Here is a 72,089-nt window from a genome sequence, read left to right as displayed (position 1 = left end):
CTGGGATACTGCAAAAGCAGTTTTGAGAGGAAAATTTATCGTTTTAGATGCCTACATTCGAAAAACAGAAAGAGAGGGCATCGACAATCTCACAAGAGATCTTATGGAATTGGAAAAAGAAGAACAATCTAAGCCTAAACTCAGTAGAAGAAAAGAAATATCCAAAATCAAATCAGAGATCAATGAAACTGAAAACAAAAGAATCATTCAGAAAATGAATGAAACAAGGAGTTGGTTTTTTGAAAAAATAAATAAAATAGATAAACCATTGGCAGACTAATGAGGAATAGAAAAGTAAAATCTCTAGTAAGCTCAATCAGAAATGATAAAGGGGAAATAACAACTGATCCCACAGGGATACAAGAGATCATCTCTGAATACTACCAGAAACTCTATGCCCAGAAATTTGACAATGTGAAAGAAATGGATCAATATTTGGAATCACACCCTCTCCCTTGACTCAGCCAGGAAGAAATAGAGCTCCTGAACAGACCAATTTCAAGCACTGAGATCAAAGAAACAATAAAAAATCTTCTAACCAAAAAATGCCCTGGTCCAGATGGCTTCACTCCAGAATTCTATCAAACCTTCAAGGAAGAGCTTATTCCTGTACTGCAGAAATTATTCCAAAAAATTGAGGAAGAAGGAATCTTTCCCAACACATTCTATGAAGCAAACATCACCTTGATACCAAAACCAGGAAAAGACCCAAACAAAAAGGAGAATTTCAGATCAATCTCACTCATGAATATAGACGCAAAAATTCTCAACAAAATCGTAGCCAATAGATTACAGCTTGTGATCAAAAAAGTCATTCATCATGATCAAGTAGGCTTCATCCCAGGGATGCAAGGCTGGTTTAACATACGCAAGTCTATAAACGTTATCCACCATATTAACAGAGGCAAAAATAAAGATCACATGATCCTCTCAATAGATGCAGAAAAAGCATTCGATAAAATCCAGCATCCTTTTCTAATTAGAACACTGAAGAGTATAGGCATCGGTGGCACATTTCTAAAACTGATCGAAGCTATCTATGACAAACCCACAGCCAATATTTTACTGAATGGGTAAAACTGAAAGCTTTTCCTCTTAGAACTGGAACCAGACAAGGTTGTCCTCTGTCACCTTTACTATTCAACGTAGTGCTGGAAGTTCTAGCCAATACAATTAGGCAAGACAAGGAAATAAAGGGAATCCAAATGGGAGCAGAGGAGGTCAAACTCTCCCTCTTTGCTGACGACATGATCTTATACTTAGAGAACCCCAAAGACTCAACCACAAGACTCCTAGAAGTCATCAAAAAATACAGTAATGTTTCAGGATATAAAATCAATGTCCACAAGTCAGTAGCCTTTGTGTACACCAATAACAGTCAAGATGAGAAGCTAATTAAGGACACAACTCCCTTCACCATAGTTTCAAAGAAATGAAATACCTAGGAGTATACCTAACAAAGGAGGTGAAGGACCTGTATAAAGAAAACTATGGGGCGGCGCCTGTGGCTCAGTCGGTAAGGCACCAGCCCCATATACCGAGGGTGGCGGGTTCAAACCCGGCCCCGGCCAAACCGCAACCAAAAAAAAAAACAGCCGGGTGTTGTAGTGGGTGCCTGTAGTCCCAGCTACTCGGGAGGCTGAGGCAAGAGAATCGCTTCAGCCCAGGAGGTGGAGGTTGCTGTGAGCCGTGTGATGCCACGGCACTCTACCGAGGGCCATTAAAGAGAGACTCTGTCTCTACAAAAAAAAAAAAAAAGAAAACTATGAAATCCTCAGAAAGGAAATAGCAGAGGATATTAACAAATGGAAGAACATACCATACTCATGGATGGGAAGAATCAACATTGTTAAAATGTCTATACTTCCCAAAGCAATCTACCTATTCAATGCCATTCCTATCAAAATACCAACATCGTACTTTCAAGATTTGGAAAAAATGATTCTGCGTTTTGTATGGAACCGGAAAAAACCCCGTATAGCTAAGGCAGTTCTCTGTAACAAAAATAAAGCTGGGGGCATCAGCATACCAGATTTTAGTCTGTACTACAAAGCCATAGTGCTCAAGACAGCATGGTACTGGCACAAAAACAGAGACATAGACACTTGGAATCGAATTGAAAACCAAGAAATGAAACTAACATTTTACAACCACCTAATCTTCGATAAACCAAACAAGAACATACCTTGGGGAAAAGACTCCCTATTCAATAAATGGTGTTGGGAGAACTGGATGTCTACATGTAAAAGACTGAAACTGGACCCACACCTTTCCCCACTCACAAAAATTGATTCAAGATGGATAAAGGACTTAAATTTAAGGCATGAAACAATAAAAATCCTCCAAGAAAGCATAGGAAAAACACTGGAAGATATTGGCCTGGGGAAAGACTTCATGAAGAAGACTGCCATGGCAATTGCAACAACAACAAAAATAAACAAATGGGACTTCATTAAACTGAAAAGCTTCTGTACAACTAAGGAGACAATAACCAAAGCAAAGAGACAACCTACACAATGGGAAAGGATATTTGCATATTTTCTTTCTTTTTTTTTTTTTTGTAGAGACAGAGTCTCACTTTATGGCCCTCGGTAGAGTGCCGTGTCCCCACACAGCTCACAGCAACCTCCAACTCCTGGGGCCCAAGCGATTCTCTTGCCTCAGCCTCCCGAGCAGCTGGGACTACAGGCGCCCGCCACAACGCCCAGCCACTTCTTGGTTGCAGCTTGGCCGGGGCCGGGTTCGAACCCGCCACCCTCGGTATATGGGGCTGGCGCCTTACCGACTGAGCCACAGGCGCTGCCCCTGATATTTGCATATTTTCAATCAGATAAAAGCTTGATTACTAGGATCTATAGAGAACTCAAATTAATCCACATGAAAAAAGCCAACAATCCCTTATATCAATGGGCAAGAGACATGAATAGAACTTTCTCTAAAGATGACAGACAAATGGCTAACAAACACATGAAAAAATGTTCATCATCTCTATGTATTAGAGAAATGCAAATCAAAACAACCCTGAGATATCATCTAACCCCAGTGAGAATGGCCCACATCACAAAACCTCAAAACTGCAGATGCTGGCGTGGATGTGGAGAGAAGGGAACACTTTGACACTGCTGGTGGGACTGCAAACTAGTACAACCTTTCTGGAAGGAAGTATGGAGAAACCTCAAAGCACTCAAGCTAGACCTCCCATTTGAGCCTGCAATCCCATTACTGGGCATCTACCCAGAAGGAAAAACATCCTTTTATCATAAGGACACTTGTACTAGACTGTTTATTGCAGCTCAATTTACAATCGCCAAAATGTGGAAACAGCCTAAATGCCCACCAACCCAGGAATGGATTAACAAGCTGTGGTATATGTATACCATGGAATACTATTCAACCATTAAAAAAAATGGAGACTTTACATCCTTCGTATTAACCTGGATGGATGTGGAAGACGTTATTCTTAGTAAAGCATGACAAGAATGGAGAAGCATGAATCCTATGTACTCAATTTTGATATGAGGACAATTAATGACAATTATGGTTATGGGGGGGGAACAGAAAGAGGGAAGGAGGGAGGTGGGTGGGGCCTTGGTGTGTGTCACACTTTATGGGGGCAAGACATGATTGCAAGAGGGACTTTACCTAACAATTGCAATCAGTGTAACCTGGCTTATTGTACCCTCAATGAATCCCCAACAATAAAAAAAAAAAAAAAAGAAAAAGAAAAAAAAACATTTTCTAACTTACCATAAGGGTTAGTTGGAACCAAAAAAGAATCTATATATAACAAGAAAATAAGAAAAAGAAGGAAAAGAAAGGAAAGCAGAAGGAAGTGAAAAAACCACTATATAAAGTTTAAAAGTGTAGAAAAATACATTTTCGGTCGGTTGAAAAAAAATTTTTTTTCCATCTTTCTCTACTTTAGTAATGAGGATGTTTTTGCAGATCAGATGTTACTTGTTTCTCTTGAGAATGACTTACCTTGATGTTCTTAGCCAGTGTATATGATCAGACTTTTTTTTTTCCTATTTATTTCTATATTCTTGTAGATTTCAAAGTTGCCATTAAAGGGTAAAAATAACATAACTGCCCCAAGTAGCAAATTTTTCTTTCTTTTTTTTTTTTTTAGACAGAGTCTTACTTTGTCTTACTTGAGAGTGCTGTAGCATCATACCTCACAGCAACCACAAACTCTTGGGCTCAGGTAGATCCTCTTACCTCAGCCTTTGGAGTAGCTGGGACTGTTATACTCAAAGTGAGTGGAATAGAGAAATGCCAGCACACTGAATCCAAATTAAACAGGGGTCCTTTACTGGCCAGTGTCAAGAGTGGGCTCACACCACAAAGTCTCTAGACCCCCAGAAGCAGCAGCACAAACTTTTTATAAGGTGCTTTCGGTAGGGGAAGGGGAGTCCTTAACGCAACCCGAGTTTCATAAAAGCCAACACCTGTTTAAGGTTAGATCTGTAGAATAAGGGGAATGCTTACAAGGGAGAGCTGTGGTTTCACAGGATTTTGCAGTTTTTTGCTAAACTCTGCAGCTTTCAGCTGAGCTTAAAGGGGGAGTGTCGAAAGCCCTTAGCAAATTCCTTAGCAAAATGGAGTAAGTCTGGCTCTATGTACAAAATGAAGTTAGAGCATTATAGGACTACAGGTGCACACCACAACACCCAGCTATTTTTTTTTTTTAAGCGATGAGGTCTTGCTCTCGCTCAGGCTAGTCTTGAACTTCTGAACGCAAACAATCCACTCATCTCCCAGAGTGATGGGATTATAGGCGTGAGCCATCGCACCTGGTCAAGTACCAAATTTCTTAACGCAGAACTCCTTCAAGTTATATTTTTGACGAGACTTTCCCTTAATTTTGTTTCTTGGGAATAAAAGACAATTGGCTGAGTGGAATATCGCTGTAATTAAAGATCAGAATTAAAGTGACTTTGTTGTTCCAGTGTTGATATTGTTGTCAGGGGTCAGCCCCTTCATGGATTGCCTCACCCAAAGTCATGGTACTTCCTTTTGCTATGTATATCCGGTGATGGATAGATGCAGAGTTATAGAGACCTGGTCATTTAAGGCCAGCAGATGACAAATCTAAAGGACACTTTATACTCCAGAGCTCCCCACTGGAGTTAGCTGAGTCTGGTGTGGGCCAGCCTCGCAGTTTGACTTCTCTTACTGCCCAGGCCAGTTTTTGTCCTTTCATTTCTCAGAGCGATGATCTGAGGTTACTTCACAACAACCATTCTTCATACTAAACTCTCCTCTTAGAATTTGATTTCCAGGTTCAAGGTAGCCAATGGCGACAATCTTCAAATTTGCATGGAATGAAACATAGTCTCTAGCTTCCTTCCATCCATTTCTTTATAGTGCTGTATTTATTAGACCATCATGGCAACTCAGAACATTCCTTATTGTCCTTTTCAATAAAATTTCTTCAGGTTATAACACCTTTACTTCCCAGTAGGTAGTCATTTGTTTACTTAGTTTTCAAAAGATGTAAATTTAATGTGACTGTTTAGTCATGTTAACATACCTAGCGATCAAAATCTTTTTTTTTTTTTAGTATCTTGAAATTTTTTTTTAAAAATCATAGCTGTGTACATTAGTATGATCATGGGGCACCATACACTTGGTTCATAGACCGTTTGACACATTTTCATCACTCTAGTTAACATAGCTTTCCTGAGATTTTCTTAGTTATTTTGCTAAGACCTTTATATTCCACATTTACTAAGATTCACATATACCCTTGTAAGATGCACCGCAGGTGTAATCCCATTAATCCCCCTCCCTCCACCTACCTCTCCTCTCCCTCCCCTCCCTTTCCACCTTCTCCCTATTCTTAGGTTGTAACTGGGTTATAGCTTTCATGTGAAGGTCCTACATTAGTTTCATAATAAGGGTGAGTACATTGGGTACTTTTTCTTCCATCCTTGAGATACTTTACTAAGAAGAATATGTTCCAGCTCCATCCATGTAAACATGAAAGAGGTAAAGTCTCCATCTTTCTTTAAGGCTGCATAATATTCCATGGTGTACATATACCACAATTTATTAATCCATTCATGGATCAATGGGCACTTGGGCTTTTTCCATGACTTAGCAATTATGAATAGGGCTGCAATAAATATTCTGATACAAATATCTTTGTTATGATGTGATTTTTGGTCTTCTGGGTATGTGCCCAGTAGAGGGATTACAGGATTGAATGGCAGATCTATTTTTAGATCTCTATGTGTTTTCCATATCTCTTTCCCAAAGGAATGTATTAATTTGCATTCCCACCAGCAGTGCAAAAGTGTTTCCTTTTCTCCACATCCACGCCAACATCTCTGGTCTTGGGATTTTGCGATGTAGGCTAGTCTCACTGGAGTTAGATGATATCTCGAAGTAGTTTTGATTTGCATTTCTCTGATGATTAAAGATGATGAGCATTTTTTCATATGTCTGAAGGCCGCATGCCTGTCTTCTTCAGAGAAGTTTCTCTTCAAGTCCCTTGCCAAGCCTGCGATGGGATCCCTTGTTCTTTTCTTGCTAATGCGTTTGAGTTCTCTGTGGATTCTGGTTATTAAACCTTTGTCAGAGACATAACCTGCAAATATCTTTTCCCATTCTGAGGGCTGTTTTCTTGCTTTACTTACTGTGTTCTTGGCTGTGCAGAAGCTTTTTAGTTTGATCAAGTCCCAATAGTGTATTTTTGAAGCAGCTTCAATTGCCCGGGGGGTCCTTCTCATAAAAAACTCGCCCAACCCAATTTCTTCAAGGGTTTTCCCTGCACTCTCTTCTAGTATTTTTATAGTTTCATGTCTTAGGTTTAAATCTTTAATCCAGTGAGAGTCTATCTTGGTTAATGGTGAGAGGTGTGGGTCCAGTTTCAGTCTTCTACAGGTTGCCAGCCAGTTCACCCAGCACCATTTGTTAAATAGGGAATCTTTTCCCCATTAAATGTTTTTAATTGGCTTGTCAAAGATTAAATAATGGTAATTAGCTGGATTCATCTCTTGATTCTCTATTCTGTTCCAGACATCTACTTCTCTGTTTTTGTGCCAGTACCATGCTGTTTTGATCACTATCGATTTGTAGTATAGTCTGAGGTCTGGTAGCGTGATTCCTCCTGCTTTGTTTTTATTTTTGAGTAATGTCTTGGCTATTCAAGGTTTTTTCTGATTCCATATAAAACGAAGTATTGTTTTTTTAAGATCTTTAAAGTATGACAGTGGAGCTTTAATAGGGATTGCGTTGAAATTATATATTGCTTTGGGTAGTATGGACATTTTAACAATGTTGATTCTTCCCAACCATGAGCATGGTATATTTTTCCATTTGTAAACATTCTCAGCTATCTCTTTTCTTAGAGTTTCATAGTTCTCTTTATATAGATCTTTCATGTCCTTTGTTAGATAAACTCCTAAGTATTTCATCTTCTTTGGCACTACTGTGAATGGGATAGAGTCCTTAATTGTTTTTTCAACTTGACTATTGTTGGTATATATAAAGGCTAAGATTTATGAATGTTGATTTTGTAACCTGAGATGCTGCTGTATTCCTTGATCACTTCTAAGAGTTTTGTAGTAGAGTCCCTAGTGTTTTCCAGATATACAATCATATCATCTGTGAAGAGCGAAAGTTTGATCTCTTCTGACCTTATGTGGATACCCTTGATTACCTTTTCTTCCCTAATTCTGGTGGCTAAAACTTCCATTCCAATGTTAAAGAGCAATGGAGACAATGGGCAGCCTTGTCTGGTTCCTGATCTGAGTGGAAATGATTCCAACTTAACTCCATTCAATATGATATTGGCTGTGGGTTTGCTGTAGATGGCCTCAATCAGTTTAAGAAATGTCTCTTCTATACCAATTTTCTTAAGTGTTCTGATCATGAAGGGATGTTGGATGTTATCAAAAGCTTTTTCTGCATCGATTGAGAGAATCATATGGTCTTTGTTTTTTAATTTGTTTATGTGCTGAATTACATTTATAGATTTACGTATATTGAACCAGCCTTGAGACCCTGGGATAAAACTGACTTGGTCATGATGTATGATTTGTTTGATATGTTGCTAGATTCTGTTTGTTAGAATCTTGTTGAATATTTTTGCATCTATATTCATTAGTGATATTGGTCTATAATTTTCTTTTCTTGTTGGGTCTTTTCCTGGTTTGGGGATCAGGGTGATGTTTGCTTCATAGAACGTGTCGGGTAGTCTTTCTTCTTTTTCTACCTTTTGGAACAGGTTGAGTAATGTAGGTACTAATTCCTTTTTAAAGGTTTGGTAGAATTCTGACCTAAAACTATCTGGTCCCGGCTTTTCTTTTTGGGGAGATTTTGTATGGTTGATGTTATTCCCGAACTTGATATGGGCCTGTTCAACAGTTCCACTTGATTCTGGTTAAGTCTTGGAAGGTGATGTGCTTCCAAGTAACGGTCAATTTCCTTCATATTTTCATATTTCTGAGAGTAAAGTTTCTTGTAATATTCATTAAGGATTTTTTGGATTTTTGAGGAGTCTGTTTTTATTTTGTCTTTGTTATTTCTGATTGATGAGACTAGAGATTTTACTCTTTTTTCCCTGATTAGGTTGGCCAAAGGTTTATGTATTTTGTTGACCTTGTCAAAAAACTAGCTTTTTGATTTATTGATCTGTTGTATTATTCTTTTGTTTTCAATTTCATGTAGTTCTGCTCTGATTTTGGTTATTTCTTTTCTTCTACTGGATTTGGGGTTGGAGTGTTCTTCCATTTCCGGTCTCTTGAGATGTCCCATTAAGTTGCTTACTTCCTCTCTTTCCGTTCCCCTAAGGAAGGCTTGCAGTGCTATAAATTTCCCTCTTAGAACTGCCTTTGCGGTGTCCCAGAGGTTCTGATAGTTCGTGTCTTCATTGTCGTTTTGTTCTAAAAATTTGGCAATTTCCTTCTTGATCTCATCTCTGACCCAGCTATCATTCAGCATAATGTTATTTAACTTCCATGTTTTTGTATGTGTATGCAGATTCCTGTTACTCATCTCAAGTTTTATTCCATGGTGGTCCGAGAAGATGCATGGAATAATTTCTATTCCTTTAAATTTACTGAGGTTAGACTTGTGACCTAAGATGTGATCGATTTTGGAGTAAGTTCCATGGGCTGATGAGAAGTATGTGTATTCAGTTTTGTTGGTATGAAATGTTCTGTAGATGTCTGCTAAATCTAAATGCTGGATAGTTAGATTTAAATCTAGAATTTCTTTACTCAGTTTTTTGTTGGAGGATCGATCCATCACTGCCAAAGGAGTGTTAAAATCTCCAACTATTATGGAGTTGGAGGAAATCAAGTTGCTCATGTCTATTAGAGTTTCTCTTATAAATAGGTGCATTCTGGTTGGGTGCGTAGATATTAATAATTGAAATCTCATCATATTGAGTCTTACCCTTAACAAATGTGAAGTAACCATTTATGTCCTTCCTTACTTTTGTTGGTTTAAAGCCTATTGTATCCACAAATAAAATTGCAACACCTGCTTTTTTCTGATTACCATTTGCCTGAAATATGGATGACCATCCTTTCACCCTGAGTCTGTATTTGTCTTTTAAGTTAAGATGTGACTCTTGTATGCAACAAATATCTGGCCTGAGTTTTTGTATCCAGTCAGCTAACCTATGTCTCTTTAGAGGGCAGTTTAAGCCATTCACATTAATGGAGAGTATTGATAAGTTTGGTGAAATTTTGGGTATGGAGTTTTTTGAAAGTCCAGTGGGCATTTTTAATCCTTTTGCCATTGTAGAAGTTGGAGTTTGATCAGAAGTTTCTGAGTGAGTTTAGTTTTGTAGTAGAGGATTGGGTTGGTTATTATGGAGGATAGGTCTGAGAATATCCTGAAAATCTGGTTTGGTTATGGCAAATTTCTTTAGCATATGAATGTCATTAAAGTATTTAATTTCTCCATCATAAATGAAACTCAGTTTAGCTGGGTACAAGATCCAGGGTTGAAAGTTATTTTGCTTTAGGAGATTAAATGTTGATGACCACCCTCTTCTGGCTTGAAAAGTTTCAGCAGAGAGATCTGCAGTCATTCTAATGTTCTTCCCTTTGAAGGTAATAGTTTTCTTTCGCCTGGCCACTTTGAGAATTTTCTCCTTCATATTAACTTTAGTGAAGTTAATTATGATATGCCTGGGGGATGTCTTATTGGTGTTGAGTCGTGCTGGGGTTCTGAATCTATCTGCTATCTGAATTTCAGGTTCTCTAGGCATGTCTGGAAAATTCTCTTTCATAATTTCATGCAGAAGGGCCTCTGCGCCCAGGGAGGCCACTTCATCTGTTTCAGGAATTCCTATAAGTCGGATATTTGCCTTCTTCGAGTTATCCCAGAGCTCTCTGAGAGAATGATCTGTTTTTGCTCTCCATTTCTCTTTCTCTTTGAGAGTTTGGGAACATTCAAAGGCTTTATCTTCAATGTTGGAAATCCTTTCTTCTGATTGGTCCATTCTGTTGCTAAGGGATTCTACTGTATTTTTCATATCTTTGAGGGCTGCAAATTCTTGCTTCAGTGTGTCTAAGTCTTTGGTGGTTTTGTCTTTAAATTCGTTAAATTCTTGAGACAGCTTTTGAATTTCTCCATGAATTCCTAGTTCCATTTTGTTAATCTTGTTTTCCATCCAAATTCTGAATTCGATTTCTGACATCTCAGCCAGTTGTTTGTGAATGGGATCTTCAATTGCATCTGCCGTATCTTTCCTTGGGGGCGAGGGGTTGATCTATTCTGGTTATTCATGTTACCAGAGTTTTTCCGCTGATTCCGCCCCATGATTGCTTTACTCCCTTTGATTTCTCCCCTGGTGTTTTGTCGAGGACCCGTACAGTGCTGTGGTCTGAGAAACTGGGGCCCTGTTTCATGTAGAGGGGCTAAGTGGTTATGTCTTGTTTTCAGCTGGTTTCTATTTGACCCTAGTGAAAGTTACTGTGAGTTGAAGTCTCAGCTGTGGAGAAATACCAGCAATTAAATCACCCACCACCACAGGCAACAAATGGAAAAGGAAAATCAAACCTTCCTACAACCATACACCCAGGGCACCACCTGGATAGTCCCCAGGTGAGTGGCTCAGTTCAAAAGGTCCAAATCAATTGTCTCAATCAGCAGCTGCCTTGGGTGGGAGAGTTCAAGAGGTTCCTGGGAACTGGATCACAGGGGTCTGGTGACTGCTCTAATATGGCTTGCTCCAGTGCTGCGTGGAGTCAGGAAGAGCCACCCAGTAAATAGATCAGTCTGGGAAGATTGATGCCTCCTTCCCCACCTTGCAGCTCTGTCACACCCAGTCGCTGCTAGCCCCACAGGGCTGTGACCCGGTCAGTTGTCTGCAGTAAGCAGATACTCCAGGGGTTTGCACCTGCCTAAGTCACAGGGTAGTCTGTGTCTGCTTGTCTAGGCCGCTACTCTCTGTCTTTATCCAGTAGGGGGTGGTGTGGCCTGTCAACCTCGGGCACTTGATGGAGGGTGGAGGTGTTCACTCAGTTCCAGCCCCACCCTTAGTTTATGTTACTGGGTGAACGGAACAACCCTGTGGGAGTTTGTTTCTGACCCTGCTAGATTCTTCTGCAGAGGAGGGGCTGATTTGAATTCCCAGAACCTGTGCCTCAGGCCCTGTCTTTAGTCCTGCGGGTTTGTATTCGCAGCACTATCAGTTGTCAGCTTTAGCCTCTTGGCCTCCTTTGTCTATAGGCTGCTGATCCCCTGAAGGCCAGGTTCGTCTTAGGCTCTGTAAAGCGGTCCTCTGGATCAGCCCCACCCTGGGAGTTTTCCGGCTCTGAGGGTGTATTTTCTAGTCCCCGTATTCCACCTAGGTCAGTGCTGCCTTAGGCAAACCCTTTACTCACGGGGCCTGTGTTTCAGTCCCAGGTCTGTTCCATGGTGGTTGCCATCTGAGAAGATGCTTGGCCTCATCTGGTTGCCCAGGAAGAGAGGAGGAGAGACTATGGGATATCTGGGGGTGGGCCTTGTTATTGCTGAAGATGGCTGTTGCTCTGCACCTCGAGACACCACTGCTCCAGTGTAATTCCCTCTTAGCCGACCATCGTCTTCTCGCTCCTTTGCTGCAGAGTCAGCACTGGCCAGCTGCAGTCCAGGTCCTGTCTACACCTCTCAAGAGTTCACCCAAGAATCTGGACTCTTGGGGGGGCAGGTCTCCAGATCACGGAGTGAGAGTGGAGGGGAGTGCTAGCAGCTCAGAGTTGCAGGTCATAACACCAAGCTCATTGAGACCAAATAAACAAATAAACAGATACAAAGGTTAGCAGGCACACGCGCCCATAGATACAGAGACAGGCGGAAACACATAGACATACAGGTAACAGCCACGACAACAGCAATATAACAACAACTGCAATAAAAATAGTGATAATCGTAAAATAATTGAAAGGAAAAAAAGAGAGAAAAAAGTGGTGTTAATAGGAATGTTAAAAGAGAAGAAAGAAGTAATTAAAATTAGAAGACATAGAAATAAAAAATATATCTATATAAAAAGTAATAAAAAACTATTGAAATCTCCTCTAAGAAAATGGTGAGGAAAAAACAGACAAAAACAAAACAAACAAAAAACCCCATGAAAACCAAACCAAAACAAAACAAAAAAGCACCAACTACAAAAATATTCTTGCATGTAGAAATATACCTATATATATCTATATGTCTACTGTGGGGATCAACTTTCGTAGGAATATATTCATACTGCAATATACTTTCTGGACACCAGGTGGCGCTGTGAGTGGTTCTGAGGCTTATACCTGATTTACAGTTTATACTGTTACCATGATAACCACCTTCCATGGCTGATGGCCATTTTGAAATTTCTGTAAAAGTTTGTCACCTAAGAATTGTGTAACCTTGGGTGGCACCTGTGGCTCAGTGAGCAGGGCGTTGGCCCCATATACCGAGGGTGGTGGGTTCAAACCCAGCCCCGGCCAAAACTGCAACAAAAAAATAGCCGGGCATTGTGGTCCCAGCTGCTCGGGAGGCTGAGGCAGGAGAATTGCCTAAGCCCAGGAGCTGGAGATTGCTGTGAGCTGTGTGACACCACAGCACTCTACTGAGGGCAATAAAGTGAAACTCTGTCTCTACCAAAAAAAAAAAAAAAAAGAATTGTATAACCTCAGCTGTTCTTTTCCAGACAGCACTTGCGACCGACCTTCCCACTCAGTGCGGGTGTCCACACTTCTTAAGTCTTTCCACTCTGTTCCCAGGTTCTCCTGCAAACTGGCGACTGCAATTGGCTGTAGGGGGAGTGGTGCTGAGTTCACAGGGTCGTTGGCGAGTTTGCGGTTTTAGCTGCTGTAGCTGGCTCCCGGGGCTGAAACCAAGTTCGCGGCTTTAGCAGCTAAAGCCGGGTCCACGGCTTCAGTAGTTGTAGCCAGTTCCTGTGGTTGGAGTGTTCGGGGGACTTATTCTGAGTTTTATGGTTCAGAGTTTCCCTTTTGGATTGGCGCCTGCCAGTTCACCAGCCCTCTCCAACACCTTGGGGAAAGGTGCCTGCCCTTTTGGGTAGTTCAAAATGTCTGTTTCCCGGGCAGGATCCCTTCCCTTCAATTGTCCAACAGTTTTCCCAGCTCCCCGTGGTTTTGAGTGGCTCTCCTTTCGGATGCCTCCCTCAGTTCAGGAATAATTATTTGTCAATTGGGTTTTGTCAGCATTTACAAGCTGCTGACCTCCATAGGGGAGGGGCCTGCTGGCCAGCATGGCCAGGCAGGGAAGAATCTCTACAACAGAGTCTGTGGTTTTAAATTACCTCTTATATATAGCAATCCGCCAGTTCGCTGGGCGTCTCCAGCTGTCTGTCCACTCTAATAATCCACACACAGGGAACGCGATCAAAATCTTTAAGTGCAGGTATTACTGCATTTGCTAAGGACGTTTAGGAAAACATTAGCATTGCTTTCACTGTGTTACCTCCAGGGGCAGCAGAGAGTAATCCTAATGCAAATTGATTATTAGAGACAAAGCATAGCGTTTGTTTACTTAAAAAAAAAAAATAGAACAACTATGAAGTTGGAAGGGTATCCAACTGGAAGAAAGAATAGACGAATGAATAGGTGAATGGACTCGGGAGTTACTCATCAATTCATTTAATGATTGTGCATGGAGAAAGATGAAGGATTTCAGGAGAGGCTGGAGCAGGAGGATCTCTTGAGCCCAAGAGTTTTAGGTTGCTGTGACACCATGGCACTCTACCCAGGGTGACAGAGTGAGGCACTGTCTTAAAAAAAAAAAAAAAAATATATATATATATATATATATATATATATGAATGGTATGGGGCCACAAGGGGTTCAGGGAACAAGGGGTAGGAATAAAAGACCATAGAGTCTGTGTAGTAAGTATTCAAGGGCCGTGCAAAGCTTCTACATAATGCAGAGGAATCTCAAGGGCAAAAAAAAAAAAAAAATAACTGCAATATCTCCATCTTAAATGGTTTTAGTTTGTGGCTACTAAATCTGAATCTAATGTTGGAGACAAAGAAACACATCTGATTAAAAGACATTTAATAGCATTTATAGGCAGATAATAAATCTTTGATTTATCAACATCAGTAAATCAAGTAAACCAACAGTGGAAGTATGGGGCATTATGGCTTAAAGTAGCTCTAATTTACTAAAGCTTAGACATTTTTTTGTCTTGGCGACCACAACATTAATCACAATAACATTGTTCTGTTTGTTTCTTGTATGCTCTTTTTCTTAATTGGTATATTATTGAAGGAGAATTGAAAGACTGATGGAGTAAAATGTTTGAGTTCCGCTTTAAATGACACCTTTCTCTCCATCCTTTCTTATTCTTCTCTGTTTCCTGAGTCCCTGTACCCCAAAAAACCCAATCAAGGAGAATCTAGGGCCTTTAGATTCTTTAGAGAGGGGCATTTATCTGACATGGACATTTTTCTCTTGTGTTACTGACTTTCATGGCATAACTTTGGAGGATGATTATTCTAACAAACTCTTGGCCCCTTTATTGTTTTTTTTTTTTTTTTTTTTTGTGGTTTTTGGCTGGGGCTGGGTTTGAACCCGCCACCTCCGGCATATGGGACCGACGCCCTACTCCTTGAGCCACAGGCGCCGCCCTCCCTTTATTGTTTTAAACCCTCTCTCTCCCTAAGAAGTAAAGGTGGGAGTTGAGGAGTTGGGGAAGTGAGATTTGGTGACAGAGGGGATAATGGAGTGGGGAGAGCAATTCTTGTCCTGTCAAATCTATTTTGTCAATTCTGTGGTTTTTGACACCACTCACTTGACCCTAAAAACTGCTGACCCAGATTGTGGTCTGACCTCAGGTGAGTGCATGGGAGTGTGTCTATGAAAGCTGTTGCCTGAAATTTCAAACTGGAGGAGTTGAGTGGAATAAACACAGGCTAGCAAACATGAAATGTCCCAACTGTGCCACCGTATCACTTTGAAACCTTAAGCAGGCCATTTAGCCTTTTGGTGCTTTAGTTTTATCTGTGACACCTAGCAGGCATTAAAATAAATGATCATCAAGAATATTTGATGACATGAGAAAGAGTTCATGTCAGTATAATATTAAGTAGAATAAGCAGGCTATAAGGTTGATTAGAAACTTGCCTACTATCATTGGAGTAGGAATTGCACAGCAGAGACTTAGCCCTGTTTATCTCTTACTAAAACCAATGGTCTTAACTAACCGCTATGTACTTTTACCTCTGTGGGATAGAAAATAAGAAAGTTATGCTGTGTATTAAGTGATAGTTCCTCACTGACTTTCTGATACCCGATGAAATATTAGACAGGAAAAAAATGTTTCTGCTATGTCCATCCATTATCAAGTTCATACCCTCAGGTATCTCATGCCTTTAAGGACCTGATTTCACTGCCTTAAATTGATTCACTGGAAGGAAAGCTTGAGAAAGGGAAGGGGAGAATGTATTTAATATTCGTCAAAAAGGAAGATGGAACTGCTAACTTAGAAAAAAATGAATGTTGAATCTTTTTCCTGTTTAGAATGTTTTCTTCCCCTTCCTGGAGAGTTTTGCTTTAGGGTAGACAATTCTTAGCACATAGAGTAATCTTTTACCCTTCAAACATAAGTTAGTGTGTATTAGCTAGCAAGTTTTTTGGGAAAGTCTAGATTCCAGGTCTTTGGCAACTAAAAGATGGGTGTTTATTTGTTATTTGGTTAAAATCATCTCCTTAATTCTTTGAAAGTGAATGGCAATTGTGTTGAACAGAATAAAACCTGCCCCCTCCCCTGCCCCCCGCTTTCTGTGCCTGCCCTTTCCAAGGTAGATGTTCATATTCTAACTCCTAGAATTTGTGAATATGTGTCCTGACATGTTCGCAGATGCGATCAAGGATCTTGAGGGGGGATATTATGCTGGATTATTTGGGTGGACCCAATATAATCACAAGGATCCTTATTAAAGGGAGATAGGAGGGTCACAATTGGAAAAGGAGATGTGTCAATGGAGTAGACGTCAGAATAATGGGGCACAAGCTAGGCCTCCTCTAGCAGCTGGAAAAGGCAAGGAATGAATTCTCCCATGGAGAATTCCAGAAGGAATATAGTACATCCAAGACCTTGATTTTAGCCTCATAAGATCCATTTTGACTTCTGATTTGTAGAACTGAAAGGTAATAAAGTTATGTTGTTTTAAGCAACCGAGTTTATGGTAATTTGTTATAGTGGCAGTAGGAAATGAACATGCTTATAATACTTAACAGAATTTTGCGTTGAGTCCCATTACAGACAGTAATTTCACACAGGAATTTTCAATGGAAAATATTTTATTCTAGACTTGAATACTAAGGCCGTTTACCTCTTCAACCTGGAAAAAGCTTCCAAATGCCATAGTGACTGGGAAATTTATACCGATGGGCCAAAACCAGATAAAGATTCTGTTTAACTTTTTCATGCCAGTTTAGACAAATCTGTTTATCTTGGGTATGTTCCTTCAATGCCTTATTGTAAAGTTTATCTGTGTACAGCAGAAGTGAGACGAGGACCAATGAGCTGAGAGATAACTCGATCAATCTGCTTCCTCCGTCTTTGCTTCGGTGCTTCGCACAGGAAATCTATTGCTGTGTCAAGTTCCAGAGAAGACTTTCTTCTCTTCCAACTTACTAATCGGGCTAAACCACATAGACTTGAAGGAAGGGGCTAGGAGGAAGGGAGTGCCCCACTGCCAATGGCCTGAGAGGATCTAGTACAGAGAAGTCGACTACAGAGGGTCTCACCATGCACATAGCTCGTTCCGTGCCTATGTGGAGGAAAAGTACTGAGTGAAAGGCAGAAGAAAGGAAACAGAAATGCTTTGCCCTTGGAGAACTGCTGACTTAGGACTACTACTCATTTTGACCGTCTTTCTAGTGGCTGGTAAGTTTGAATTCACTTTGGGAGACCAGAGAGAAACCTGGTCTCAGCTTTTCATGAACTTTCTTTGCCTTCTGGGATCATGCAAGTCAGTTGCAATCATGGATTTAGCCCCAGATTTATTTTACTTTATCATCCTTCTTTTCCTCTTTGCCTCATTTATTTTACTTTGTAGCCTATTATAATATAAACATCTCTATAATTTGCCTCACTGTCCACTTCCTTATCATTCCTCCCTTGTTTTTGAACAAGGTAGGATAACCTAAATACATACTAGCAGTGATCAAAATTGCCTGGGTTCTCATTGCCTTTTTCTTCCTTAAAAAAATTAAATAATAATCTCAACTCATTTAGGTCCATATTACTAATAGTATAAATTAAGAGAGTTTATTTCTTTCCATCACTTTCCATGATTGGGTGCTTTTAAAATATAATAGGCTTACAATTAACACAGGTATGTCTGTGATGTACTTGGCATGTCTGTATTTATCTTGGAGATGTGTGGGCTGGAAGAGACACCGTAGGTTAGAGAACACACTCCCCCTTGACTAGGTTCCTGTAGAAGTCAGAAAGAACTTGGTCTACTGTGGGGGTGTCCTGGTTTCACTGTAGAGGGTAGGTAGGAGTTGATGTGGGAGGGAGTTTTCAGGTTTCATTTTTAGTAGATGGAGCAGTTGCAAGGGAACAGTGTAGTTGGTTTTTAATTTTATAATTTTATAATTGAAAGAGGAAAAAGCGTTTACTCCTCACTTCTGAATGATAACATATTGTTTATCTTCCAGGAAAAAAATCTGTTTTCCGCAAGGGTAATCTTATTGGTGAGCACATGTGAAATAACTATATTACTGTGCCTTTCTATCGAAAATTTTCACATTTTTTTTTCCTTTGATCTGCAGTGAAGTTTGCACAGAAGACATTTCTCCATTTTACAAACCAAGGTTTAGAGAGGTGGAAACCAAGGCTTAGAGAGGTGAAATGATTTGTCCAAAGTTAGATACTGGCAGAATCACACTCAGTAATAATGTGATGTGATGTTTGTGAATAAACATTGCTAAACATTTGAGTTAGCAATTTTCCTCAACACTTAACCATTATAAGTTTTACTAAAGCGAATCACTATTTATAACACCATAGGAAAAAAAAAATCAAGCCAATCCTTAGTTATAAACTTAATAGACTATTACTTAAAAAATCAAGTTATCAGAGTCATTTTTTAAATAGTTGAGATCTTGTTGTAGAAAGTCCTAATAGGGACCTGTTCAGGGTCCAGCTTGGCAGAGGGAGCCAGGGAGGCAAAAAGCTATTTATGTCAGGTGGCACCTGTGGCTCGAAGGAGTAGGGCACTGGCCCCATATGCCCAAGGTGGTGGGTTCAAAGCCATCCCTGGCCAAAAAAAAAAAAAGCTGTTTATGTCAAACTGCACTATTACGTTTAGGAAAAGGAATAAAAAAAGATGAAAAAAATCAATAATTTTGAATTTTTCAAGTTGAAAAGTTTAAATTTTATAATTGTTTCTCGGCACCATGATACTACATATATCAAGTCTTTGAAGCCTAGGCTTGTATCTTTATAAAGTTATCAAAATATTTAGGATAAAGATACAAAAAAGAATTACTTTATATGTAGTGATTTAGCTTGAAAAATTTACCAAATGAGAAGCATACACATGGGTCAATGACTTTAAGACTTTTTAATTAATATCATTTTGTTATGAATACTGCCAAACAGAGATAATTCATTTTGTACGAGGTAACTGCACACAGGATCAAGAGACCTGATGATTTTAATGTAAAACATAGCATTGATTTGGTTTTCCTACTTAATTTTTTTGCTTACTTTCTTATAACTTCAAACAATGGGGTAGCAAAGTTTATCAAAAAAATGTTTGGGAAGAAAAATTAAAACAACCTAAATTGTCCTCCTTGGAGCAAAGTTCCCAAACTTGTGTCTTCCCTGGCCTCTGTACCCCAGGCCTCTTCTTCCTCTTATTATACCGTTGTCTTCTAGATTCTTTTTCCTGCTCAAGTTATATTTTTCTGTTCCAATTTAAATCATTCCATCTTTATAAAAGTTACTTATTTTCTGAGGATAAGTTACTGAAAAGGAACTTTTTTCTTTGGGCTGATTTTATTCATTTTTCATTGTTGTCCACTAGAGGGCAGGCAGTAACAAGAAGAGATAAAAGTCAATCCCGGGCTCCTTGATAGCTTCAGCAGATTTGTAAAAGATGGAAAAAGAGATGAAAAGCAATTTTTGAAAAAAAAAAAAAAAATGATTTTTTCTCATCAGTTTTAGTCCTATCTTCCTTTAATAGTTTGTGTTAATTGCATATTTACATATTATAATAGTTTATAGGTGCGTTTTTCTCCAAACGCTATGCTTAAACAATTAGTACAGTAATCAAAAGTCCTTATAAAGAGCGCTGAGTGTGTGTGGAGGGCGTGTGTGTACGTGTGTGTAGGAGAGTGCCTGAACGTATTAGACGTGTAAATTAGAAAGGCAAAGTTAATATGAAACAATTGTTGAACGTTAAAAATCAGTAAATGTTGAAATTGTCTATACACCTAGTAAAAATATAAAGAAGGGAGAAGTTACGATGGGATGGAGTTGTTGAAGGTTATGAATTGTGAGTTGGGCCTTGAATGACAGGTTTGCAGAGATAGGGGAAAGCAGAGAAAGGAATTGTAAGGAGGTGATGTGTAGCATGAGCAAACACATGGTGGTTCAGGGACAGAAAGAACTCTAGCTTGAAGCAACGGAGATTGTGTGTTATATGATAGTAGAAAAGGCTGGATTTCAGGGATCCTTGGCGACTGGGTATTGGAAAGTAGCCAGTGAGGAGCCATTTGTTCTCTTGTAAACAGGAAAATAATGTAAGAAGGCATGTTTTTGGAGAATAATGTCATAGCAGTGTCCCACTGGGTAGTAATGTCACTAGGTAAAAGGTTGATTTTGGAACAGGAGCTTCTACCCTGAGATTCCCATTTGAGAAAGTTTCATAAAGACACTGAGAGGTATTGGTGGCTGAGAAGTGTTTTCTTTGTAAGAAGATGTTAAATTCAGTGTAGGAAGAGAGGCCACCTAGGAGGAAAATTCCTATAGATACCTGGAAATACAGTTAGCCTTCCATATTGCATGTCCAGATTCAACCAATCATGAATAAAAAATATGCAGGAAAAAATATGAATGAGTGTGTCCATACCGAACACGTACAAACTTTTTTCCTGGTATTATTTCCTAAATAATACAGTATAATGATGACTTACATAGCATTTATGTTGTATTAGGTATTATAAGTATCTCAAGATGATTTTAAAGTACACAGGAGAATGTGCAGGTGTTATATACAAATAGTGTGCCATTTTATAAAGGGACTTGAGCAGCCTAGCATTTTGGTGTTCCTGGCAGGCATAGAACCAATTCTCCAAGGATACTAAGGTATTGATGGATAGCAAAATCCATAATTGGTGAGTCATCCATGGAGTGGACAATCCCACAAAGAGAATAAACCTAACAATAAAATAATAAAATAAGCACTAGATATTTTGGATTTGGAACCCGGGAGCCACAGTTTATTTCCTCTTGTAATTGAAAGCAAGATCTGAGAAGAGATAGGAACAGAGACACTTTAGGGTATACATTGAGTGCTTAACCTTAAATAGAGGAGAGATACTCTTCTGAAATTGAAGAATAAATTGAGAAGTTAGATGTGGGGATGCTAATGGTTGAAGATGGTGAAATAAGAGTTCATAATAAATAAATTTCCTCCCAATAATGTCATGAATATTTCAGTTAATGATATTAGTTAATAAAGTAACTCAGTTCACATTGAATTTTATGTTATATCTCAAAAATTAATCTGTACATTGACTAAAATGTAGTAACCACCAATATATTTTTGCCTTTTCTCTGTTATCACTGACACTCATTTGACAGCTCTTCACTGTGATAAGAGAGCAGATCTGTGGTCATGAAATAGCTTTGGACTATGTAATGCTAATAAGGAGAGCAGTATAGACAAGGACAGGATTGAAGCAAGCCTGGGAGTTTTTCCACTTCTAAAGAAATACTTTTAACAATCTCTGTTACTTTGAGTTATTGATGCTGTTGTCTTGGAATAAGACTCTAAGATAGGGGTTTGAATGACAGATTTGTAGACATGGAGGAAAGTAGAGAAAGGAATTGGAAGGGGGTGATGTGTAGCATGAGCAAACACAAGGTGTTCAGGGAGAGAAAGAACTCTAGCATGAAGCAACAGAGATTTTTGGGAGCAGAATGTTTGTGAGCAGAGGGGGAAATCTACCTGTAATCTTAACCATCTGATCCCATAGGAAGCTGGGGAGTTGAAATAGCCTTAGAGGGGCCCTGCATTAAACACAATTGGCTGATCCGTTAGACTTTCATCTCAGTCAGTCATTGGATGTGGGCAGCCCTGAGCAGGATCTGACTTTGGGCAAAGTAAGCGAAGTGATCCCTGGAGATGCAAAAACTGAAGGCTGTTTGCCAATAGTACTCTCGGTGGCAGGAACAAAGAGTCATTACTTGCAGGGGATTCTGGGACGCACATGTCCATTTCAGTTGCCATTTCCAATACTCTTCTTTTTTTCTTGAATTTCTAAGTTTTTATCTGGTATTATTTCTTTTAAGCCTGAATAATTTCTTTTATCATTTCTAGTAGTGCAGGCTGTTGGTGAGGAGTTCTCTTTTCATAATTTTTCCCCCAATTTTTGTCTTTCTGTTCTTTAGATTGAATAATTTCTGTTGGTATACATTCAAGGTTGCTGACAATTTCCTCTCTTCCCTCCATTCCTTTTTTAAGTCCATTGAGTGAATACACTATTTCAGATATTGTATTTTTTAGTTTTAGGATTTACATGTTTTTACAGACAAATGTTCACCAAACCTATAGAGAACATATATTCCCTATTTTAAAATTATTTTTGTTTATTTGTTTATTTTTTTTGTAGAGACAAGGTCTCACTGTGTTGCTCTGGCTGGTCTCAAACTCCTGGCAATCAAGTAATAGTCCTACCTAAGTGCTCGGATTACAAGTATAAGCCACCACAACAACCCACATTTATTTATTTATTTTTTAAGTTTCTTTTTCCCTGCTGAGATTTTTTTGTGTGTTTTCATTCACTCACTGTGAGTATGTATAATTTTAATATCACAAATCATAGTTTAATATCTGCTTTGCGAATGATAATTCCAATATCTGGGTCAATTTATGACTAGGCTCCCTTAATGTCTCCTTAACATCTTTTCTCTTGAGCACTGGTGGCCTAGTTTCCCTGGTTCTTTGCAGGCTGAGTAATGTTATTTGGATTTTGAATGTTGCATGGATTCTATTATATTGCTGTGTTGATATATACAGAAGTGTATATGTATGTATTGTACATGTAATATTTAACTTGGTTGAACTCAAATTGCAAACTCTGTCTCCTGGACAGCATCTTCAGTCTTCATTTTTTTTTTTTTTGTTTGCTTGTTTTACTTTTAGCTAGTCTGCTTTGTGTGTGACCTGCCGTGTGTGGCTTGTGGTCAGTAGAGATATAAATAGAGTTTATATGCAGAATTTGGAACTCTTTTGCTCTGTCTCTCTTACTTTTCAGAGACTAAGGTTGCCTGTCCTCTAGTTCTTTAAGAAAACTGTGGGTTTTCTATCAGAATTTTAACTGTCTAATGTGCCATCTACAGCCCTCCATGAGACCAACATAAGTAAAAATGGCAAAAAATGGAATCCTACACTCCTAACCATAGCTTTTCCTTCTTCTAAGAGTTGACACCCTTCAAGAATCTTTCTGCTTCTTCTGCTCTACAGTGGCATCAGGCAGTTGTTTTTGTATTTTGTCTACAATTTATTTGTCTTATCTGTGGAAGCTTACTGGGCTATAAAGAAGTGGAACTTACTTCAAATCCATTCATTTTTAATATTGTTGAGTTATTACAAACTAATATCTACCTGGTGTTTATATTGTCTTGGACATTGAGGTTGAAATATTATATTATTAAATGCCTTTTTGGTTTCTAAATTTGATTCATGCATTAAATATTTTGGCATTTTTCTCAATAAGATCTTACCTCCCACCCATTTTCTACATTCAAATACATCTCTCTGTTGGATCTAAAGAGCTGTTCCATAAGTCTAACCACTAGCTTTGTCATCTTTAAGAAATTTCTTAATCTCTTTTGACAGTAATTTCCTCATTTGTGAAATAAAGAAGATAAAGCTTTCAGAAAGGAAGGAAACCTTAATTTGGAAACCGTCAAATAAAATCCTTTCATTTTATTCATAAGCACATAAATGTGCCAGATATGTTCAACAGATTGCTAACAAGATCATACAATTTTTAGAGGCTGAGCTGAGTTTGGAGCAAATTAGTACCATAGTACCAAAAATGGATGGCAAAGAGGTATGGCAAGTGTGTGTGGGAAAATCTATGATTTTTAGATGTGATGCACTTAAAATGAGAGCTAGCATTCAAGTGGAAAAAAATAGCAACTAAAGGTTTGAGATTCTCATTTAGGAAAATTAAGTCAAAGCTAAAATGTGGTTTGGTTATTTTGTCAGCCCATAAATAAGGGAATGTCTGTCATACGTCAGGCACTGGGCTTTCTGCTGTAGATACTTGATCAAGAAAGGCATAGATTCTGTTCTTATGGAGCTTAGAATCTGGAAGATAGATATAAAATACATTACTGAAAATAAATTCTGCAAAGTATTAAGTAGAAACAGGTGACACAGACATGCTTGTTTAATAAATCAAATCTGGTTTGAAGGTTGGGGAAAGCTTCCCTGAGGGAGTAAAGTGCAAGATGAAGATGAACAACAACAGCCACAGAAGAAGAGTTGAGGGATGAACTTTCCAGTTGGATCAAACAGGTTGAATGAGGGACAGACAGAGGTAAACTATGACTGGAGTGGTGAAAACAAGAAGTCACCTGTGTAGGGGTCTAGTTGAAGTTCTGGGGGTGGGAGAGAAAGATAAGAGATCTAAAGAGAGAAGAGCAGCTGGGACTTTGGGGAATAGTGACTTTAAGGTGCTTCAGGAGGAGAGTAGCTTACAGAGAAGATGGAGGAGGAGGCAGCAAAGACAGAAAGGGAGACCGAGAGGGAAAGGCATTGGGTGTAGTGGCGGAGGCTGAGGAAGGGAGATTTGGAAGGGAAGGAAACTGGTTAATTTATTACCAGCAACCTAGGAGCACCAGCCCAGAAGAGGACTCGAAAACTTGAGTATGAAAGAGCTGATGACCTTCAAAATTGCAGTTTGAGTAGAAGGGCGTGGGAGCAGCAAGACTGCTGGTGTTGGGGAGAGAGTGGGTGGGAAGGGAAGGCTGTGGGCACAGACCACTCATTCTAGAAGTCAGGTAACAAAAAAAAGGAGAAAGGATCTTAGCTAGAAGGGGAAGTAGCATCTAATAATTTTTTTTCTACCAGTATAGGGGAAACCTGGGTATATTTGAGGGATATTATCTGAGAAAATTCAGTGATTTGGTCTAAGAGTTTTTCCAATCTGTGTTTATGTAGTTTTAAGGTATTTAGTAATTTCTTTTCCTTTTCCTTGCCATTTTGTTACTTTACCATGACATGCTGCCTTTTCCCAAAGGTTTGTCCATTATGTAATATGAGAATATCCTATATAATCCATTTTTTGGTATTGATAATGTTTTTAAAGAGCCCAAATGGTAAATACTGGTAGATTTCAAATAATGAAATCTAGGTATTTTTATCTTCCCTCGTCTCAAGATCATCCTATCTTAATCACCTCCTTCCTAGATATTCCCCAGAGATTGTCCTAAGCTGGTAATTTTAAGATATTTGTCAGACATAAACTTCTACAGAGCTTAAAATATTAAAAATATTATGGTGTTAGCTCAAGTCTACTTCATTAGACTGTTCCAAATTACAGGCCTCTAGACTCTTACAAATCTTTGCAGGGAAATTTGATGAGAGCCAGATTTCAGAGCCTTGTTATAGGTCTGTTTTAGTTTCTTCATCACCCAAACGATCTCTGTTGTCCTTCACACTCACTGAACAGCTCACCTATCTTCCATTTACCTAACGTCCAATGTAGACATCTTTAACATCCCCAGATGGTAAGATTTCTGAGAGCAGGCTTGCTTTGAATCATCCCTGCTACATTCCCAGAGCCCTGCACTAAGAAGAAACTACCAGATGTTTGTTGACCTGAACTTCCTTAAAATGTCTCTTGCATCTATAGCTATTCTTATTACCCTTTCTGTTCCTCCCTGAGAGGAACAAAAACTACTTTGATACTTCGTTTTTTGTCTCTTTGGATCCTGCTTTACCAAGTAGCCTCTTTGTTCTTATAACTTCTACAACATGCTGCATTCTCCCCTGTTCCTAAATACCCTCTCTGTCATCGTAGCTCCAGATACTGCCCCATCTCTTTCAAGTTTGACACGAAAGGATAAGGCTACTGTCACATTTCTTCCTTTCTTTCAGGGTCAGAATTCCTTGAAAGACTAAGTCCACATTTGTTGATCCAATTGCCTCTGCTCGGCTACTTTCAATCTGGTTTCCACTTATACCTCTTTTCTAAATCTACTTAATCTCCTACAGATGTTAAAGTTTACCAATGCTCTCCTTTTTACCAAATCACAAACATTCCTAATTCTTACTTGAAGACTTTTCTGCACACGATTTGCTTTTGATTTTTCCTGTCCTGAAATCTCTTTCCCTGGCTTTATGGCACTGCATTTACTTTCTACTTTTCTTCGTCATTTTTGCTAACTGCACTGCCCTCAACAGATCCCTAATTTTAAATGTTTCCAGGACTCTAGTTTGGGCATTTTCTCTCATTTCCACATAAAAATTGCAATTTGGCAGCCTGTGGACTAGGTCTGGCTTGCAAATACTTTTCAGTTGGGTCATGGAAATAAAAAAAAAAAATTTTTGAATAGCTGCCAATGAACAATAAAATTGGGAGATTTTAGTTAAAATCCCTGACCTACTGTCTAGGGTTGCTGTGAGGATTAAGTGAACTGGTACTTGTAGAGTACTTAGCACTGTGCCTGAATTTATAAACATTCACAAATGGCAATGTAATTATCATTTTGCAGTTTTGAAAGTTCTTTCATGTATATTGTTTTGTAACATTTAGTTAGCCTCTTACAGATCAAGGTTATGTTTGTTGTCAGGTTTCTGGAATTATAATCCTTATGCTATTTTCAGTTTGTGGAAAACAATGCTGGAACTAATATCTTAGTACATATATTTTTACTTATATGAATATACACATACTGTACTATCTATATATCCATGTAACATGTGTCCCTTGGGATCATCGATACACATCTGCACATCTGCTTTGGATAAAGAAACAAATTTGCCTTCATTAACTAGTTTTGAACTATGTGATGGTAGTATCCTGGAGTGGGGGGAATAGGCCAATAAGGTGATTTTCATTAGCACTGTTCTCTAACCAACAGATCTAGACTTTATGATTATATTGCCTTAAAAAGTAGGATCAGTTTTATTATTTACCATGATTATTTTTTGCTTTCTAAATGTTATTCATCCATTGAATTCATTATTGAATTCTTGTGTTTTTGTTACTTTTCTCAAACACTGCTCACATTTTCTTTTTATAAACCCTCTGAGTGTTTTATTTTTGTCTCTAAGTTGTAGCTGAAGTGTAGAATTACAGTTACTAGCTATGTCACCTCCAGCATATTACTTAATCTGTCATCAGCCTGTTCATATATTTTGCTCATTTTTTTCAAATGGAGTTGTCCATCTCTTTTTTATTGGTTTGTATGTTTTGCGTATGTTTTTTGAAGTAAATTAGCCTTTGTTTATTATAAATGTTGCAAATATTCCCCAGATTTTTTCTTGTAAACATCATGTTTTTTTGGTTTGTTCGTTATGATTTGGTTTTTGGTCATGCAGAAGTTTTAAACTCTTTCTAGTCAAATCATTCAGTATTTTTATTATTTATGGTTTTCATGTTTTGTACCAGAGTTAGAAAGAAAAGTTTCTTCATTTAAGGTGAGCAACAGTCCCAGTTTGCCTGGAACTTTTTTCCTGATTTTTTTTTTTTTTTGGCCAGGGCTGGGTTTGAACCCGCCACCTCTGGCATATGGGGCCAGCACCCTACTCCTTTGAGCCACAGGCACCACCCCTTTTTTTCCTGGTTTTAACATTGAATGTCATGTGTCTCAGGAAACTCTTTAGTTCTGGCAAACTGAGGTATTATTCACCCTGTATCTTAAGATTAAAAAAATTACCTATGGTTTCTTCTAGTACTTTTATTTTTGTTTCTCATATATAAACCTTTAATTTATTTAATTTTATTTTGGTATGAGAAGTGGGATAGGAATTTTATTTTCTTTTATTTTCCCGCATGGCTTCCTACTTCTCAAAATACTTTTTTTTTTTTGTAGAGACAGAGTCTCACTGTACCGCCCTTGGGTAGAGTGCCGTGGCGTCACACGGCTCACAGCAACCTCTAACTCTCGGGCTTACGCGATTCTCTCGCCTCAGCCTCCCGAGCAGCTGGGACTACAGGCGCCCGCCACAACGCCCGGCTATTTTTTTGTTGCAGTTTGGCCGGGGCTGGGCTTGAACCCATCACCCTCGGTATATGGGGCCGGCGCCCTACTCACTGAGCCACAGGCGCCACCCTCAAAACACTTTTTGACAATGATATAAATAATCATCCTTCTGTTTAGAAATTTGAGTGATCATTGGCACCAGATACTAAATTCTCATACGTATAGATGAAGCCACTGAGGTTTGAACAGTAACCTATACAAGTATAAAGGGGGTAATGAATGAAACAGTTTTGTTGTATTTCTATATTTGTTGCTGCTAGAACTTTGAGTTTTCACCCGAAATTTTGTTTACTGAACATCTAATTAGGTATTGTCTGCTACTAAACTGGTGTTTTTAAAATTAAAAATCAGGCTGGGCACCATGGCTCATGCCTGGGCCCATGCCTGTAATTTTAGCACTCTGGGAGGCCAAGGGATGTGGATTGCTTGAGCTCAGGAGTTGGAGTTCAGCCTGAGCAAGAGCAAGACCTCATCCCTATAAATAGCTGAAAGTTGTAGCAGGCACCTATAGTCTCAGCTACTCAGGAGGCTGAGACAAGAGGATGGCTTGAGCCCAAAAATACGAGGTTGCTTGAGCTATGTTGCCATGGCACTTTATCCAGGGCAACAAAGTGAGTCTCTGTCTCTAAAATAAAATAAAATAAAGGAAAATAAAATAATATAAAATAAAATAAAATAAAAATCAGTTTCATAAAGTATAAGAACATGAAACATATGCTATGTTCAGTTCAAATTATGTTTAAAACTATTAAAAATAAAAAAGAAAGTACTAATTTATATTCTTTGTTCTCATTTAAATTTTCTATTATGTTAACATTTTTAATATATATTGCAGAATGAGGGAAATGCATATGAATAAAGTTTAAGGAATAATTACACAATAGGTACCTAACCTATGTAAGTTAAGAAGAGACTATTGTCAGTTCCTTCTCAGTTATAGTCCCAACCGCTCCTCTTTTTTCTCCTTTTTTGCCTCTTACCTCCTTCTCATTATTTGGATCTTATATCAGTTACCTACTTATAATAGGTATTGATACATAATTGAAAATTAGTATCATCTTCAGGTATAATGAAAAGCAACACCATTTTTTTTCTCAAATACTGTTATTTCTAAATGACAAGCATGAAACATAGGGGATCTATGCAATCTTTTTTCTCTCCTAAATCTGCATTAATTTTATGATACATTTTACAAGTAAAGGAAATATTTTCTTCTCTGCTTTCTTCAAACAAATACTTATTATCTCCTAGTGATTTGAATGCAAGAGAGAGCACATCAATGCAGGAGATTTGCTCTTTTTTATGACCTAATCTCAGCAAGGAAATCCCATCACTTCTGCTGTATTCTATTTGTTAGAAGCGAGTTAGTAGGTCTAGCCCGCATGTAAGAGGAAGTGGGTTTTGCAAAGGCATGAACATTGGGAGAATGTTAGGGCCATTTGAGAGGCTGCCTACCACAGATCTCAATACTGAGATAAATAGCTCAAGGTACACTTTCTGTGCTTTGCCTTTACTGCTATTGCAATGTCATATGATCGTCTAATCATCTGAGTAGTTAATATCTATTGGTTTTATTAGCTTGAGAGCTCTTTAATGAAGAGATATTTATTGAGTTAATGAATATTAATACAGTTATCAGCCTCCCTTCATCTGTCCAAAAGCTTTAATGTACCTCATAGTTGATAACTCAGGTGCTAATTGAATGAAAACTATTAATAAGTAATGATAACTGATCATTATCTTAAAAAGCAGAGAAGAAAGCATTTTCTTTACTTACCAAATTTATCATAAAATTAATGCATGTCTTTAGATAGCTTTAGTAGTGAAAAAAGATCACATAGTCTCCTATGTTTCATGTTTGCCATTTAGAAATAACAGCATTTGAGAAAAAATTGGTGTTGCTTTTCATTATACCTAAAGATGATAATAATTTGTAATATGTATCAGAAATAAAATTGTAATTCAGGCTCTTTCGTCTAAAAGGCATGAAGTTCATGAACTGGCAGGCTATTGTGGACTTCCACTAGTCCCCTGATGATACGGAAAATCACTGTGTTCATGGCAAAAATATAATTAAATCACTTGGATGACAATTTATCTTATTTTCAGGACGTCTGGTGGGGGTGGGGGGAGGCAATTTATTTCCACAGATTGTTATTTGGATCCATTCATAACTCTGAAAACTCTTGGGAAATAATGCTTTTCTGTTTAACCTCTTTCTACAATTTGAAGTTTATAAAAATGTAGTACAAACGTTTACTACTTAAAATAAGCGTTTTTGAGTAGATTTGTAGTAAAAGTTTCCATACTGTGTGACTTTACTGTGCTGTAAATGTGATCAGAAAAAATTCATGTGCCTTGTGTAGCTAAATAAAGGTTACTCTGACTATGTAGTTTGAATTTCCAGGTGTTTGTGTGATTAAGATCTCAGTCATAAAGTTGCATTCATTTTAAACGAAACTTAAATCGTAAGTGTACTGTTTAATAAAGACTTTAATTTGTAATGTGCTTTGTATATCTTTCATAAATAATCCCTTAATTGTTAAGTAAATAAGAATGATAGTATATGTTTTGCAGAGGGGAAAATGAGAGCATATAAATTCTTGTGTAAAAAGATTGAGGAAAGAAGAAATAAGGGGAAAAGAAAACTCATATCCCTTATACTTTCTAGCCATTAGAAATGGCTTAATGCTTACTCCTTACATAATCCCTAATGGTTCAGCTCTACATTTGTTATAACTTTCCAGAGTTGTTGGAGTTTGGAAGAAAACAAAGTTGTGAAGTTTAAAAGCTTGAAGCACCAAATGAAGAGTGAGATCATTTTATTTGGTTTTCCTCATGTGAAATGTCAGGATGTTTTCACAGATTTCAATGTATATTTGTTTTGTGTTCTGTTTTTTAGAAGTACTATAGTAAATTCATTTAATTTTAATTAACACTACAGATAACAAGTTGTAAAGATCATAATAAGCAATTAAATAAATTCTACTTAGTTCAATACCAGCATAGAGGTTCCAAGTCTTGTAAAGAAATTTTAATAGAAATGTCAAAATTAAACTATTGTACACTATTTCTTTTTGAGGATAGATAGTTATTTTATTAAATCATAGCCACATGTTTTAGTCTATAGTTTTGTCCCAAGGGTTTTAGTTTGAAGTTCAATTATCATCCTACTATCTGATTTGTTCATATGCCTCCAGAAGACTTGCAAATGAATGAAAGGATAGAAAACCTTATTTTTTTTTGTTTCCCATCCCCATACCTTAGAATAATAAATTAATAATAAATGAATATGAGCAATAATGTTAAATATTTTAGTATGGCATAATCTGGGCTCTCCTTTGGTTAATAACATGTACTAAATTAGTTTTTATTGGGGATGGTGAAATTTCAGAAGTACCTATCTCTCAGATTTTGAAAGTAGAGCACGCAAAGCATAGTTTTTTATGAAAGATAAAAACTGTTTAACATCACCAGAAAATCATGTGTTTTCTTTCCTCTCTGGAGGAAGCTTTTATGGAGTATGGGTTGCAGAGTCATGCCTCTGCAGTCTGTTGTGTGGGTGGATCTATGCTTGCCCAGGCATGTGACTATGATGACTTGGGAAAGGAAACTTCTGGTGCTTGAAGTGAGTAAGAAGTTTCATTAGTAGTAAAATCACAAAACATTCTTACTTCAACTATGATTTCAGCTTGGATGAAAATTTTTTTTAAAACATTGTTTCCAATGTCAGGAGTTTGTGTTTGTAAAGTATTTTGTTTTGTATTTACTTGTGGATGAATGCTCTAATGTTATGTGTATTAAAACTTAAGGCTTCTGATCCTATTTTAATCATGCTCTTTCAATGTTATTGAGGATTAATTTATGTACAATTAACTGTACTCAAATGACAGTTGTATACACCATAAATAAGATACAAAACATTTTTACCATTTACAAACTATCCTTGTAGTCCACGCCTGCCTTCATCCCCACCTGCGGGCAACCACTAATCTGCTTTTTGTCCTCATAGATTTCTTAGTGTTTTAAGAAACAGTAGCAGTATTTTGCATGGTATTTAGTATGCATTCTTTTGCGCTTGTCTTGTTGTATTTAACAGAATGATTTTGAGATTCAACAATGTTGTTTTTCTTTTTGTCATTGAGTAGTATTATATTGACAGTTTATTCACTTAATTTGTTTTTTTTTTTGTGTGTGTGTGTGTGTGTTTGAGACAGTCTCAAGCTGTCCCCCTGGGTAGAGTGCTATGGTGTCACAGCTCACAGCAACCTCAAACTCTTGGGCTCAAGCCTTCCAAGTAGCTGGGACTACAGGCATCTGCCACAACACCTGGCTATTGTTTTGTTGCAGTTGTCATTGTTGTTTTAGCTGGACTGGGCCAGGTTTGAATCTGCCAGCCTCGGTGTATGAGGCTGGTGCCCTGCCCACTGAGCTACGGGCATTGACCAATTCACTTAATTGTTAATTGACATTTGGGTCTTTTCCAGATTTTGGAAATTGTGAATAAATATATTTGCAAATAAGGCCACTATAAATATTCACACACAATTCTTGTGTAGACCTACGTACAAACATTAATGCATGGCCATAAAGGCCAAGAACAATTAGGGAAATACAGTATCAACAGAGAGACAAAACAAAGTGCCAGTGACCAATTCCAAACAGATGGAGATGTATGAATTGCCTGAAAAAATTAAAAATAGCTGTTTTAAGGAAGCTTAGCAAATTTTAAGAAAATACAGAGTAATAATTCAAAGAAATGAGAAAATTAATGAGTGACTAGAATAAAAAATTTAATAGAAAGACTGAAATAATAATTAAAAATCCCTAGAAATGCTAAAGCTGAAAAATACAGTGAACAAAATGAAAACTGCAATAGATAGTATCAACAGAATTGATCAGGCAGGAAAAAAAATATATGTGAATTCAAAGAGAGGTTATCTGAAAATATAGAGTCAGAGGAGAAAAAAGAATAAAGAATGGAAGGAAATGAGAAACATCACAGGATTTGGGGGACACCATCAAATGAATAAAATTTTCAAGTCATTGGAGTTCGAAAGGGAGAAGGAAAGGAAAGCGGGTAGAAAGCTTATTCCAAGAAATAATAGCAGAAAACTTTCCAAACCCAGAAAATGATAAAAATATTTAGGGCTTGGAACCCTTTGCTCAGTGGTTAGCGTGCCAGCCACATGCACCAAGCCTGGTGGGTTAGAATCTGGCCAGGGTCTGCTAAACAACAATGACAACAATAACAACAAAAAAATATTCAGGTACAGGCAAGTCAAAGGTTCCCTGTCAAATTCAACCCAAATAAGACTATTCTGAGACATATTAAAATCAAACTGTCAAAAATAAAGTGTAAAGAGAGGATTCTGAAAGCAGCAAAAGAAGATAAGTAATATATGAATGCATGCCTTATAAGAAAGCAAGTCTCTTTTTTTTTCTGCATTCAGTCACACTGGCTGTTCAGGAGGTTGAGAATCCACTCACCCATGCCACCCACCACACTAATACTATAACCAGCATTTGAGAAAGCCACCTAGAGACCCAATAATCAATCTGCCTGGACCAACCAAATATAGGTGTCAGGACATAAAGATAGACATGCTTAGTCCACTGGTACTACTTGTAACATGCAGAAGGACCAATAAGGCATTTCAATCCCAGAACAACTTCACCACAGCCTCTGCCAATGACAGCACCCCAATGGCAAGTGTATGCAGCAGCTATGACTGGGTATAGGGTGGTATTCAGGCTCCCGGAGAAATGCTTGGGTGAGGGAGTGACCTCTACTGTACTCAGGTTGTACTATGAAAGTGGGGATGAGATTAGTCCCAGTGACTGCCACTTTGATTAGTGGGTGGGGGACTTGCCTCCCTTTCACGCCCCAGTCCAGTGGTGCTCCCTTCACCATTCCAGTTAAGGCAACCATTCCAGTTAAGGCACCATATTAATCAATATAACCAAACTGATGATCAGTCAGTCTTGGCAGATTACAGCCAGGCCATAATTCAGCTTCAGGCCATAGAAGACACTGCTTGGTTCTCATCCTGCTCGGATCCTGGGGTTCAGGGGAGGTCTGATTCCAGTGCCAGTGGCTGGCAGCACATGCCACATTGACCTTTCAGTTTTGGTTGTAGGATCCCCTTCCCAGCCCAAGCCGAATTTCCACAAGCCAAAACCTTATTCTCTCTAATGCTTAAGATTTGCTCTACAAGTTTCTAGACCCTTGCACAGTTTGCTAAGAACTGGTATTAAGAAATATTTTCTTACTGCAGCTGCATAGGTCTGAGAGAGTGCAGGGGGCACTCCTTAAAGCAATTAATTCTCCTAGCTGCTCCTTAAGTTAGATTCAGAGCTGAGGAGGATAAAGGTGCTCTCCCATGGTGATTATATAATTTCCCAGTGGAAAGTGAACCACAAAAATACACTCACTCATTCCTTCCTGTATTTTATGCTTAGTTTTTGGCTGGTCCTGGTCATGTGGGCTGACTATTTTCCTCTTTCTTCCCAGAATTTGAAGTTTTCTTTTGCATTTCTGTTGAACTCCCATGTTGTCTCTTTGATAATATATTCAAAGTGTGTCTGCACACTATTTTTGGTTCTTCTAAGTGGATTGGGTATGCTGAAAATACTTCTAGTCAGCCATCTTGAAAAAAAAGAAGAGCTATGATACAGTTTAGGTCCAACGCTGCTTTGTTGATTTTCTGTCCAAATGATCTTTTCAGTGCTGAAAGAGGGGTGTTGAAGTTTCCAAGTGTTACTATATTGGGTACAATGTCTCCCTTTAGCTCTAATAATACTTGCATTTTATATCTGGGTGCTCTGGTGTTGGGTGCATGTATTTTTATAATTATTATTATTTTTTTTTTTGCTGAATTGAGTCCTGTATGATTCTGTGATGTACTTCTTTGCATTTTTTAACTTAAGATCTCTTTTATCTGATAATGGCTATAGTTACTCTGGCTTGATTTTGGTTTTTGTTTGCATGGAATATCTTTTTTCATCCCTTCTCTTTCAGTTTATTTGTATCTTTATAGGTGAGGTGAGTTTGTCATTCTTTGCATTTTTTAACTTAAGGTCTCTTTCATCTGATATAAATATAGTTACTATGGCTTGATTTTCTTTTTTGTTTGTATGGAATATCTTTCTTCATCCTTTCTCTTTCAGTTCATTTGTGTCTTTTTAAAAATTATATATATATATAATTTTATATAAAAATATATATATTATTAAGTCTTTTGTACATAGATCATAAATACATTTATGCCAAATTCAGTGTGTTGATTATTTGTACAAATTGGAGTGCTTACACCATATTAATCAATATAACTTTCACCTCATTTACCCAATTATAACATTAGGACATTTGTGTTCTACACATGATAGATCCAAGTTGTATTTGCAATGTGCTTGATAGTTGTGGTCCCCCTACTATCCCTTACTATCCCTCCCACCCCCTCCCCATCCCTCTCCCTCCCCTTCCCTCCTTCATCTTAGGCTAAAGTTGTGTTTCATTTTTCATATGCAAGTGTGAGTTATTATAAATTGGTTTCACAGTAGTACTGAGTACATTGGATATGTTTTTTTCCATTCCTGAGATACTTTACTAAGCAGAATATTTTCCAGCTCCATCCATGTAAACATAAAAGAGGTAAAGTCTCCATTTTTTTTACTGTTGCATAGTATTCCATAGTATATATGTACCACAATTTATCAATCCATTCATGGGTCGATGGGCAATTGGGCTTCTTCCATGATTTGGTTATTATGAATTGAGCTTCAGTGAACAATCTGGTGCAAATATCTTTATTGCCAAATGATTTTTGGTCCTTTGGATATACACCTAGAAGAGGAATTGCAGGATGAAATGGCAGGTCTACATTTAGATCCCTGAGAGTTCTCCAAACTTCCTTCCAAAAGGAACGTAGTAGCTTGCATTCCCACCAGCAGTGCAGAAGTGTTCCCTTTTCTCCACATCCACGCCAACATCTGTAGTTTTGGGATTTTGTGATGTGGGCTACTCTTACTGGAGTTAGATGGTCAGAGAGGTTTTTGTTTGCATTTCTCTGATGATTAAAGATGAAGAGCATTTTTTCATGTGTCTGTAGGCCACACACCTGTCTAATCTTCAGAGAAGCTTCTATTCATGTGTCTTGCCCACAATGAAATGGGATCACTTGTTTTTTGCTTAGTAATAAGTTTGAGTTCTCTGTGGATTCTGGTTATTAGACCTTTGTCGGTAGTATAACTTGCAAAAATCCTCTCCCATTCTGAGGCCTGTCTATTTGCTTTACTTAGTGTGTTTTTGGCAGTGCAGAAGCTTTTTAATTTGATCAGATCCCAGTAATGTATTTTTGATATTGCTCCAATTGTCCGGGGTGTCTTCCTCAAGAAGTATTCTCCCAGGCCAATTTTTTCAAGCGTTTCTCCTGCCCTTTCTCTAAGAATATTTATAGTTTTGTGTCTTATGTTTAAGTCCTTTAACCAGTGAGAGTCAATTTTTTTTAGAGGAGAAAGGTGTGGGTCCAGGTTCAGTCTTCTACAAGTTGCCAGCCAATTCTTCCAACACCATTTATTGAATAGGGAATCTTTCCCCCAATTTATATTTTTAATAGACTTATCAAAAATCAAATGATGATAAGTGTCTGGGTTCACCTCTTGGTCTTCAATTCTGTTCCACACATCTACCTCTCTATTTTTGTGCCAGTACCAGGCTGTTTTGATCACTATCGATTTATAATATTGTCTGAAGTTCTGGAAGTGTGATTCCTCCCAATTTGTTTTTATTTCTGAGTAATATCTTGGCTATTCGAAGTTTTTTCTGTTTCCATATAAAATAAAGTACTAATTTCTCAGGTCTTTAAAATATGAGAGAGGTGCTTTAATAGGGATTGTGTTAAATCTGTAAATTGCTTTAGGTAGTATAGACATTTTAACAATGTTGATTCTTCCCAGCCATGAGCATGGTATATTTTTTCATTTGTTAACATCTTCAGCTATTTCTTTTCTCAGAGTTTCATAGTCTCTTTATAGAGATCTTTCACGTCCTTAGTTAGATACACTCCCAGATATTTCATCTTCTTTGGCACTATTGTAAAGAGAATGGAATCCTTGATTGTTTTTTTCCCCTTGACTATTGTTGGTGTATATAAAGGCTACAGATTTATGAGTGTTCATCTTGTATCCTGAGACATTACTATATTCCTTGATCACTTATAGGAGTTTTGTAGTTGATTCCCTGCGGTTGTCCAGTTATATAATCATATTGTCTGCCAGGAGTGACAGTTTGATCTCCTCTGGTCCTATTTGGATCCCCTTGATTGCCTTTTCTTGCCTGATTGTGGTGGCTAAGACTTCCATTACAATGTTAAAAAGCAGTGGAGTCAGTGGGCATCCTTGCCTGGTTCCTGATCTGAGTGGAAATGATTTCAATTTTACTCCATTCACTGTGATATTGGCTGTGGGTTTGCTGTAGATGGCCTCTATCAGTTTAAGAAATGTTCCATCTATACCTATTTTCTTATGCGTTCTGATCAAAAAAGGGTGCTGGATATTGTCAAAAGCTTTTTCTGCATCAATTGAGAGAATCATATGGTCTTTGTTTTTTAATTTGTTTATGTGATGTATTATATTTATGGATTTATGTATATTGAACCATCCTTGGGACCCTTGGATGAAATCCACCTGGTTGTGGTGTATAATTTGTTTGATATGTTGTTTGCTAGGATCTTATTGAATATTTTTGCATCAATATTCATTAGACATATTGGTTTATAATTTTCTTTTCTTGATGGGTCTTTTCCTGGTTTGGGTATCAGGGTGATATTTGCTTCATAGAATAAGTTGGGAAGTATTCTTTGTTTTTCTATGTTTTGGAAAAGATTAAGTAATATAGGTACTAGTTCCTCTTTAAAGGTTTGGTAGAATTCTGATGTGAAGTCATCTGGTCCTGGGCTTTTCTTTTTTGGGGAGATTTCTTATAGTTGATGCTATTTCAGAGCTTGTTATAGGCTTGTTCAACATTTCCACTTCTTTCTGGCTAAGTCTAGGAGGGTGGCATGTTTCCAAGTATTGATCTATGTTCTTAAGATTTTGATACTTTTGAGAGTAGAGTTTTATGTAGTATTCATTAAGGATTTTTTGAATTTCTGAGGAGTCTGTTGTTATTTGGCCTTTATCATTTCTGATTGATGAAATTAGGGATTTTACTCTTCTACTTCTGGTTAGGTTAGCCAACAGTTTATCTATTTTATTGACCTTTTCAAAAAACCAACTCTTTGTTTGATCTGTTGTATGATTCTTTTGTTTTCATTTTCATTTAATTCTTCTCTAATTTTGGTTATTTCTTTTCTTCTACTGGGTTTGGAATTGGAATATTCTTCCTTTTCCAGTTGCTTGAGATGTCCCATTAAGTTATTGACTTTCCTCTCTTTCCATTCTCTTGAGGAAGGCTTGCAATGCTATAATTTTTCCTCTAAGGACTGCCTTTGCTGTATCCCAGAGGTTTTTTTTATTTTATTTTATTTTATTTTATTTTATTATTGTTGGGGATTCATTGAGGGTACAATAAGCCAGTTACACTGATTACAATTGTTAGGTAAAGTCCCTCTTGCAATCATGTCTTGCCCCCATAAAGTGTGACACACACCAAGGCCCCACCCCCCTCCCTCCATCCCTCTTTCTGCTTCCCCCACCATAACCTTAATTGTCATTAATTGTCCTCATATCAAGATTGAGTACATAGGATTCATGCTTCTCCATTCTTGTGATGCTTTACTAAGAATAATGTCTTCCACTTCCATCCAGGTTAATACGAAGGATGTAAAGTCTCCATTTTTTTTAATGGCTGAATAGTATTCCATGGTATACATATACCACAGCTTGTTAATCCATTCCTGGGTTGGTGGGCATTTAGGCTGTTTCCACATTTTGGCGATTGTAAATTGAGCTGCAATAAACAGTCTAGTACAAGTATCCTTATGATAAAAGGATTTTTTTCCTTCTGGGTAGATGCCCAGTAATGGGATTGCAGGATCGAATGGGAGGTCTAGGTTGAGTGCTTTGAGGTTTCTCCATACTTCCTTCCAGAAGGGTTGTACTAGTTTGCAGTCCCACCAGCAGTGTAAAAGTGTTCCCTTCAATCCACATCCACGCCAGCATCTGCAGTTTTGAGGTTTTGTGATGTGGGCCATTCTCACTGGGGTTAGATGATATCTCAGGGATGTTTTGATTTGCATTTCTCTAATATATAGAGATGATGAACATTTTTTCATGTGTTTGTTAGCCATTCGTCTGTCGTCTTTAGAGAAAGTTCTATTCATGTCTCTTGCCCATTGATATAAGGGATTGTTGGCTTTTTTCATGTGGATTAATTTGAGTTCTCTATAGATCCTGGTTATCAAGCTTTTGTCTGATTGAAAATATGCAAATATCCTTTCCCATTGTGTGGGTTGTCTCTTTGCTTTGGTTATTGTCTCCTTAGCTGTACAGAAGCTTTTCAGTTTAATGAAGTCCCATTTGTTTATTTTTGTTGTTGTTGCAATTGCCATGGCAGTCTTCTTCATGAAGTCTTCCCCCAGGCCAATATCTTCCAGTGTTTTTCCTATGCTTTCTTTGAGGATTTTTATTGTTTTATGCCTTAAATTTAAGTCCTTTATCCATCTTGAGTCAATTTTTGTGAGTGAGGAAAGGTGTGGGTCCAGTTTCAGTCTTTTACATGTAGACATCCAGTTGTCCCAACACCATTTATTGAATAGGGAGTCTTTCCCCCAAGGTAAGTTCTTGTTTGGTTTATCAAAGATTAGGTGGTTGTAAAATGTTAGTTTCATTTCTTGGTGTTCAATTCGATTCCAAGTGTCTATGTCTCTGTTTTTGTGCCAGTACCATGCTGTCTTGAGCACTATGGCTTTGTAGTACAGACTAAAATCTGGTATGCTGATGCCCCCAGCTTTATTTTTGTTACTAAGAACTGCCTTAGTTATGCGGGGTTTTTTCCGGTTCCATACAAAACGCAGAATCATTTTTTCCAAATCTTGAAAGTACGATGTAGGTACTTTGATAGGAATGGCATTGAATAGGTAGATTGCTTTGGGAAGTATAGACATTTTAACAATGTTGATTCTTCCCATCCATGAGCATGGTATGTTCTTCCATTTGTTAATATCCTCTGCTATTTCCTTTCTGAGGATTTCATAGTTTTCTTTATAGAGGTCCTTCACTCCCTTCACCATAGTTTCAAAGAAAATGAAATACCTAGGAATATACCTTATCCCAGAGGTTTTGATAGTTCATTTCTTCATTGTTGTTTTGTTCCAAAAATTTGGTTATTTCCTTCTTAATCTCATCTATGATCCAGCTATTGTTCAGCATAAGGTTATTTAGTTTCCATGTTTTTGTATGTGTGTGAAGATTCCTGTTGTTACTGAGTTCAACTTTTATTCTGTGGTGTCCAAGAAAATGTAAGGAATGATTTCTATTCTTTTAAATTTGTTGAGGTTAGACTTGTGACCTAAGATGTGATCAATTTTGGAGGATGATCCATGGGCTGATGAGAAGAATGTGTATATGGTTTTGTTAGGATGAAATGTTCTACAGATGTCTATTAGATACAAATGTTGAAAGGTTACATTTAATTCTAAAATTTCTTTGCTTAGCTTCTTTTTTGGGGATCTATGCAATGCTGCCAGAGGAGTGTTAAAGTCTCCAACAATTATGGTGCTAGGGGAAATCAAATTGCTCATGTCAGTTAGAGTTTCTCTTATAAATTGAGGTGCATTCTGGTTGGGTGAATAAATGTTGATAATTGAAATCTCATCATGTTGAGTGTTGTTCTTAACAAATAAGAAGTGAGCATCATTGTTTTTTCTTACTTTGATTGGTTTAAAGCCTACTGTATCTGCGAATAAAATTGCAACACCTGCTTTTTTCTGATTTCCATTTGCCTGAATTATAGACGACCATCCCTTCTCCCTGAGTCTATGTTTATCTTTTAAAGTAAGGTGAGATTCTTGAATGCAGCAGTTGCCTGGCCTGAGTTTTTGTATCCAGTCAGCCAATCTGTGTCTCTTTAGAGGGAAATTTAATCCATTCACATTAATTGAGAGTAATGATAAACCAGACAGAGTTTTGGGTATTGAGATTTTTGAAAGTCCAGTGGACATTTTTAATCCTTTCACCACTATGGATATTAGAATTTGATCAAAAGTTTCTGAGTGATTTTACTTTGGTGGTGGAGGATTGTGTTGTTCATTATGGGGGATAGGTCTGAGAATATCCTGAAGAGCTGGTTTAGTAATGGCAAATTTCTTCAACATGTGAATGTCATTAGAGTATTTAATTTCTCCATCATAGATGAAACTCAGTTTAGCTGGATACAGGATCCTGGGTTGAAAGTTATTTTGTTTAAGGAAATTAAAGGTTGATGACCACCCTCTTCTAGCTTGAAAGGTTTCAGTGGAGAGGACTGCAGTCATTCTAATGTTCTTCCCCTTGTGTGTAATGGTTTTCTTACATCGTACAGTTTTCAGAATTTTCTCCTTCCTACTAACTTTAGTGAAATCAATTATAATGTGTCTATGAGAATTTTTTTATTTTTTAATTTTTTTTTTATTGTTGGGGATTCATTGAGGGTACAATAAGCCAGTTACACTGATTGCAATTGTTAGGTAAAGTCCTCTTGCAATCATGTCTTGCCCCCATAAAGTGTGACACACACCATGGCCCCACCCCCTCCCTCCTTCCTTATTTCTGCTTCCACCCCCATAACCATAATTGTCATTAATTGTCCTCATATCAAAATTGAGTACATAGGATTCATGCTTCTCCATTCTTGTGATGCTTTACTAAGAATAATGTCTTCCACGTCCATCCAGGTTAATACGAAGGATGTAAAGTCTCCATTTTTTTTTAATGGCTGAATAGTATTCCACGGTATACATATACCACAGCTTGTTAATCCATTCCTGGGTTGGTGGACATTTAGGCTGTTTCCACATTTTGGCGATTGTAAATTGAGCTGCAATAAACAGTCTAGTACAAGTGTCCTTATGATAAAAGGATTTCTTTCCTTCTGGGTAGATGCCCAGTAAGGAATTGCAGGATCAAATGGGAGGTCTAGGTTGAGTGCTTTGAGGTTTCTCCATACTTCCTTCCAGAAAGGTTGTACTAGTTTGCAGTCCCACCAGCAGTGTAAAAGTGTTCCCTTCTCTCCACATCCACGCCAGCATCTGCAGTTTTGAGGTTTTGTGATGTGGGCCATTCTCACTGGGGTTAGATGATATCTCAGGGATGTTTTGATTTGCATTTCTCTAATATATAGAGATGATGAACATTTTTTCATGTGTTTGTTAGCCATTCGTCTGTCGTCTTTAGAGAAAGTTCTATTCATGTCTCTTGCCCATTGATATATGGGATTGTTGGCTTTTTTCATGTGGATTAATTTGAGTTCTCTATAGATCCTAGTTATCAAGCTTTTGTCTGATTGAAAATATGCAAATATCCTTTCCCATTGTGTGGGTTGTCTCTTTGCTTTGGCTATTGTGTCCTTAGCTGTACAGAAACTTTTCAGTTTAATGAAGTCCCATTTGTTTATTTTTGTTGTTGTTGCAATTGCCATGGCAGTCTTCTTCATGAAGTCTTTCCCCAGGCCAATATCTTCCAGTGTTTTTCCTATGCTTTCTTGGAGGATTTTTATTGTTTCATGCCTTAAATTTAAGTCCTTTATCCATCTTGAATCAATTTTTGTGAGTGGGGAAAGGTGTGGGTCCAGTTTCAGTCTTTTACATGTAGACATCCAGTTGTCCCAACACCATTTATTGAATAGGGAGTCTTTCCCCCAAGGTATGTTCTTGTTTGGTTTATCAAAGATTAGGTGGTTGTAAAATGTTAGTTTCATTTCTTGGTTTTCAATTCGATTCCAAGTGTCTATGTCTCTGTTTTTGTGCCAGTACCATGCTGTCTTGAGCACTATGGCTTTGTAGTACAGACTAAAATCTGGTATGCTGATGCCCCCAGCTTTATTTTTGTTACAGAGAACTGCCTTAGCTATATAGGTTTTTTTCTGGTTCCATACAAAACGCAGAATCATTTTTTCCAAATCTTGAAAGTACGATGTTGGTATTTTGATAGGAATGGCATTGAATAGGTAGATTGCTTTGGGAAGTATAGACATTTTAACAATGTTGATTCTTCCCATCCATGAGCATGGTATGTTCTTCCATTTGTTAATATCCTCTGCTATTTCCTTTCTGAGGATTTCATAGTTTTCTTTATAGAGGTCCTTCACCTTCTTCGTTAGGTATACTCCTAGGCATTTCATTTTCTTTGAAACTATGGTGAAGGGAGTTGTGTCCTTAATTAGCTTCTCATCTTGACTGTTATTGGTGTACACAAAGGCTACTGACTTGTGGACATTGATTTTATATCCTGAAACATTACTGTATTTTTTGATGACTTCTAGGAGTCTTGTGGTTGAGTCTTTGGGGTTCTCTAAGTATAAGATCATGTCGTCAGCAAAGAGGGAGAGTTTGACCTCCTCTGCTCCCATTTGGATTCCCTTTATTTCCTTGTCTTGCCTAATTGTATTGGCTAGAAATTCCAGCACTACGTTGAATAGTAAAGGTGACAGAGGACAACCTTGTCTGGTTCCAGTTCTAAGAGGGAAAGCTTTGAGTTTTACTCCATTCGGTAAAATATTGGCTGTGGGTTTGTCATAGATAGCTTCAATCAGTTTTAGAAATGTGCCACCGATGCCTATACTCTTCAGTGTTCTAATTAGAAAAGGATGCTGGATTTTGTCAAATGCTTTTTCTGCATCTATTGAGAGGATCATGTGAGCTTTATTTTTGCCTCTGTTAATATGGTGGATAACGTATATAGACTTGCGTATGTTAAACTAGCCTTGCATCCCTGGGATGAAGCCTACTTGATCATGATGAATGACTTTTTTTGACGATAAGCTGTAATCTACTGGCTAGGATTTTGTTGAGAATTTTTGCGTCTATATTCATGAGTGAGATTGGTCTGAAATTCTCCTTTTTGTTTGGGTCTTTTCCTGGTTTTGGTATCAGGGTGATGTTTGCTTCATAGAATGTGTTGGGGAAGATTCCTTCTTCCTCAATTTTTTGGAATAATTTCTGCAGTACAGGAATAAGCTCTTCCTTGAAGGTTTGATAGAATTCTGGAGTGAAGCCATCTGGACAAGGGCATTTTTTGGTTAGAAGATTTTTTATTGTTTCTTTGATCTCAGTGCTTGAAATTGGTCTGTTCAGGAGCTCTATTTCTTCCTGGCTGAGTCAAGGGAGAGGGTGTGATTCCAAATATTGATCCATTTCTTTCACATTGTCAAATTTCTGGGCATAGAGTTTCTGGTAGTATTCAGAGATGATCTCTTGTATCTCTGTGGGATCAGTTGTTATTTCCCCTTTATCATTTCTGATTGAGCTTACTAGAGATTTTACTTTTCTATTCCTCATTAGTCTGGCCAATGGTTTATCTATTTTATTTATTTTTTCAAAAAACCAACTCCTTGTTTCATTAATTTTCTGAATGATTCTTTTGTTTTCAGTTTCATTGATCTCTGATTTGATTTTGGATATTTCTTTTATTCTACTGAGTTTCGGCTTAGATTGTTCTTCTTTTTCCAATTCCATAAGATCTCTTGTGAGATTGTTGATGTGCTCTCTTTCTGTTTTTCAAATGTAGGCATCTAAAGTGATGAACTTTCCTCTCAAAACTGCTTTTGCAGTATCCCACAGGTTTTGGTAGCTTGTGTCTTCATTAACAAGGAAGTTAATGATTTCCTGTTTTATTTCTTCCTGCACCCATCTGTTATTCAACAGAAGATTGTTTAATTTCCTTGGCTTTGGGTGGGGTCGAGCATTTTTGTTAGAGTTGAGTTCCACCTTTAGTGCTTTATGGTCTGAGAAGATACAAGGTAAAATTTCAGTTGTTTTGATTCTGTTGATATTTGTTTTGTGTCCCAGGATATGATCAATTTTGGAGAATGTTCCATGGGGCGATGAGAAGAATGTATATTCTTTATCTTTGGGATGGAGTGTTCTATATGCATCTATCAAGCACAGTTGTTCTAGGGTCTCATTTAAATCTCTTATATCCTTGTTTAATTTCTGTTTAGAGGATCTGTCCAGCTCTGTAAGAGGAGTGTTCAGGTCCCCTGTTATTATGGTATTATCAGATATCATATTGCTCAGACTGAGTAAAGTCTGTTTCAAGAATCTGGGAGCATTTAAATTGGGTGCATAGATATTTATAATTGAAATGCCTTCTTGTTGTATTTTTCCCTTGACCAATATAAAGTGACCATCTTTGTCTTTTTTGACTTTAGTTGCTTTAAATGCACATGTATCTGAAAATAAGATTGCAACTCCTCTTTTCTTCTGAATTCCATTTGCCTGAAAAATTGTCTTCCAACCCTTGACTCGGAGCTTTAATTTGTCATTTGAAGCCAGGTGTGTTTCTTGCAGACAGCAAATGGATGGCTTGTGTTTTTTAATCGAGTCAACCAATCTATGTCTCTTCAGTGGGGAATTCAAGCCATTAACATTTATTGAGATAATTGATAAGTGTGGTAGTATTCTATTCGTTTTATTTTGTGAGAGTCCATTGCTTAGTTTTATCTTTTGCATCAGTGTGGAGGTTAGGTTCTGTCCTTTAATTTCTGAGTTCTTACTTTGCTGCTGATCCATTGTGGTGGTCAGTGTGCAGAACAGGTTGAATTATTTCCTGTAGAGCTGGTCTTGTTGTGGCGAATTTCCTCAATGTTTGTATATCCGTAAATTATTTGATTTCTCCATCAATTTTGAAGCTTAGCTCAGCAGGGTACAGAATTCTGGGCTGGAAATTGTTCTGTTTAAGGAGATTAAAGTAGATGACCATTGTCTTCTTGCTTGAAAAGTTTCATCAGAGAAGTCTGCGGTCACTCTGATGGATTTGCCCCTGTAGGTCAACTGGCGCTTACTCCTGGTAGCTTGCAGAATCTTTTCTTTTGTCTTGACTTTGGACAGGTTCATCACAATGTGTCTTGGAGAAGCTTGGTTAGAGTTGAGGTGACCTGGGGTCCGATATCCCTCTGAAAGCAGTGTGTCAGAATCTTTGGTGATATTTGGGAAATTTTCTTTTAGAATATTCTCTAGTATGGCATCCATTCCTCTGGGGGCATTCTTCTTCCCCTTCTGGGATTCTTATAACTCATATGTTGGAATGCTTCATAAAGTCCCATAATTCTGACAGTGAACGTTCTGCTTTCTCTCTCTTCTTTTCTGCCTCTTTTACTATCTGAGTTATCTCAAAAACTTTGTCTTCTACCTCTGAAATTCTTTCTTCTGCATGGTCTAACCTGTTGCTGATACTTTCCATTGCATCTTTAAGTTCCCTAATTGACTGTTTCAGTTCCTTCAGCTCTGCAATATCCTTTTTATATTCTTCATATCCTTCATCTCTTATTTGATTCTTTTTTGAATTTCCTTTTGGTTATTTTCCACTTTGTTAGCAGTTTCCTTCATTGTTTCCATAATTTCTTTCATTGTTTTCAACATGTGTATTCTAAATTCCCTTTCTGTCATTCCTAACATTTCTGTATAGGTGGAATCCTCTGCAGTAGCTACCTCATGGTCCCTTGGCAGGGTTGTTCTGTACTGGTTCTTCATGTTGCCTGGAGTTTTCTGCTGATTCTTCCTCATGAGTGGTTTCTTTTATCTGTTTCCTTGCCCTAATTTTCCTTTCACTTCCTCTTGCTCTTTAAATTCTCATTCCTATGGACTAAGGGTTACAGGACCAGATGTGTGATAAGGTTGAAGAGCAAAAAAGGGATGAAAGAAAGGAGGACTGAGCGATAGGAAAAAAAAAGAACAATGGAGAAAGGAGAGGGGGTTGGTAAAAGGAATATTGACAAAAAGAAGAGAGGCACAGAAAGAGGGAGACAGAGCAATATAGGTGTACAGTAGTGTACTTTGATACAACCTTAAAAAAAACCACCTTCTGGGGGTGCCCAGTTGTGTGGTTCCCTTGAGGTCAGTAGCTCTTTGCTAATCTGATCAGACACAGTACCCCACCTCCACCAAGTAGAGAGGAAAGACAAAATTGCTATAAATCAAACCAAAACAAGCAAACAGAAAACTTTACGGGATAAAATTGGCTGGAAAACCAAATAATAATGGTAGAAACACTAACAAAAATGAAGTTCTAATTATTGAAATAGGCAGCAATGCGAACTTATAATGAAACTAGAAAAATTGAGAAAGAAAAAGGATCTATATGGAAAAGGTTGAACTTAAAAAACAAAACAACATCAACAACCTCAAAATAAACAAAAAAACCCAGCCAAACCAAAAAAAAAAAAAAATCACAACCAAAAACAAAGCAGTATGTATATGTTGTTGAATATTGTCTGGGCAACATGTGGTCTTCTGGGGTATAAGATGTTAATCATAGTTCTGATACGACTGGAGGCTGCTAGTTTCTCAAACCCCAGCAGGTAGACACCCTAAATCTCTCTTCAGCCCACTTAAAAGGCACTTTGAACTTGTTCACTTGCTGAGCAGAAGCTTTCCCAGGGAAGTGCTTGTCGCTGGAATCAGTGCTGAAGTGGCTATCCACTTACCCTGTGTGCCAAAACTGGTCTCCCTCTGCCCCCGAGGGTTAGGTCTGTAAGGCGGCTCAGACCCCGCCCTTAGGCTACTTGGTTGCTGGGTTACCATTTCCCACCCAATTCTAGCTCTGTGACCCTGAGGGCGGAGCTTGCCAGGGCAGATCGCTCAGAATGGCTGCCTGTGACCCAGAGCCAAACACTTTTAGCTCCGTCTGGCTCAGCGGCTCAGACTGGGGCCCTAGACAAAGGCCAAAGTTCTCTGCACTCCCGCTCAGGCTCTCCCTAAGGCAGTTCAGCTGAGTTCCATTTCCAAAGACACCAAAACAGTTCACAGGAAGGCCTTTCTGGTTTGCAGTCTTGCTGCTACTGAACTTACAGTTGTGGGCGGGTTTAGACGGATTGAACACACACGACCACTTGCCGGTTTTCCACTGTTTTAGTCCTCCTCTTGGGGTCCAGAAGTCTCTCGCTGATTTCCTGTATCCTCTCAGGAGTGATCATAGGCAGATCCCACCAGCCAGAGATGCCTGGAGTCCTATCTCCCCAGACTCACGGTGCCCAGATGCAAGGAAGCTGTTACTCGGCTGCCATCTTGCTCCGCCTCTGTCTATGAGAATTTTTATTTGGGTTGAGTCGTGCTGGTGTTCTAAAACTGTCTGCTATCTGAATTTCCAAATCTCTGGGCATGTCTGGAAATTTCTCTTTAGTTATTTCATGAAGCAGAGCATCTGTATCCTTCACAGCAAGCGCATCACTTTCAGGTATTCCTATAAGGTGAACATTAGACCTCTTTGAATTATCCCAGAGCTCTCTGAGAGCATGATCTGTTTTTGGTCTCCACTTTTTTTTCCTCATTGAGTGTTTGGGAGTGTTCAAAAGCTTTGTCTTCAATATCGGAGATCCTTTCTTCTGCCTGGTCCATTCTGTTACTGAGGGATTGTACCATGTTTTTTTAAAATCTTTGAGGGCTGCAAATTCTTGCTTTATTGTGTCAAAATTTTTGGTCATTTTGCCTTTAAATTCGTTGAATTATTGAGACATCTTTTGAATTTCTGCTTTAAATTCTAATTTCATCATTTCCTCCATGTTGTTGATCTTATTTACTATCCAGACTCTGAACTCGATTTCTGACATCTCAGCCATTTGTTTGTGAATAGGATCTTGTGCTGTGTCTGCTTTATCGTTTCTTGGGGAAGTTGATCTATTCTGATTGTTCATGTTGCCAGTGTTTTTCCACTGATTCTGCCTCATGATTGTTTTTCACTGTTGGATAGGTGGTCTGGTAAGGTGAGATTGGATTGGGGTTTCCTGGGGTTGTGGTTAACCAGCCCTTTGTTAAGGATCAGAGACTGATGACTGCAGCTTTTTCCCCTTTAGCTTTGCAAAGGACCTGTACAGTATTACAGTTTGAGGCTTGGGGAACCCGCTTGGTATGGTGGGGTTAGGTGGCTCAGTCTTGTATTCAACTGGTTCTTGCCTGATACTGGTGGATCAGTGACTCTGGTGAAGTCTTAGCTGTGAAGAAATACAAGCAATTAAGAAACCCCACCTCCCCAGACACAACTGGAATGGGAAAATCGACCCTTCCTGTTACTACACAATCAGCGTATCATCCGAGAGGGTCCTTGGGTGATTGTCCCAAGTTAGGGGTTCTGAACCAATTGACCCAGTCAGTACAAACTCTCAGGTGGGAGAGTATGAAAAGTCCCCAGCAGCTAGATAGCAGAGGTCTACTGGCTCTCAGATTTGGCTCTCTCCAGTGCTCTACAGAGTCAGAAAGTCCTGCCTGGTAGTACAATAGGACCAGGGTGCTGCATCTCTTTCTCCACTTTGCTCCTTTTTCATGCCCAATCACTGGTGACTCTGCATGGCTGCAGTCCTGCTCCCTTCAATAATGTGAAGTGCCAGGGCTTAGTGCCTGTCAGAGTCAAAGGAAGGTCAATGCCCCTGAGGCCCAGCCACTGCCCTCGGCTACCAGCAACCTGTGGGATCTGAGGCCTGCCTGCCTCAGGTGTTCAATTTCCACTGGTGAGTGTTCCACTTGGGCTCAGTCTAATCCTGGGGGTACCAGGCCAGCAAATGCTTATCTCCCTTAGCCACTGCGCCTTTGCCCCTGCCGCTCTGCAGCATCAGTATCCCTATAGAGTGAGTTCTGATTTGATCTGGCAGTGCACAGAGTTGGGGGGGTGTTTCTCCAAGATTAGACCCCAGTGTGATCACTCTATTGTTGCTGGATCTTTCTGGTAAGTGCCCCTGCACAGCTCTTCTGCCACTGTCAAAGCCAGAGAATTCTGGCTGTAGAAGCAGTTCTAGGTGTGTGCTGCACAAGATCTGGCAGCAGGAGTACGCTGCACATGATTCTGGCAGTGTCCAGTGCCTGGTGACTTCAGCAAGGAGAACACTACTCCACTGGTGATTCTAATTGGGTGGAGGCCTGACATGGAGGCAGTGTGGGCTTGGTGCGCAGCCTCAGCAGGTATCAAGCCAGGAGGAGTGCGGTGCTCAGTCTCAGTGGGTCTCCAGCTGGGTGGGCATAGCACAGCAAACAGGCTCAGTGAGTCTCTAGCTGGGCAGCGCGTGGCCTCAGTGGGTCTCCGGCTGGGCAGGTGTGGCACAGAGGCAGGGAGGGCATGGGGGCAGGGCTCAGGACCCACATTGCACTTGGAGACAGGGAGGGCAGGGAGAATGCGGGCGCAGGGCTCCAGGTTAGTCTGGGCAGAGGGCTGGGTACTCAGTCAGGCAGGCAGGGAGGGGGAGGCACTGCTCATGAGCTTCCTCCCTCAGTCTCTGCAGTGGTTAGGGATCTGGTTTATCTGGTGAGGGAGGAAGGGTGGACTGGAAATTCAGAATGGCAGGGAAAATATTAATTCAATTTTTTCTGCCTGGTAAGAGAATGTTCAGAGCCACCTCAGTGTCCCTCTGGAGGAAGTAGTCCCCACTTCGTACTGCTCACACCCATGGGTTGAGACAAGGGATCCTCCGTTCACTGCTCACCTGTAGAAAATGCACAGGAGCAAACGAAGAGTGAAAGGAAAAGAGAAAAAGAACCTGTAGCTTTCTGGGAGGAGAAGTCCGGCACTTTTCCTTTCGATTGAGTTTTGTACCTCAAGATTGTTGTCTTGGAGTCGCAGCTTGCCTCAGCAGGGGTGACCTGCAGTTATCTCACTTCTCTTTCAGCTGGGCTCCCTGTCTTCTGTTTAATTGGATATTTTCTGGACATTATCCTTCTCTCTGGACAGGAGCTTCTGTCAGAGGCTGTTTCCAGTTGGCCATCTTGCCCCTCCCCCTCATTTGTGTCTTTATAGATGGGGTGAGTTTGTCATATGAAGCAATAAGTTGGGTCTTTTTTAAAAAAATTAATTTGGCCAGTCTATATTTTTCAATTAAGGGGTTCAGTCTGTTTACATCTAAAGTTATTATTGATAGGTGAGGACTTACTCCAGTCATTTTATTGATGGTTTCCTGTTTTGTGTATCCCTTGTTCCTTATTCCTTTTCTTATTGTTTAATTTTGCAGTTTTCTGTAGGGATAAGATTTTATTACTTTCTCTTTCTCCTTCTTTTATCAACTTTCCTTGTGAGTTTTATAATTTTGCATGTTTTCATGATGGTGGATATATATATTTTCTTTTTGCTTCCAGATGTATAATTATTTGACTTACAGTAAGGTCAGTCTAGTGGTGGTGAATTCCTTAGTTTTTGCTTGTCTGAGAAAAGTTTTATTTCTCCATCAATTTTGAAGAATAGCTTTGCTGGACATATATTCTTGATGGGAGTTTTTTTTTCCTTTCAGTACTTTAAATTTATCATCCCATTTTCTCCTGGCCTGCTAAGGCTTCTTCTGAGAGATATGCTCTTAGCGTAATGTGGATTCCCTTTTATGAGGCTTGATGCTTTTCTCTCGCTGTTTTAAAAATCCTTTTTTTGGGCAGTGCCTGTGGCTCAGTGAGTAGGGCGCCGGCCCCATATGCCGAAGGTGGCGGGTTCAAGCCCAGCCCCGGCCAAACTGCAACCAAAAAATAGCTGGGCGTTGTGGCGGGCGCCTGTAGTCCCTGCTACTCGGGAGACTGAGGCAAGAGAATCGCCTAAGCCCAGGAGTTGGAGGCTGTTGTGAGCCGTGTGACACCACAGCACTCTACCAAGAGCAATAAAGTGAAACTGTCTCTACAAAAAAAAAAAAAAAAAAAAAAAAAAATCCTTTTTTTGTCTTTGTCTTTGTCTTTTGATAATTTAACTATGCTATCTCTGTCTTACAGAAGACTTGTTTGGGTTAAATATTTTTGGAAAATGTTGTGCTTTCTGGATCTGCATATACATTTCTCTCCCAAGACTTGGGAAGTTTTCTGCTATAATTTCATTAAATACATTTTCTATGACTTTTCTATTCTCTTCTTCTGGAATTTTCATAATGTAAATATTTATTCACTTACTGTGTCCCATAAGTCCTATAGGCTTTCTTCATACCTTTTTAAAAAAATATTTTCTCTTATCTGCCTGAGTTATTTCAAATGTCCTGTATTCAAGCTTAGACATTCTTTCCTCTGCTTAGTCTAGTCTGTTGTTGAATCTCTAGATTGCATTTAAAATTGTTTTATTGAATTTTTCAGCCCAAAGATTTCCATTTGTTTCTTTTTATGATATATATTATTTTGTTAAATGTAATTGTTCCCTTATTTTATTGAATTGAGTTTCGCATAATTTTAGTTATGCTTGCCTGATTGTCTATTCTATTGAATAAAACTATGTGAGATAGTGGCTTCCACTCTGAATACATAAACTTGGTTTCATTATTTTTCTCTCTATATTTTCTAGCTTCAAATAGTTCAAATACGGATGGAAATCAGATGATACAGAACTCTTCAGTACCTCTCTCAGAAGGTAACATGCTTCCTTTTGCAGTGGCCAGTACCAGGGGGATGGAGGGTCGAACTTTGTAGAAACATTAGGCGATGTCCTGGCTGGGGGAAGCCTTGTGACTATGTGAAGAATATGGTTATCTGAGCATTGTGGGCTGAGGAACTCTCCAGTTGTTCCCAAACAAGCCATGTTCTTGCTTGTCTCTGAACCTTTGCTAAGTTGAGGTGGTGAAAAGAGAGTGGATATAAGTGCCTCTCAGATCTGTGTGAAAGTCCTGCCTCTGTCTTCATCTAGTTATGTGATTGTTATTGGACCATGAAATGCCCGGCTTCAGTGCCACAGAGAGACAGGTGACACAAAAATAAGAGAGAAGAGAGAAGTTTAGCAAAAACTTGTTTTGTTTACATAAACAAAAATGTCCCACTATAGCTGGTCCAGCTCAGGTTACAGTAATACCATTACTGACACTTGTCCCTATTGCAGATGACAGATGATATGACAGATACTATCATTTCTCAGTAGGCTCCTATCAGTCATGGACACATAGTTATCGGTTTATGGGAAGCCTGAGGTTCTATGTTAGAAGATTCTTCTAGGATCCTGGCTTAATTTTTACCTGAAAAGATTAACAAAAGAGGTCAGCTTCTATGTTACTTGTGATAATTATATTGAACATACAAACACAAAATCTGCAAGCAAGGTTCATAGCTAAACTATCTGGGGGTATATGTGTGACTAACAAAAAAGGAAGGGAAAGTGTTCCACAAGCTATGTTTCATAATGTCATACGTTTTCAATAAAATCTTTTTTATGGAAAACATCTAGAAGAAAACAAATCTTTTTTTTTTTCAATTATGGACTAAACTATTTTTTCACCAGAAACAAATATTTTTCAGCATCTCATCAGTGTGCATAATTAGTTTTTCTTTTTCTTTTCTTTTCTTTCTTTCTTTCTTTTTTTTTTTTTTTGAGACAGTCTTTCTTTGTCACCCTGGGTAGAGTGCTATGGCATCAGCCTAATAGAAACCTCAAACTCCTGAGCTTGAGTGATCCTCCTGCCTCAGCCTCCCAAGTAACTGGGACTATGGTCACTTGCCACAATGCCTGGCTAGTTATTCTATATTTAGTAGAGACAGGTCTTGCTCTTGCTCAGGCTGGTCTTGAACTCATGACCTCTAGTGATCCTCCAGCTTCAGCCTCCCACGGTGCTAGGATTATAGGTGTGAGCCACTGCACCTGGTTATCATTTTCCATTTTTATGTGATGTCTTACCTGGTGAAATTACAGATGTTATAAAAGATCTGTGGATATCATTGACTTTGTGATTTTTTTAAATAAAAAAATAAATTCTAAAATGTCCAGCTAGCTCCCCCTGAATGCCATGTTATTACTTTTAATGAAAGAAACATATACTTCCCACATTTATGTTTATCTGAAATAACCACAGGGAAAAACATTTAGTTCTGATTTCACTGATATTTTGTGTTCAAACCTTAGGAGAAAACAAGAACACTACTAATTATTTCATGAATTGTATGATAGATATAATAGTCTCTTCCATCATAAGATTAGATTTAGAATATTGCCTTTACATTTAAGTCTTTTTTCTTGTTTTGTTGCTATTAGATATTAAAACTCCTGAAGTAGTTTCAAAATGCTTCATGATACATACTGGTTTTCTAATAGTGCATAATACAGGAGAAATTTTTTTATTTTCTCAATTGGGTTTAATATGCTATAGTTTTAAATGTTAATTTCTTATGTAAGTGTAATACTTCTGGAATATTATCAGAAGCAAAGTTAGTATGTAGTACAAGTTCATGTCATATGCTGTCGATAAATTTAACACATGAAGTTCTTTATCAAGATTTTCTTTTATCCTTCTCCCTTGGTGTGTGTATGTATGTTCAGTTAACATTTCAGTGCCTGTGGTGATGGATACCATGGCTGTGCTCCGCTGCCCACATGGCTGTGCTCCGCTGCCCTCTTGTACCCCATTGACAAGAGTGGTAACAACATGGAAAATAAGCCTCAGAGACAAGCCTTCCTGTACAAAAGCATATAGGAGTGACACAGACGAGACCAAGGAAATCAACTGTACTGATGACAGAATAACATGGGTCTCCAGACCTGAGGAGAATCCTGACCTTCAAATTGGTCCAGTGGCCATCTCTCACGATGGGTATTACAAGTGTACAATAGCTTCAGTTGGTGGGAATTTCCTGCATGAGTATCACCTCCAAGTATTAGGTAAGGAACACCACATACTGTGGTATTTCATGTCACTACATTTGTGACTAAAACAAATGTCTGTCCAGATTCCGTATCCCTTACTTTAAGACTGAAGCATTTTTCCTTACATCTCTGCAGTTCCCCCTGAAGTGACCCTGTTTCTAAGCAGGAATAGAACTGTGGTGTGCAAGGCAGTAGCAGGGAAGCCAGCTGCACACATCTCCTGGACCCCAGAGAGGGATGATTGTGACACTAAGGAAGACTATTGGGCCAATGGCACAGTGACTGTCCAGAGTACATGTGCCTGGGAGGACCCCAATGTGACTGCTGTGACCTGCTCTGTCTCCCATTTGACTGGTAACAAGAGTCTGTGCAAAAAGCTGCTTCCCGGTTAGTAAATCTTCTGGTTTTTTATTTTTTCATTCTTTCTGAGGAGTTAGAAGGACACAGAACATGCAGAGAAATTTTGTTCAAGGAGGATTTCTCTGCCCTCTACTTTATCTTCCTTTTACCCACAATAAAAAGATAAATAGAAAAGAAAAATACAGCAATTTGTTGTAAAAAGCCTTATTTTGGAATGTTGTTTATTCTGCCTTTTAATCACTTCTATTCTGTCACTTAATTGGCATCAATAGATACTTTTGAAAGAATCCTTAGGGTTAATGGAAAGATAAATTATAATTTGAAAGAAGCACTTAAAGCTTTCTTAGAAGAATAAAGTCACTCATACTTTTCCTTCCTGTGCTTTTAGATCGCCAAACTTTTCTCCTCCAGGCTCTTTCTGGGGGAATTTCTTTATCGTCTCAAATAACATCTACGATTGAGTTCATCATTGCTTCTATTCTTCATTCTCTACTCTGATCCTACTTTCATTTCTTGGTATTTAAATTCATTTAATCCACATATATATAGTTTGAAGTCAAATTGTTTCATCAGACTCTATGAAAACTTCAGCTCTACCCATGCTTTTCCCACCCTACCTCTCCACACTCACTCATTCAACTTCCCAGAGGCAGGTCCTGTGAAACTGATAATCATTTCTTCTAGCAATTAGTTCTATTTTTCTAAATCACATGCTCCTGCTTATTTCTTACTATATGAAATTTAGATATTATGTACCCACTTCGTCTTATGGTGATGTAGATTTAGAAGTACTGTCTTCCATATGCTCAGACATGATATTGAGTGACATACCCATTTTTGTACGATTAAACAGCCGGTGTTCACATTAAGTTGAATATGTAAGTATTGTTCAGTGCTGAATCAAGGAATAAACTTGTGGTTTCTCTTTTGAATAACTTTTGTTTTTCTTGGATTTCATAATTTTTACTTTTTTTGTTTCCTCAAAAACTTATGTACCTTTTGTGAATTCTCACTAAGCCCACTCACAAACCTGAGAGCCCCTTAGTGATGGTTTCCATGCGGTCAGGACCACTGGGTAATATGTCACTTCTGTGGAGTTTTTCATGCTCTTGGTCTAATCTGTCCCGGTTGGTCTCAGACACACTGAGCAGCAATTGTCCTGGATGTTCTTTTTGCTTCGATTCTCTGCTTAGTTCTGGGCCTATTGCATCTCAGTTTCTTCTGCTTTGAAGACGTGTGTTGTGTGTGTATAATTTCTTTCTTTCATTTATGAGACTTTTCTGAAGTCTTTGGAAATCCTTGGCTAATGGATTTTTTTCAAAGTGAGCACCAAAGAGCTAATTGGAAGCTCGTCTATCTGTAGCTGGGTCTTGTGAACTAGTTAACTTTAACATAGTAAAAAGGAGATAAATGATTTTTACTGAAATTGAGGATTTGTTATATGTCTGAAGGCTTTTTTTCTGGGTCTGTTCAGGCTCTTGCAGAAAATAACCTACCAGTCTGTTGACTGGGAGAGAGAAGCCTGACTGTCAGTGTTCTGGGAGTGTGTGTGTATGTGTGTGTGTGCACGCGCACGTGCGCAGGTGAGCACTCAGTTGAGAACCCTTTAATACATCTCGCGTCTATCCCCTCATCTCCACTGTTCATGATGTCTGGATCTTTGACTCTGGAGTCTGTCCAGTGGATCTTCACTAGGTTGGGGAAGTATGCTGTGCTGGTGGGCAGGGGTTTGACGCACCTGTTCTGCAGACTTCTAGGAAGGACCTTCCAAGAAATTCCTGACCTTTAGCCCACACTTTCCCCCTACCTTATATACCCTTTTTTAATATTTGATGGTTCCTACTCTGGACAGCATTGAAAAATACATATATGTACATATATTTATTTTTTAATAGATTTTATTTTTTGAACAGTTATAACAAAATTGAGGGAAAAATAGACAAAGTTCCCATGTAACCCCTGCCTCTACCCAAGCACTGTGCAACAGTGTTGCATTGCTAATAATTGATGACCTAGACTTCATTGTTACAAACTATTGGCTTCACTATGGTTGTTCTGTATTCTTGGGTTTCCGACATGTATGACATATGATATGTATCTACTTTCTTAGTGACACAGGGAATTGTATCACTGCATTCAAAATCCTCTGTCTTCTGTCTATTCATCTCTCTATTCCACTCAACTTCTAGCAACCAGTGATTTTTTTCCATAGTTTTGCCTTTTCTGGAGTGCTACATAGTTGGAATCACACAGTAAGTAGCCTTTTCAATTTGGCTTCTTTCCCTTAGTAACATGCATTTGGAGGCTCTCCATGTCTTTTCATGGAGTAGTAGTTCATATGTTCTTAGCAATAATATTTCATTGTTTGTATGCACCACAGTTAAACATATATGTTTGTGTTCACTGTTACAGATACCAACCAATTAGCAAAATTACATATTATTATTATCCTCATTGTTTTGATTTTGATCATCGTGGGACCCTTTGGGTTTTTGACAATCAATTGCTGCAGGTATTGACTGATGAATGTTTTTTCTTCTTCAGCTTTATTGGCTAGAAAAGAGCCAGAAATATGGCATTGACTATGGAAATTAGGATATTAACATCAAATTTCTCATAAATTGGAAAGAGTATTCTGAAGATGTTAGACTTGGAATACTTCGAATGATGAGAGGGATTTGGCTAGGTAGCTCAGGCATGCAAGCATAGTGAATTAGGCCATTTAGGGTAGGATCTTAGGAAAGAGTACATGCTAATTTGTTTTATTTGGAAAAATAATTACAATTATTTTCATGAACCAAACAGGAGGTGTCACATGTATTCTAGTGCATTTAGTTCCTATTGCATAATTTCACTTCCTTTTCCTCAATCCTGAATTTTCTTATTTAGGTATGTAAAACACAAACAGTATTCTTCACTCATTTCTTATAGTTCCTTTCTGATTTATTATGGCTTCTATGAAAATGAACCACAATTGTCAATAGCATGTGTGTGTGTGTGTGTGTGGTGTGTGTGTTCCATTTTCAGGGTAAATAAGGATTCTTTGTCCATTCACTCCAGCTTATTTTATTTTTCTAGAAAATGTAAAGTGAACAAAACAGAAGCTTCTCCAGTTTTTGAAGAGGTAAGAAAAAAAGAATATTTGCAGATTTTAGGCTACCCAGTTTAAAACCTAGTAACATAATTTGTAATTTGTATCAATATTAGTGTTTCATTTGAAAAACAAACAATTCTGATTTTACAATGGTAGTGGGTATAATTATTTTATTACCTACCAATAACTCTTAAAATGACACACTAGGAATTTAATGTTTGGAGAAACTGAATTGGCATTTCCTCCCACACCTAATTCCTGACTTCCCTGTTTCAATACCATCATCATTTCTATCTTATTCAGCTTCTAACATATGCTGCTCCTTAATCTCTCATCACCCCTAACTTACGCAATCTTCAGATCCTTCATAAAATTCTTTTTGTATCACTACATTCACTTCCATTTCCACTTTCATTCAACCATCATCTTACTCAGATTTAAGTAATTAAGAAGTAGTTTTTTGATAAAATATTAGAATAAAGCCTGTTCTTATGTTCATACAAGCCCAGGGACACAAATATAAGCACTCTTGATAGACACCAAAGCTGGGGGCACCTGTTAGAAAAACACCAGGAGTTTCTGTAGTAATTTTTTGAAGTGATTTTGAGTTTGAGTTCTTTCTTAGGATGAAATGCAACCTTATGCCAGCTACACCGAGAAGAACAATCCACTCTATGATACTACAAACAAGGTGAAGGTGTCTCAAGAATTACAAAATGAGGTTGATTTAACAGGGCTCCACACTTTATAAATTACTGGAATCCAGCATGAAGAAAAATGAATCAAGATACATTATAATTACTGTTTTGATTCTAGAAAAGAAGACTCATGTTGAATTTAGCTTTGCAAAGGTTCTTAGAAGGCAAAGACATTTTCATGGATTTAGTTTGCTCAAGTTCTTAGAACACAAAGATGTTCTAATGGATTTGTATTCATATGCTTGTATAAATGGAAGTTTAGATTCTTAGCTGCTACCAGCTAGTTCTCTTAAGAACTGATGTCATCATTACAAAGAAAACATGCTCATGATAAAATATTCAAGTTGTGAAGTAAATGATGAAAAAACTGACTTTCCTGAAGAAATAACTCTGCAGAAAAAAAACATCAATAATTTGTTATATTGAGACATTCTTCCAGATAATGTTTACGTACATATGACATGTCTGTATGCCTATGGTCTATGTGTACATTTATATATCTATTTACATACACACATATCTTTGTCAAGACACCAATGAGAGCATTGTCACACTGTTATGTACCTATAAGTACCTAATAATATAAGTCTTGGAGAGCTTGTAATAACAATACAAGCAGAGCTACCTCATTCTTTTTAATGGTTACATAAAATTCCATTTTATGGTTATGTCATAATTTAATTAACCACCACCCTAGTGATGGACATTTAAATAGTTTTAAGTTTTGTTTTTTAATTGTATTTGTGGTATAAACAATACCACATAGAAAATTTCTTATGCATTTGTTTAAGTGTATTCATAGGATAATATTTTGAGTGAAATTGCCAGGTCAAAGGGTTTGTGCATTTTATTATTCAGATTATTCAAATTATAGCAATTTATATTCACTCTAACAGTGTTTGAATGTGTCTTTCCCTAAATTCCTATTTTAATATCTGTAAGATTCCTACTTCTCAGTTCCCATTTTCTCTTTTTAATCAGCTAACTAATACAATCTAAGATTATAATAAGAAGTATACTTTTTAATAAAAATGGAGTTATAGTCTTCGTTCTACTTGCAAGAGAGAAAATGAGTGTGTTAGGACATTGGCTTCTTCTGAACTCACAATATCGCTATAGAGGTGTTGGTATTTAATGCCTAATAGTTTTGCAGATGTTGTAAACTGGATTTGTGTATTTTTATGGCATATATTGTGGTGTATAGATCAAATAACCAAGGTCTATGAACTATACCACTAACAAAATATGCACTATGGAGGTCTTGGAGAATGTGTAAAATATGATCTACATGTTAAGAGAATGGCTATGGGATGACATGATCCTCTCTTCCATTTTTCTGTGGAGTAATATTGGGGATGCATATGTTATTTTTGATGTCATTAAAATATTTTTAATTATAAAAAATTATGAAAAAATAAATCTGTTTGCTTCCCAGCAGGACAAGACATTAAAAGTTTTTTATCACGAGAAAAGTTAAAACAAAATGTAAAACAGAAACCAAGCAGGTGGGAGGGAAGAGGAGGGGATGGGTACATTCATGCCTGATGGGTACAATACATGCCATCTGGGTGGAAGGCACACTTACAACTTTGACTCAAACTGTACAAGAGCAAATTATGTAACCAAAATATGTGTACTCCTATAATATTCTGAAAAATTTGTAGGGCCCTCTGTTAATAAAATGCATTACTTTTTCAATCATGCCATCTGAGATAATTAAGATAGCTATTTTGTCTTATTTATGTATTTTCCTCCCTTCATACATTTAGGTTAATCTAGGCTTTATCCTTAAAGGAAGTACATGATATTTTGATCAAACCATATTGATTTGGCCAAAAATCTCAATTCATTAAATATCTTCATATAAACATTATCAAATAGTGTGCGCAATAAATATCATAACTCTGTCCTTGAACTTTAGTATTTCTTTACTCATCCCTGGTTTGGATGCAGCTCATATTTAGGTCCAAGGCTAGTTGTTTAAATATAATTGAAAAGCAAAATAAGATAAAACTATACTTACATTTTAACTTGGTAATGTTAAAACAGGCATGTCAAATGACACCACCATAATAAAGACTTCAAGATAGTTTATATGGGTTGGATTATATTTTACAGAACATAAGTGTATGAAAATTTCAACTATGGGGGTGAAACATGGTTGAATGTTGGAATCATGTGGGGAAAAACTTGGATATCCTATCCCACTCTAGACCTGCCAAATTAGAAACTCTAGGGATGGGACTAGGTATGTCAGTTAGCCATCCAGGCAGTAGAACTGAGATGGAGTTAGGACTGATTGCGTACACACACATATTAGGCCATATTTTTATAATTCTCATTTTATGTGTCTTATTCATTATGTTTTTTCTGAAACCCACCCTTTCAGTTTTTTTCCCTTCACTCTGCTTTGCTTTGTTAGGTTGATTAGTTCTCTCTCTTTTTCAATACCTCTGCTCATTTGAAGGTTATCTATTATAGCATACACCTGTTAGCTGTTATGCTTTATTTATGAAAATCTAAAAACTGCTCACCTAAGGCATAAATGATACTAAAGTGTACAATTTGTTAAATTTTGCACATATTTAAAATGTACACTTTGATAAGTTTTGACATAGTTTTATACTTGTGAAACCATAAGCATAAAGAAGATAATAAACTTGTTAATCATTCCAAAAACTTTTCTTATGCTTCTTTGTAATTCCACCTCCAAACTCTTCTTGTTCTCCCATCCCCCCATTTTCTAAGCAATCACTGATCTGCTTTCTGTATCTATATAATAATTTGCATTTTCTAGAAATTTCCATAAATAGGATAAAGTGATAGGTAGTCTTTTCTTGGTTGGACTTTTTTCATTCTTCACAGCTATTTTCTTTTTCTTTTCTTTTTTCTTTTTTTTTTTTTTTGCAGCTTTTGGTCTGGGCTGGGTTTGAACCCACCACCTCCAGCATATGGGGACAGAGCCCTACTCCTTTGAGCCACAGGCACTGCCCTCTTCATTGTTATTTTTGGATACATCCACACATACACACTTCATTTCTTTTATTGCAAATACTATTTAATTGTTACATAAACCAGTTTGTTCATTCCTCTGATGATGGACTTTTGGATTGTTTTTAGTTTTGGAGTATTAGAAATAAGGCTGCAGTGCTGGGCACAGTGGCTTAGGCCTGTAATACTAGCATTCTGGGAAGCCGAGGTAGGAAGACTGCTTGATCAGCCTGAATAAGAGTGAGGCCACATCTCTATTAAAAATAGAAAAAGTGGCGGTGCTTGCAGCTCAGTAGGTAGGGTGCTGGCCATGTACACGGAGGCTGGTGGGTTCAAATCTGGCCTGGGCCTGCTAAACAACGACCACTACAACAAAAAAAATAGCCAGGTGTTGTGGTGGGCGCCTGTAGTCCCAGCTACTTGGGAGGCTGAGGCAAGAGAATTGCTTAAGCCCAACAGTTTGAGGTTGCTGTGAGCTGTGACGCTACAGCACTCTACTGAGGGTAGGATAGTGAGACCCTGTCTCAAAAAAAAAAAAAAAAAAAATAGAAGAAGTTAGCTGGGCATGGTGGCTGGTGCCTGTAGTCCCAGCTACTTCAGAGGCTGAGGCAGAAGGATCATTTGAAGCCAGGAGTTTAAGGTTGCTATGAGCTAGACTGAGGCCACAGCATTCTAGCAGAAAAAAAAGGAAGGAAGGTAGGAAGGAAGGAGGGAAGGGAAGGGGAGGGGTGGGAAGGGAAGGGAAAGGAAGGGAAGGGGAGGGGAGGGGAGGGAAGGGAAGGGAAAGGGAGGGAAGGAAGGGTGGCTGTTATAAACATTCTTGTGATTCTTATGCAAGTTCTTTTTGACATACGCTTTTATTTTTCCTTGGTAAATACTGATGAATGGATTGGCTGGATCTCATGGTAAATGAACATTTAGCTCTTATATAAATTGCCAGACTGTTTTTCTTAGTGGTTATACAATTTAACATCCCCCTACCAGTAAGACTTCTGGCCTTTCTTATTCTTGCAAAACTTGATATAGTCATTCTTTTTTAATTTTAGAAATTCTAATAGATGCATTTTGCTATCTCATTGTGGTTTTAATGTGCATTTCCCTAAACACTAATATTTCCCTGACCATATTGTCATATACTTATTTACCACCTATGTATTTTCTTTGGTAAATGTCCAAATACTTTTTGATTAAAAATATGGGAAATTGTTTTTAATTAACTTGAGAATTCTTTCCAATTCCTTTTATTTAAGATACAATATATTTCAAAGAAAAGTTTTTGATTTTGATGAAGAAAAATTTTATTAATTTTTATATTTTTTAAAAATAGGCTGGATTTTTGGCATTGTATTTGAGAAATCTTTTCTCCCTGTTTTTTAGACCTTTTTGTCATTAGTGTTTTGCAATTTTACTGTGGCACATCTAAATGTAGACTTATTTTTCTTTTCTTCTTTGAGATTCATTTTTCATCTTAGAGGATTTAGGTTTTTTAAAAAATCAACAGGAAAATATTATTATTTGTTTTAATAATAGGTTTCACCACTTTTATTTTTTCTATTCTTCTAGAAGTACATTTAAATCTTCTCATTCAATCTTCCATGACTCAACATCTTTTCCACATTTTCCATATCTTTTTCTCCTTGTGTAACTTCTATAATTTCGTCAGACTTCTCTTAAAAACCATCAATATTCCTTTATCTGTGTCTAACCTACTTTTAGATTTTTTCTTTTGGTGTGAATGACCATCTTCATGTGCATGTCTGTCTCCAAATTCCCTCCCTTTTGTAAATATTCTAGTAATATTGGATTAGGACCTATCCTAATGATGTAATTTTAACCTCATTACCTCTGTAATAAACTTACATGAGGGGTTTGGACTTCACTATGAATTTGGAACTGTGGAAGAAGTAATTCGTTGAGAGTTTTTATCCTAGGATGTTGAATTTTATCAAATAATTTTCTGCCTTTATTGAGATGATCATGTGATTTTTATCCTCCATACTGTTAATTTGGTATATTACATTAATTTTTTTTGTATATCGAATCATCCTTGGATCCTAGGTATGAATCCCAAAGAGTCATGGTGCATAGTCCTTTTAATGTGCTGTTGAATTCAATTTATTAGTACTTTATTGTGGATTTTTATATCTGTTTTTACTGAGGATATTGTCCCATTGTTTTCTTTTCCTGTAGTGTCTTTGGCTTTGATATGGAGGTAATGCCTGTAGAAAATGAGTTTTGAAGTGCTCCTTCCTATTTAATATTTCGAAAGAGTTTGAGAAGGATTACCATCAATTATTTTTTAAATATTAGGTAGCATTTTCCAGGGAACCCATAAGGTCCTGGGCTTTTCTTTGTTGGGAGTTTTTTGATTACTGTTTCAATCTTATAATTAGCTACAGTTCATAATTTTTATATATGTAACTATATCTTCCTCTGGCTTCAAGATTCAGTCTTGGTATGTGATATGTTTCTAGGAATTTCTTTCTTTTTTTTTAAATTAATATTAAATCATAGCTGTGTACATAAATGTGATCATGAGGCACCATACACTGGTTTTATAAACAGTTTGACACATTTTCATCACACTGGTTAACATAGACTTCCTGGAATTTTCTTAGTTATTGTGTTAAGACAATTATATCCTACATTTACTAAGTTTCATATGTACCCTTGTAAGATGCACCGCAGGTGTAATCCCACCAATCACTCTTGCTCTGCCCATCCTCCCCCCTCCCTTGCCTCCCTCTCCCCCTTCCCCATATTCTTAGGTTATAACTGGGTTATATCTTTCATATGAAAGTCATAAATTAGTTTCATAGTAGGGCTGAGTACACTGGATACTTTTTCTTCCATTCTTGAGATACTTTACTAAGAATATGTTCCAGCTACATCCATTTAAACATGAAAGAGGTAAAGTCTCCATCTTTCTTTAAGGCTGCATAATATTCCATGGTGTACATATACCACAATTTATTAATCCATTCGTGGATTGATGGGCACTTGGGCTTTTTCCATGACTGAGCAACTGTGAATTGGGCAGCAATAAACATTCTGGTATAAATATCTTTGATATAATGTGATTTTTGGTCTTCTGGGTATATACCTAGTAGAGGAATTATAGGATTGAATGGCATATCTATTTTTAGATAGCTAAGTGTTCTCCAAACATCTTTCTAAAAGGAATGTATTAATTTGCATTCCCACCAGCAGTGTAAAAGGGTTCCCTTTTCTCCACATACACACCAACATCTCTGGTCTTGGGATTTTGTGATATGGGCTAATCTTACTGGAGTTAGATGGTATCTCAAGGTAGTTTTGATCTGCATTTCTCTGATGATTAAAGATGATGAGCATTTTTTCATATGTCTGTAGGCCGTGTTCCTGTCTTCTTCAGAGAAGTTTCTCTTCAAGTCCCTTGCCCAGCCTGCGATGGGATCACTTGTTCTTTTCTTGCTTATACGTTTGAGTTCTCTGTGGATTCTGGTTATTAAACCTTTGTCGGAGACATAACCTGCAAATATCTTCTCCCATTCAGAGGGCTGTCTGCTTGATTTACTTACTGTGTTCTTGGATGTGCACAAGCTTTTCAGTTTTATCAGGTCCCAGTAGTATTTTTGAAGCTGCTTCAATTGCCCAGGGGTTCCTCCTCATAAAATACTCACCCAGACTGATTTCTTCGAGTGGTTTCCCTGCACTCTTTTCTAGTATTTTTATAGTTTCATGTCTTAATTTTAAATCTTTAATCCAGTGAGAGTCTATCTTAATTAATGGTGAAAGGTGTGAGTCCAGTTTCAGTCTTCTACAGGTTGCCAGCCAGTTCACCCAGCACCATTTGTTAAATACGAAATCTTTCCCCCACTGAATGTTTTTAATTGGCTTGTCAAAGATCAAATAATGGTAAGTAGCTGCTGCATTCATCTCTTGGGTCTCTATTCTGTTCCAGACATCTACTTCTCTGTTTTTGTGCCAGTACCATGTTGTTTTGATCACTATGGATTTATAGTACGGTCTCAGGTCTGGTAGCGTGATTCCTCCTGCTTTGTTTTTATTTCTGAGTAATGTCTTGGCTATGAGGTTTTTTTCTGATTCCATATAAAACGAAGTATTTTTTCAAGATTTTTAAAGTATGACAGTGGAACTTTAATAGGGATTGCATTAAAATTGTATATTGCTTTGGGTAGTATGGACATTTTACAATGTTGATTCTTCCCAGCCATGAGCATGGTATGTTTTTCCATTTGTTAACATTTTCAGCTATTTCCTTTCTTAGAGTTTCATAGTTCTCTTTATAGAGATCCTTCACGTCCTCTGTTAGATAAACTCCCAGATATTGCATCTTCTTTGGCACTACTGTGAATGGAATAGAGTCCTTAACTGTTTTTTCAGCTTGACTATTGTTGGTATATATAAAGGCTACCGATTTATGAGTGTTGATTTTGTAGCCTGAAACACTACTGTATTCCTTGATCACTTATAAGAGTTTTGTAGTAGAATCCTTAGTGTTTTCCAGATATACAATCATATCATCTGTGAAGAGTGAAAGTTTGATCTCTTCTGACCCTATATGGATACCCTTGATCACCTTTTCTTCCCTAATTGCGGTAGCTAAAACTTCCATTACAATGTTAAAGGGCAGTGGAGACAATGGGCAGCCTTGTCTGGTTCCTGACCTGAGTGGAAATGATTTCAATTTAACCCCATTCAATAAGATATTGGCTGTGGGTTTGCTGTAGATGGCCTGTATCAGTTTAAGAAATGTCCCTTCTATACCAATTTTCTTAAGTGTTCTGATCATGAAGGGATGCTGGATATTATCAAAAGCTTTTCATGCATCAATTGAGAGAATCATATGGTCTTTGCTTTTTAATTTGTTTATGTGCTGGATTATATGTATAGATTTATGTATATTAAACCAGCCTTGAGACCCTGGGATAAAACCAACTTGGTCATGATGTATAATTTGTTTGATGTGTTGCTGGATTCTGTTTGTTACGATCTTGTTGACTATTTTTGCATCTATATTCATTAGTGATATAGGTCTATAATTTTCTTTTCTTGTTGGGTCTTTTCCTGTTTTGGGGATCAGGGTGATGTTTGCCTCATAGAACATGTTGGGTAGTCTTCCTTCTTTTTCTACATTTTGGAACAGGTTGAGTAATATAGGTACTAGTTCCACATTAAAGGTTTGGTCGAATTCTTACGTGAAGCCATCTGGTCCCGGGCTTTTCTTTTTAGGGATATTTCGTATGGTTGATGCTATTTCAGAACTTGATATTGGCCTGTTGAACATTTCCACTTGATTCTGGCTAAGTCTTGGAAGGTGACATGCTTCCAAGTATCAGTTCATTTCCTTCAGATTTTCATATTTCTCAGAATAAAGTTTCTTGTAATATTCATTAAGGATTTTTTGAATTTCTGAGGAGTCTGTTGTTATTTTGTCTTTGTTGTTTCGGATTGATGAAATTGGAGATTTTACTCTTTTTTTCCTCGTTAGGTTAGCCAAAGATTTATCTATTTTTTTTTTTTAGGTTTGTCTATTTTATTGACCTTTTCAAAAGACGAACTTTTTGATTTATTGATCTGTTGTATAATTCTACTGTTTTCCATTTCATTTAATTCTGCTCTAATTTTGGTTATTTCTTTTCTTCTACTGGGTTTGTGGTTGAAATGTTCTTCCTTTTCCAGTTGCTTGAGATGTCCCATTAAGTGGTTAACTTCCTGTCTTTCTGTTCTCTTGAGGAAGGCTTGCAGTGGTATAAATTTCCCTCTTAGGACTGCCTTTTCAGTATTCCAGAGGTTCTGATAATTCGTGTCTTCATTGTCATTTTGTTCCAAAAATTTGGCAATTTTCTTCTGACCCAGCTATCATTCAGCATAAGGTTATTTAACTCATGTTTTTGTATGAGTATACAGATTCCTGTTGTTAGTGAGTTCAACTTTTATTCCATGGTGGTCCAAGAAGATGCAAGGAATAATTTCTATTCCTTTAAATTTACTGAGGTTAGACTTATGACCTAAAATGTGATTGATTTTGAAGTTAGTTCCGTAGGCTGAAGAGAAGTATGTGTATTCAGTTTTGTTGGGATGAAATGTTCTGTAGATGTCTGCTAAATCCAAATGTTGGATGGTTAGGTTTAAATCTAAAATTTCTTTGCTCAGCTGCTTATTGGATGATCGATACAACACTGCCAAGGGAGTGTTGAAATCTCCGACTATTATGGAGCTGGAGGAAATCAAGTTGCTCATGTCTGTTAGAGTTTCTCTTATAAATTGAGGTGCATTCTCTTTGGGTGCATAGATATTAATAATTGAAATCACATCATATTGAGTATTACCATTAACAAATATGAAGTGACCATTCTTATCCTTCCTTACTTTTGTTGGTTTAAAGCCTATTATGTCTGCAAATAGAATTGCAACATCTGCTTTTTTCTGGCTAATATTTGCCTGAAATATGGATGACCATCCTTTCATGCTGAGTCTATATTTATCTTTTAAGGTAAGAGGTGACTCTTGTATGCAGCAAATATATGGCTTAAGTTTTTGTATCCAGGTAGCTAACCTGTGCCTCTTTAAAGGACAGTTTAACCCATTCATATTAATGGAGAATATTAATAAGTCTGGTAAAATTTTGAGTATAGAGTTTTTCGAAAGTCCAATGGACATTTTTGATCCTTTCGCCACTGTGGAAGTTGGAGTTTGATCAAAAGTTTCTGAGTGAGTTTATTTTTGTGGTAGAGGATTGGGCTGGTCATTATGGAGGATTGGTCTGAGAATATCCTGAAGAGCTGGTTTGGTTATTGCAAATTTCTTCAACATATCAATGTCATTAAAGTATTTAATTTCTCCATCATAAATGAAACTCAGTTTAGCTGGATATAGGATCTGGGGTTGAAAGTTACCTTGTTTTAGGAGATTAAAAGTCAATGACCACTTTCTTCTGGCTTGAAAAGTTTCATCAGAGAGATCTGCAGTCATTCTGATATTCTTCCCTTGGTTGGTAATGGATTTCTTACATCTGGCTGCTTTCAGAATTTTCTCTTTCATATTAACACTAGTGAAGTGAATTATGGTATGCCTGGGGGATGTCTTATTCAGATTGAGCTGTGCTGGCGTTCTGAAACTGTCTGCTATCTGAATTTCTTGGCATGTCTGGAAAATTCTCTTTCATAATTTTATGGAGAAGGGCCTCTGTGCCTTGCGAGGCCGCTTCATCATTTTCAGGGATTCCAATGAGGCAGATATTAACCTCCTTTGAATTATCCCAGAGCCCTCTGAGAGAATGATCTGTTTTTGCTCTCCATTTCTCTTCCTCTTTGAGAGTTTGGGAGCATCCAAAAGCTTTGTCTTCAATGTCAGAAACCCTTTCTTCTGCTTGCTCCACTCTGTTACTGAGGGATTCTACTGTATTTTTCAGATCTTTGAGGGCTGCAAATTCTTGCTTCAGTCAATGCATCAAAATCTTTGGTGCTTTTGTCTTTAAATTCATTAAATTCTTGAGACAACTTTTGAATTTCTCATCAAATTTCTAATTCTGACTTTTGTATTTCTCTTTGAATTTCTAATTCCAAATTTTCCTCTATTCTATTAATCTTGTTTGCAATCCAAATTCTGAATTCGATTTCTGACATCTCGGCCAGCTGTTTATGAATGGGATCTTCAGTTACATTTGCCATATCTTTTTTGGGGAGGTTGATCTGTTCTGGCTATTCATGTTACCATCATTTTTCCGCTGATTCCGCCCTGTGATTATTTTACACCATTTGACTTTTCCCCTGGAGCTTTGCTGAGGACCCATACAGTGCTACAGCCTGAGAAACTGGGGACTTATTTGGTGTGGTTGGGCTAAGTGGTTCTGTCTTATTTTCAGCTGGTCTCTGTTTGACCCCAGTGAAACAGTTACTCTGGGTTGAAGTCTTAGCTGTGGAGAAATACCAGCAATTAAGTCACCCCGCCCGCCACAGGCAATAATTGGAAAAGGAAATCAAACCTTCCTACAACCACACACCCAGGGCACCACTTGAATAGTCCTCAAGCAATTGGCTCAGTTCAAAAGGTCCAAATCAATTGTCTCAGTCAGCACCTGTCTCAGGTGTGAGTGTTTCAAAGGTCTCTGGGAACTTGATCGCAGGGGTAACTGAAATATGACTTGCTCTGGTGCTCCGTGAAGTCAAGAGGACCCACCCAGCAAATAGAGTAGTCTGGGAAGATTGATGCCTCCTTCCCCATCTTGCACCTCTGTCACACCCAATCACTGATAGCCCCGCAGGGCTGTGACTCAGTTGCCTCCAGTGAGCAAATACTTTAGGGGTTTGCACCTGCCTGAATCACAAGGAAATCTGTTTCTGCTCAGCCAGGCCATTGCTCTCTGCCTCTGTCCGGCAGGGGGTGATGAGGCCTGACAACCTCGGGTGCTTGATTGAGGCTGGGGGGGTGTTCACTCAGTTCCAAGCCCCGCCCCTGATTGATGTTACTGACAGAACAGAACAACTTTGTGGGAATTTGTTTCTGTCCCTGCTAAATTCCTCTCCAGAAGTGAAGCTGTTTTGAGTTCTCAGAACCTGTGCCTCAGGTCCTGTCTTTACTTCTGCAGGTTTGTATTCGTAGGATGGTCAGCTCTAGTCTCCTGCCTTCTTTTGTCTATAGGCTGATGATCCCCTGAGGGCTGGGTGCATCTTAGGCTCAGTAAAGCAGTCCTCTGTGTCAGCCCCAGGGAATTTCCTGGCTCTGTGCATGCATTTTCTAGTCCCCGCACTCCACCCAGGCCGGTACTGCCACAGGCAAACCCTTTACTCATGGGGTCTGTGTTTCAGTCCCAGATCTGTTCTGCATTGGTTGCCATCTGAGAAGATGCCTGGTCTCCTCTGGTTGCCTAGGGAGACAGGGGTTGTGGCTTCGGAATATCTGGGGTTGGGCCCAATTGTTGCCAAAAACGGCTGCTGCTCTGTGCCTCAGGGCACTGCCACTCTGGTGGTTCCCTGTCAGCTGACTGTCATCTCCTCACTCCCATGCTGCAGAATCAGCACTGACCAGCTGCAGTCCAGGCCCTGTCCACACCCCATGAGAAATCACCCAAGAATCTGGACTCCTTGGGGATAGGCCTCCAGACCACAGAGTGAGAATGGAGGGGAGTGCTGGGAGCTCAGAATTGCAGGTCAAAACACCAAACTCATTGAGACCAAATCAGCAAATAAACAGATAAAAAGGCTACCAGACACACAAGCCCAGAGATGGACAAACAATTAGAAACGCATAGACATACAGACAACAACAACAACAAAAACAACTACAATGTAAATAATGTTAATCTAAAATAATTGAGAAAAAAGGTAAATAATATACAAACAAAATGAACAAAAAATCAAAAAACCCTCTAGAAGTCTGATGTTAGCACTCTCAGAAACTATAAGAAGGGAAGAAGAGGAAGAGAGAAGGGAAAAATAAAAAGTAGTGTTCCTAAAAAAGTTAAACAAGAAGAACGAATAAGTTAAAAAATAGAAAAAATAAAAAATATAAAAATAATAAAAATTAACAATAGTTCCTCCAAGAAAATGAGAAAAAAAAAATAAAGAGATCTTCAGCCTACTGGTCAACACCCATAGTCTTCACTTTAGCACCACACACAGCAACCCTGAGTTTGGAGCAGGAGACAGCATATCTTAAATTGCTTTAACCAGAAACAAACTGAACAAAGAGGGAAAAAAAAGACATAAAGTAGATTTTATGAAGTAGAAGAAGCTAATACTGTCATTGGGGTGGAGAATTATTTGTATCATGATTTCTTTTTTAAAATATTTTATTTTTAAATAATTTCTGCTTCAGTATTTTTGTATTATAGTGAATATCCCTAGACTGTAGGGCCTGGAGGGAGATATTACATTTAGCTTCTCTCATAAACCATATAATAAATTCCTAACCAATGTACATAGGCAGATACATACACACATAAAATACAAGGTAAGAAAAACTACCACAAAAAGATTTTGGTTTCTATGCTGGTTCTGCTATCCTATCATTAACTGACTTAGGATAAGTTACTTAACCTCTTGGACTCTATCTCCATCTGTATAACATGAACCTAATAAAATATGTCTCAGATTGAAATAAAGATCGCGGCCGAGTAACAGCTTCCCTGCAACTGGGCATGGTGAGTCTGGGGAGATAAGACTCCAGACATCTCTGGCTGGTGGGATCTGCGTATAATCATTCCCTTCAGGATACAGGGAGTCAGCAAGGGACTTCTGGACCCCAAAAGGAGGACAAAAACAGTGGGAAACTGGCAAGTGGTTGTATGTGTTCGATCTACCTAATCACGCCGGCAACTG

General features: G+C 38.0%; 1 protein-coding gene across 2 annotated transcripts; it reads left to right on the top strand.

Moving 5' to 3' along the window:
- The first annotated feature begins 17,074 nt into the window (after window positions 1–17,074).
- LOC128568155 (cell surface glycoprotein CD200 receptor 1-like) lies at window positions 17,075–60,339 on the top strand. 2 transcript variants are annotated; one of them, XM_053565853.1, is made up of 8 exons: window positions 17,274–17,346; window positions 22,311–22,488; window positions 52,342–52,407; window positions 54,298–54,636; window positions 54,757–55,008; window positions 57,394–57,493; window positions 58,060–58,105; window positions 58,701–60,339. In XM_053565853.1, exons 3-8 carry the CDS (start codon window positions 52,374–52,376, stop codon window positions 58,824–58,826), a joined length of 897 nt encoding a protein of 298 aa, XP_053421828.1. In that variant the 5' UTR covers window positions 17,274–17,346; window positions 22,311–22,488; window positions 52,342–52,373; the 3' UTR covers window positions 58,827–60,339. The 2 variants fall into 2 exon arrangements, with proteins under 2 accessions (XP_053421827.1, XP_053421828.1); XM_053565852.1 differs by lacking the exon at window positions 22,311–22,488 and having other exon boundaries at window positions 17,075–17,346.
- The last annotated feature ends 11,750 nt before the right edge of the window (window positions 60,340–72,089 follow it).

The sequence above is a fragment of the Nycticebus coucang genome, chromosome 16, assembly GCF_027406575.1.
Source record: "Nycticebus coucang isolate mNycCou1 chromosome 16, mNycCou1.pri, whole genome shotgun sequence".
Lineage (NCBI taxonomy): Eukaryota > Metazoa > Chordata > Mammalia > Primates > Lorisidae > Nycticebus > Nycticebus coucang.
This window is presented reverse-complemented; position numbering and strand designations above follow the sequence as displayed.

What these genes read in the sequence shown, in the direction of transcription:
- LOC128568155 (XM_053565852.1), top strand. Translation starts at nt 17,280, where the DNA reads ATGCTTTGCCCTTGGAGAACTGCTGACTTAGGACTACTACTCATTTTG. An exon ending in GACCGTCTTTCTAGTGGCTG is followed by an intron (nt 17,347 to 52,341) that starts GTAAGTTTGAAT and finishes TATATTTTCTAG; the next exon opens with CTTCAAATAGTTCAAATACG. An exon ending in TTGACAATCAATTGCTGCAG is followed by an intron (nt 57,494 to 58,059) that starts GTATTGACTGAT and finishes TTATTTTTCTAG; the next exon opens with AAAATGTAAAGTGAACAAAA.